Source organism: Hibiscus syriacus, unplaced genomic scaffold (assembly GCF_006381635.1).
Source record: "Hibiscus syriacus cultivar Baekdansim isolate YM2019G1 unplaced genomic scaffold, ASM638163v2 tig00112285_pilon, whole genome shotgun sequence".
In the NCBI taxonomy this organism is placed as follows: domain Eukaryota; kingdom Viridiplantae; phylum Streptophyta; class Magnoliopsida; order Malvales; family Malvaceae; genus Hibiscus; species Hibiscus syriacus.
In genome coordinates, this window is record NW_024063293.1 from 2,150,771 (window position 1) to 2,222,859 (window position 72,089).

The window sequence follows — 72,089 nt, forward strand, 5'->3', positions numbered from 1 at the left end:
TTCAAAGAATCATGCCTAAGGTTGGTTCTCTCTTTAGACAGTCTAACATAATTCTGGCCTAGGCAATCAAATTATGCATTCATCATTGGGCATCCCTAATTCATTCCTAACAATAATCTTAACCTGCTTATGTCATGACAATCAAAATTTTCAACCAATTATCATCAACTGCTTTTTAAAAAAATATGGCAGAATATGGTACAATACCTCCCCCAAACTTGAGGGACGCATTATCCTCAATGCATGAAATTAAAACTATATGAATCTATATACAGATGCGAAAAAGAAAAACTAAAAATAAAATAGAAAATCTCTGTGGTGGGGTGGTTTGGCTGGACGCCCTCGTTAGATGTCGTTTGGGAGGAGAGTGACTCTTGGATCCCGAGTCTACTACTGCTGGCGAGGGAGATGGCTGAAGTATACGCCCTTTCTTTCTCTTGTAGCACTTCTTGCTGGACGAGGCACGTGCTGGAGTTGACTGCTCGGCAGTTGGAGTTACTTGTGCTGGACTAAGGTCTACTGCTGGGACTGGTGTAGCTTGACAGACAGGGGACTGGATAGGGTCGTGCTCGGGTTGCTTCGATGCTGGTGTGAAATCTTTGTCGGTGAAGAAGTGGGGTGGTGTATCATCACTGCTCTTGGTGGTTGAAAAAGATGAGGAGCTGAGGAACTCTTCTGTGTCGCCTTGGCCTTCCTCTGGTACAGGTGGGACATGGGTGGCTAGAGGTGGCACATCAATGGGCACTTATGGGGGAACTTCTGGAGGGATATGTGATGTTGAGGCATGGAATATGCTGTCGCCCGCATTGTATTTGAGGATGACACTGGGGAAGGTCGGCAGTCTGGTGTTAGTGTTCGGGAGCAACTCCTTAAAGAAGACGTTGAGTTGCATGTCCTTAGCCTTGACATACTCGAAGTAAATTTCCATGTGGTCCTCCAGGCGTTCGATATTTTCAAGCGTTTCTCGAGTGTACGTGACCACAACAGCCATTCTAATCACGATAACTGATTTTGCTCCCCGCTCCAAACCTTTATGCGGATCGTCGTCATTGAAACTCATCAACTCGGGTACCTTCTTCTTGGTGATGCTCTTCTTGGATTTAATGAAATCCTTAAAGTGCTCCTCGGGAACTTTCTTCTTCTTGCACAATGCGTTTATCAAGTTTGAAAATAGTAGGTTACCCCGGTTCCTCTTGGCGCATTCATGGATATGCTCAAAGATGAGTTCTCCAACGTCGATCTTCCTCCCGTATATGATCGAGTGCAAGAGCATAAGTCTCTTCACGAGGACAGTGGTGTTGTGGGATGTTGGCATCAGCTTTCCTTTGAGAAAGTGATCCCACAACTTCACATGCGGTTTTAGTGCTAGGCGATCTACTTGTTTCCTCTTTGGGGCATTTCCTTCAAACTTGGCCCATCCAAAGCGTAAATCCTATAGTACTCCGTCGTACGTTTCTTGATCGGCCTCAGCTACAAATTTCTTGTATTGCTCCTCCACTTTTCCCAACTTAAAGTGTCGATTGAGTGTTAAGGGGGAAAATGAAATGAACTTTCCTCGAACATAAACTGTGTGGATAAACGGGTCCTCGAGATGGGCGTAGAATTCCCGTACCATCGCCGGTGCTACGACATTGGGATGACGAGAAAACTTTTCCCAGTTGTGTTTCTTTGTCACGTCCATCACTTCTGGTCCAAACGGTTCCTCATCCGTGGCTGGGAAAACAAATCCATCTTCCAGATATACTTGAAGTTTATGAAAAATTTTGAAACATGTTTCTGCTTCAGCTGTTTGGAAACGTTCGAAACTCTGTGTTGGGGCTGGGGCTTTCCTTGTTCTTACCATTTTTCTTGGTTGAAATCAGTGGTGGCGATGGGAAAAATATTCTTTATTAGTGAAGAGAGAGTGAGGCACGATGAAGAAGAAGAAGTTGGGCAGTTTGTTACTTTGGAAAGTAATGGTTGGTTTCGAGGCAATTTTGTCCTTTCTTGGAGGGAAAAGATTTTTGCATTAATGAGAAATATATGATTGGACATAAAGTGGGGAAAATACATCTTTCCCTCTTTATTCTGTCTCCAAAACCATGCATCATAGGGTTTGTTTTCTTCTCATGCATGCTCTAACTCCCCATGCAGCCACGTTTCATTGCTTGCCTACAATAAAATAAAAAATATTAAAATAAACGGATATTGAAAGAAGAAAATAACTTAATTTATTTATGTACAAAATTCAAATTTTTGTTGCCTAGGCAACGAGATTTGTTCAAGAAAGAAAAGAAAACTCTTGGGCATCATATGCCAACGATGCCAGTTTGTCACGCATGACAGGGGCTCCTTTGTACTCCTTGAATCTCTGCCCGTTCACCTTAAAAATGGAACCATCATTTTGGTTCTGGATTTCAATTGCTCCATTGTCATGGACTTGGTGTACAATAAATGGCCCTAACCATCGTGATTTCAACTTGCCTGGGAATAACTTAAGACGATAATTATAGAGCAGTACTTGTTGTCTATAATAGAATTGCCTCGGCAATATTTTTCTGTCATGCCATCATTTTGTTTTCTCCTTGTATAGGCGGGCATTCTCGTATGCGTATGCTTTGAATTTATTTATCTCGTTCAATTCCAAGAGTCTTCTTTCTCCAGCAAGCTGAGCATCCATGTTTAGCTTTTTGATGGACCAATAGGCTTTATGTTCTAATTCAACATGCATATAACATTCTTTTCCATAGACCGGTTTGAATGGTGACATTCCCAATGCTGTCTTGAATGCTGTGCGATAAGCCCATAGTGCTTCATCTAGCTTCGGCGACCAGTCCTTTCGATTTGGGTTGACCACTTTCTCAAGGATCTGTTTAATTTTCCGATTAGACATTTCGGCTTGTCCATTCATTTGAGGGTGATACGCCATAGTAATCCTATGTCGTACTCCATATCGGTTCAGTACCTTAGCATTCAATTTATTATCAAAATGAGTGCCTTCATCGCTGATAATAGCTCGTGGTGTTCCAAATTGGGTGAATATATTTTTGTGCAGAAACTTTAACACCGTTTTGGAATCATTTTTAGGCATTGTGATGGCCTCAACCCACTTTGATACATAGTCTACTACCAAGAAGATGTACAAATCTCTGAAAGATGTTGGAAAGGGTCCCATGAAGTCTATTCCCCATACGTCGAAGAGTTCAATTTCTAGGATATTTTGCCATGGCATCTCATGTCTTTTTGATATGTTTCCTGTTCATTGGCATCTATCAGATGACTTATAAAATTCATGCGCATCCTTGAATAAGGTTGGCCAATAAAATCCAGATTGGAGCACCTTTGTTGCTGTTCTCATTCCACCGAAATGCTCTCCATATGGTGACGAGTGGTATTGGTGTAGAATATCTTTATGTTCTTCTTTTGGAATGCATCTTCAAATTATTTGGTCTCCACATTGCTTGAATAAAAATGGTTCATCCCAATAGTAATGTCGCACATCATGTCGAAACTTCTTTCTACCCTGGCTAGATAAATCAGGAGGAATAATACCACTAACAAGAAAGTTAACAATATCAGCATACCACGGCGCAACCGTGACAAATAATATTTTCTAATCAGGGAAATCCTCTTTAATTTCTGTTATGTCAAGACAATCAGATTTTTTATCTAGCCTAGACAAATGGTCTGCCACTTGATTCTCTATACCTTTTCTATCCTTAATCTTTAAATCAAACTCTTGTAGTAATAATATCCATCGAATTAGTCTAGGTTTCGCATTTTTTTTATTAATCAGATATTTAATGGTTGAGTGATCTGTATGCACAATTACCTTAGTGCCTATTAGGTATTCCTAAACTTATCGAATTCAAATACTACTGCTAAAAGTTCCATTTTAGTGGTGGTATAGTTTACTTGTGCATCATTAAGAGTACGGCTCGTATAGTATATGACATGAAAGATTTTACTTTTTCGTTACCCTAGCACCGCTCCTATTGCATAGTCACTGGCATCGCACATGAATTCAAATGGTTCATTCCAGTCTGGTGAGATCACGAATGGTGCTACCGAAAGCTTTTTCTTCAAATATGTGAAGGCATTCAAAAAATCATTAGTAAATTCAAATGGATGATTTTGTTGAAGCAAAAGACATAAGAGTTTAGAGATTTGAGAAAAATCTTTTATGAACCGCCTGTAGAAGCCTATATGTCCAAGGAAACTGCATACACCTCGCACATTGGTAGGTGGGGGTAGGTTTGCAATTATGTCCACCTTGCCTTTATCGACTTCAATACCTCGACATGAAATTTTATGACCCAATACTATTTCTTCGGTCACCATAAAATGGCATTTCTCCCAATTCAACACTACGTTGGTTTCTTCACATCGTTTCAGTACCTTAGATAAATTACCTAGGCATCAGTCCAAATAATCTCCCGAGATGGAGAAATCATCCATAAATATTTCCATGCATTCTTCTACCATATCTGAAAATATTGCCATCATGCATCTTTGGAATGTAGCTGGAGCGTTACACAATCCAAACGACATTCTTCTAAATGCATAGGTGCCATACGGGCATGTGAAAATTGTTTTCTCTTGATCCTCCAATGCTATGGCTATTTGGTTATACCCTGAATATCCATCGAGGAAGCAGTAAAATGTTTTTTTCGGTAGTTTATCAAGCATTTGGTCGATAAAAGGGAGGGGAAAATGGTCATTCTTTGTGGCTTTGTTGAGCTTCATGTAATCCATTCATATACGCCAGCCCGTGACTGTTCTCGTGGTGAGGAGTTCGTCATGTTCACTTTTAATTATGGTTGCACCACCTTTCTTTGGCACACATTGTATCGGGCTTACCCATGAACTATCAGAAATAGGATATATTACTCCCACGTCCAACCATTTTATGATTTCCTTCATGACTACCTTCTTCATGATTGGATTGAGTATTCTTTGAGGTTCCACTGAAGTGCTATGGCTATATTCAAGGTTAATTTTGTGCATGCCTATAGTTGGACTGATTCCCTTCAAGTCTGCCATTGTCCATTCGAGAGCTTTTCTGTGATGTGACAAAATATTCAATAAACTATTCTCCTGTTCAGAGGTTAGGTTGGCAGAAATTATCACTAGTATAGTTTCATCAACTCTTAGATAATCATATTTCAAATGTGATGGAAAAGGTTTAAATTCCAGTTTCGGTGTATGTTGCAAGGATGACTCTATAGACCTTACTTCATCATATTCTAAGGGTTCGAATTTCATACCTGATCTATTATGAAGAAGTCTCGATTGATCCTTTGTCTCTCTTCCATATCATGCATTGGTATCAATTGCTGGGCGTTCCTTATTCAAATTTTTGTTGTCAGGGCCATGAATTTCTGATTCCTCTTCTGAGTTTAATTCGCTTGGGCCAAATGTATCTTGTTCATGCATCTCGGTTGTAGGGTCATTATACAAAGCGATGTATTCATCGAGTATTCTCCTCGACTTCTCTAATGCATTGGCACTCTTCTGAATCGTCCACATATTTCATGGAATTGAATACATTGACGGTGACACTTTGCTCTCCTACTCACATTATGAACTCTCCCTTTTCATAATCTATTAGGATTCTCCCAGTGGCTAAAAATGGTCGTCCCAGGATAATCGGGGCATTTTCATCGGCTTTGAAATCCAGGATATGGAAATCAACTGGAAAGAAAAATTTATCCACCTTTACGATGACGTCCTCTATTCTGCCCTCTGGCCGCATATATGACCGATCGACTAGTTGTAAGATGACTGAGGTTGGGCAGGCATGATACCCGTCTAGATTCATAAATATGGACTTTGGTATTTGATTACTGATTTCTTTACTGTGATAAATCATGATTGTCCTTCCTATTGAACAAAACGCACACTTCGTCGTACATGACTTGTCATGGAATATTATGAGATCTATGACTACAAGTAATTCACCAGTTCCTATGACTAGAATATTACTAAACCGTTATCAACCGACCAATAGGGCAACGGCATCTCCATCTCCATCTTCATCTTCATCTTCATCTTCAATGCTATCAATCTCGAATTGCAACGCTAGATTATTTTCTTGCAAATATTTTCTTGTATAGTGCCTGAAAAAGCATGAGGTACTAGTCCAGTTTCCAGATTATCCGGAGATCCATCAATGATGACAATAGAAGTGGAATCATTCTCTAGTTGTTCAGGAAACAGCCTCAACCTTTCACGTAATGTTGCGCTTTAGCACAAACTTATGACATGGAGTGTGTCTCTGATTGAACCTGCCTGGAAGCATAGGTCGAGTTTTATAGAAATCTCCACAAAGATCAAATCCCATTTTCTCTGTACAATCCTTGCATCTGTATCTATCCCCAACAATCGGACACATCTGCCAGCACAAATTTGAGCAGTATTGGACTTACTATAAGAGAATCTAACAGTACAAGCGATGACAATTATACCGTAGAAAAAAAATATCAATTAGTCTAGCAAAGCAATGCAAAGAAATAATAAACTCCATCTTTATGCACTAGGTCAGGTGAAAATGTTGCTTGAAAAGCTCTAAACAAAATCCAACAAACACTGAATCAAAAAGCAATAGAGAGCAACTTATCCATTATAGGACCCTCTTTAAGCAATAAAATGTCCTCAATACAAATTTTCAGAGTTCAATGCCCGGAAACTATTGACGGGATTAACTAAGGAGTGTTGAAAAAGAAGAATAGACACTGGCAAAACAAGCATGTACACACACACACACATACTTGCACTCTGCATTTCCATTAGTGATTAGACTACTTGCAAGCAATTTTCGTTAGAAAAGAATAAAAATTGTTATGAGAAAAAATAAAGGTTGACATGTTTTTTTTCCCTGATAAATAGGTAGGCCTCATTAAAACCCCCCTTCATATCCGTCAAGCAACAAGAGTGTCTCAACGGACATTGGAAGGAAGAAAAGAGTGCCTTAAAATTTTATTGCATAAGTACCAAGTACAAGAAGAGTACAATACCACCAAACCCATTGACAACCATCTCAACAATGAGCTACAATACACTACCTAAACACAGCAGTGACCATACCCAACTCAAAAACTATCTCCTAAAAACATTCGACCAAATGCAAACATAACACAATTACCAAAAATGCCAACAAACCACAATACAATAAACTTAATGCAACAAATAAATCCCATCCAATTAGCCTATCCCTGGCTTAGCAAATTCATCCGCTTCCCAGTTAACTGCTCTCAACACATGCTTTAAAATATTGTAGAATGAGCTATGTTATTTATGGGAATGAAATGAGAAAACAAAAGACAACTATGAGCATGCATGAAACCAAAACATTTGAACTTTAAAGAAGAAAGTAAGCAACATATTTACCCCACAAGCATCAGAACCAGCTCCTACATGAGTATAGCGATGGGGCTTTACTTCTGAGGGCAACAGGACCGGTGAGATATCTCTTTTACTAGGTTCCATGGAACCTGAGAATTCAAACATAATAACTAGTTTAAAATTATGGACTCAAAGTTGATGCAGCATTATTATAGCACGATCAGTCAATCAGACTCTTTTTAAGATTGATTTTGCCAACATGAATGACTAAGAAATTCAGTATATATAGGATATTGAATTAGTAATCATGTGCTTCAGTTTTAAGCTTAACAAAAAAAAAAAAAAAGACCAATCAGCAGGAAAAAGGATGGAACCGAAAATATAATTCAGCTAAATACTAAATCAAACGAAATGTTGATAGACCTAGAACAAGATGGGACCGTGGAAAATTGAGACATACAAGTGGATGGTCCCTCATGCTTGCAAGAAGCTTGTTTGAACTGAATAGTATCTTTTCTCAGTGCATACTCATTGGGAAATTTAGCCACCAAAAAGTGATCAAGTGTCGAGCAGACTTTCGGAAAACCCCTTGGATACATTGACAAACTTGACACCTAAGCATCTCATCAGCAGGGATACCGATGCATGTTTGACAAGAAACTGAGAAAGAATAAAGATAAGTCATAAATAACAGGAAATTGAGGCTCAGTGATGCTAATGTAAAGATAGAAACAATTGTAGAGGAATACCATGTCCGCAGTTAAGAACAATAGGATGGAAAAGCAGTTTCTTGCACGTAGTACACAGTACATCAGCAACTGAAATCTGATCATTTTCCTTCCGGGAAACATGAGGCTCTATCTGTCCATCTGGTTCATTAAGTTCCTCTTTGCTGGTAGAAGAGTCAGAAATATTAGAAGACTTTGACGAGCTTCCAAGGTGATTAATTTATCCATCAGCATCTGATTCACATGCATAACCACTGAATTCCGGCGAAAAGCAGGCAAAATTCATCAACATAAAAAAATTATGAAATTCATAGTTCTTTCTATAAAAGTAGCAAAGGAAAATCTTACGCAGAACTATTGGTTTGTAAAGAAGATCCCTGCAATTTAAAAAATAGTTTTGGTAATTTTTAAAAAATCAAATAAAAAAGAACAAGATAGCGAGAAACATTGAAATTATTTGAAGTAATGATTATTACTTACAGACAAACGCAACAAACGAAATCGTCAGGAATTTCTTCAGCATCATGGGACAAGTTTGGGATTGGGAGGAATCCATTGAATTCCCTTCCAGTCGGTAATGAGGTGGCAAAATACCAAATCAGCAACTCCTCCAACTTTCTTTTTCACCCTCACCAATTAACCATTTCTCTATTCTAGATGCTCATTCCACGTCATACATATTGTTTCGACGAACAAAGTAATTCCACGTCATATTGTTTTGACGGACAAGCTAATTCCACTTTAAATTTTATAAAATTTATTAATTAAAACGTAACAAAATTAAAAATAATATCAAATTGATTTGAGTTTCTATTAAAATTATCAATGACATTTACTAAAATAATTATTTTAGTTTATATTTATTAAAAGTATTTTCATCTTAATATTTTATTTTAAGAATAAATAATGTGAAAATTGTTTGTCAATAGTGATCAAACCTTTAAAATATGTCTTTTTGTCTAAAACGAAATATTAGAAAACCAAAATACTACAAAAATAAAGATTAAAGTGCCTACTTAAACAAAAGTTAAAAGTTCTTTTTGCTTAAAATGAACAGTTGGAGGTAAGATGCCCTTAAAAAAAATAAGGGTTAAATAAATTTTTAATCAAATATTAATAATATTTTTTATTAATATAAGGGATTACAAGTGATAGTATTTGTCTTAAATAAGAGTTAAATAAATTTTTAATCAAATTGATTTTTTTAAATTAATGATTGTTATTATGTCCTACTTTAAACTTTTGGAAAGTTTTACTGTAAGGTGATCTTAATATACGTCAATACGGTTAAGGAAATATGATATTAGTTTTTTTAATAAAATCGGTAAAAATTACCACAAATATTATTATTTTTATCTAAAATATTATTGAGCGTTTTACCGATCTTGGTAATATATACGGTAAAGTATTATCTAAAACATTATTTTTTTTATCGGATATATTACCAAACCCGGTAAAACGCCAAATAATAACATTTCTAATATAAATAATAACGTTTTCGATAATTTTTTATTAATTTTATTAAAAAAATAATAATAAAATCAATAATATATTTCTTTAATTGTATATTAAATGCTGCACGTGAGACTACCCTAAACTTATCCGTGCTTTCATAACATCCCGTTAAAATTGTTGTAACTGAAAATTCTAAATTTAGAATCGTGGTTGCTGATCCTTTTGATAAAAAATATTAATTATAATAAAATGCAACTTGTAAATTTTAATTGCCTAAGACAAGCTCTATCATCGCGCACGCGCGGACTGTTTACAGCGTGGACAACATGTCTGGTTTTATTTCCCACGTATGACTAATCATTACCATTTAGAAACAGTAAATCAATGCGTGTCAAAAAATGAGTGGACAGTACTTTCAAGAAGGTAATAGAAGAGCGCGAAACCAAACCCGGGGTACTGGCAAATATCTGGGGCCCAAACCCGATTAACCCGACCGCCCAACTATAAAAGCAACTCCCACGTCCAGATTTCGTTTTCACCCAAAGGGCTTAAAGAAAAGAAGAGGAACAATAGTTCCGCGATTTCGCCCTTTCCTCTCGGGTTCAGTTTCATTACCAAAACTAGTTTGAAATTCAAATGTATATTCATTTTTCTAGTTGTGTTTTTGGGTTGAAACAATATTGTTTAATTATATATGTTTTGTGTCTCTTCCGATTCGATTTTGTATCTCTTTAGATCGTGTGATCGCAAAAAGCGTTGTGATCTCCAATTATTGAGAATTATAAGGCCATGACTTATCTCGAGTGAAACTTATAGGCTTTTAATTTATGATGTGTGATTATATGATTAATTAGCTGTTTTAGGTTTGAAATTCTGATATTTTAAAAGATAAATACAAGAAATTTGCCCTTGTTTAGCACGAATGAATGTATTGGGATCTGGTTAAAGAGGCAGTTAAAATTATTTATAAACGGAAAGCCTTGTGAAGTAAAAAAGGTGATATATTTGTCTTTCATTTGATTATAATTTTTGCTTGTAAATTTTGTCTCCCTGATCTGTTTGGACAGGTCATCTGCGTCGGTTCCATCAGAGGGTGCAATAATTCTTTTCCCTTCCTTTCCTAGCAAGAGCGTTAATAGCGTGACCTGCAGGCATTGCTGAGGTATCTAATTCTCCTCATTTGGTTCAACTTTTGTTTGATTCTTTGCTTTGTTATATTTTTCTTTGCATTTTTTCTGTTAGTATGCTTTCCCAGGATTTTACTTTTGCATCTGTTTTTTAGTATGCTTTACAAGGATTTTATTTAGTTGGTAAATGTTCTGTGAACTAATTGAGACTTTGAATTGATGAGAGGAGGGCCATAATGTTACCTTGAATGTGTACGACTTGAGCCAAGGACTTGCTCGGCAGCTTTCAACGACCTTGTTAGGGAAGGCTATTGAGGGAATATGGTAAGCGTTTAGTTTTAAGGGGAAAGATTGTTTCTTGATGTGAGATTTTTTATTGAAGTCTAAAATTTTCTTAACTATGTTTATTATAATGTATCTTACATCTTAAGTATTCATTAAGAAAAATTTCTCAAGTATGTTTCATTTGTAGGATTTTGTTGGTAGTTTTGCGTTTTTACCAGTTTTGTTTCTTTGAACTAGACAGTATCTGATTTTGACTCGTGATATGCTGCATCTTCGTTTCAATACCGGCTATGTTGGGCCTTATTAGTGAATGTTATTGTTATTCATTTGACGTTTTTCGCACATCGTGTTAATCCTGGCCGGAAACTTATTTTTTATGGTTATCTATGTTCTGTCCCTCCTTTTTGTTGTAGTTATTCTACTTCTCCTTGTCGCATCAAGTCTTCCACCTCCCATTGTATACATGGAAATGGAATTGGGTTTACAGTTGCATTGCTTGTTACGCATTTGCTGAGTTAGGTTTATTCATTTTTTGTTTGCTTGATAGGCACACTGGAGTTGTGGTTTATGATAAGGAATACTATTTTGGTGGAGGAATCCAACATGCTCCTGTTGGGACAACACCATACGGGAAACCGATTAGAGTAATCAATTTAGGAGTCACTCATGTGCCTGAGGATGTGTTTGAGATGTATTTGCAGGAGATTAGTCCTCGTTACACGGCTGAGACCTACAGTTTGCTCACCCACAATTGCAACAACTTCAGCAATGAGGTTGCCCAATTTCTAGTCGGTTCCGGTATTCCGGACTATATCTTGCAGCTGCCTAATGAAGTTATGAGCAGTCCCATGGGTGCACTTTTAAGTAAGTTATTATCTGCTCTTAAATTTTACTTCATTCCTGTGTCAGATATGCTGTAGGGACATCGTCATTAACCTATTTCATGTTAATTATAGTGGATTAATGTGTTTTAGCATTTTTTTTATAGTGCGGGATTAGCTTAACTAGTCCCTTCAATCCAAAAATAGTGATTTGTTATTTCCAATAATTTTCTTTTCGTCTTGCGTGAAAATTATCAAAATAACATGCTTGATAAAATAAAATTTTATTTTATCCCTTGATGAATGTGATCCATTCTGTTAGGCAGATGCTTTCTTTCTTTCCATGGCCCAAGTGAATGGTTTTTGGTATCAGACTTGTTAAATACTCTACCCTTTTTTGTACAGTGCCCATGATACAGAATTTGGAGACAACCTTGAGAGCTGGTGCTGTTCCTCAAGTTCCCCAATTTACCCCTTCTGTATCTGGTCAGTCATCTCGGTCCACAACTGCCAACGTGAACGGGCCATCCAATACCACACAGAAAAAAGAGGTTGAGAATAAAGTGAAGGCTGGGGAGAAGCCGAAATCCGAGGAAGTCAAGCCAACACCACCTTCTAAACCGACTGGAGCTGGCGGAGCTGCAGCAGACCCTCTTGGAGATGCACGAGCCAAGGTCCAAGAGGAGATAACACGTGAATTTGCCGCCATTATGGCGACCGGAACATTGCGAGCTAGTGAGGCAGCAGCACTGGCGACTAGAAAAGTGATGCAGAAATACGGGCATTTGAATGTTGCCTTGCCACAGAGTTAGAAGCAGGAAAGATGTAAGAGAAACTTTGTTTTCTTGAGCAGCCATATACCTTGGATGTTTGGATTCGGACATCCAACGAAGAATTGAAATCATTTTATAATAATGATTCGACTTCATTAAGAAAATGATTTGAATCTTTCCAAATTTAAATTTAATTATGGGAATGTGGTTGCGATGAGTCAGTAGCCTTTTTTTTGGGGGGGGGGGGGGTGGGTTTCACGCTATGAATTCCACTGTATGCAACCAAGTACTATTCAACTCTATCCACTTTCACCAATATAGTGGACATTATTAAAATAAGTATTTAAATCTAGAATGCTAAATGAAGTGTTTTCATAAAAATTAAAAACTAATCATTTATATAGTTAAAAGTTATCAAAAATTGTTTCAAAAATATAATAATAATAATAATAATAAAGTGGTGTTAAATTGGAAATGAGTTTTTGAGGATGTTGTTTTGATTAAAATATAGAAGGTTATGCAAAACCCTGCTTAAACTTTTGGAAAGTTTCAAAAATTTTAGAAGCCTAAACTTAAATTTTAAGAAAAAGATATTCTAAATAAGAAATAAAAAAATTAAAAAGGATTTAAATAAAAAATACAAAAGATATAACTTTACTAGAATTTAAAAAAAATAGTCCACATTAACTCTTTTTTAAAAAAATAGAGACCAAATAGTAATTTTCCAATTTTTGGGGCCAGACCCCCACTATCCCTCAATACCGAGCCTTGCCTACAGGGCTTTTATTTGACTTGCTGGGAGTTGCACCCGTGTTTCCCTATTAGTAATTTGCCTAATTTCCTTGTTATATCAGAAAATTTTAAGTAGCATAACAAATACAACAACAAAAATGCTTTTAAACAACAACGTACCAAAATGTTAATTACTTCTCAATTAAAATAACCATGACTCCATAGAATCCACATCATCCAAATTTAAGGTAAAATCTTAATACAACTGTCAATTGTCCCTAAAAGTTGCTTCAATCAAAATATACAAGGACTAAATTTATTAAAAATTGAATAGAGAAAGGGACAAAATCAATAGAACAATAAAGATTCAAACTTCAACCTGAAAACAATATATGCTCGATAGAATTAACATGATGTTAGTCAAATTGTTTCTTCCCGAGGTAATGGTGTATGCTCCTGATTAGTTAAACTAATATTTCCATTCTCTAATTCAACGGTACCTTCTTTAGCTCTACAAAAAACATCAGTAGGGATGTTCATTCCTGCAAAACCGATCATCACGGCCGCAGCTCCCAGGTAATCCAAGAGATGAGGACCATTGCCGATTATCATATCAACAATTGCCGCCAATGGCACTTGGATAGCAAGACCAGCAGTTGCTACTGTTGCTGTGGTAAGAAGAACAGCTTTTGCCCATAAATAATCATTCAGCACATTGTCCAACAAGCCTATGCATGATGCAGTAAGAGATAATATCAGGTACGAAAATTGTGTCAAAGATAAGGATACAATAAACTGGAGTTCATTGCACAAAGACGAAGTTCATGTGCTTGGAGAACGCATTGAAAATGGTGGTAGATAAAGATAATATGCATTTAGTCATGCACCTTTTGTTTTATTAAAGCCCAACATATTAGGTAGATAAATTTAACAATTTCATCAGTTAAGAGGAGAAAGTAACTGCAAGCCAAAATAAAATACAAACCTTTTCCTATAATCAGGCCAAACTGCTTCCAGGATAGTGTGTTGAGAGACTCTAGCTTGGTGAAATGGAGTATAAGAGCAAAAGGAAGGAATAATAATACGTTGAAAAACCCTAGAAACCCAGGAATTGTGCCATGCTCGCGCGGCCACTCTTTTCATCATTATCGGGTAACTTTTTACGAATAAGTGTAACATATACAGCATAGAGAGCTGCTGCGACAAGAGCCAGAACGTCTCCAAGAACAGGGTTTGAAGCAATTATTCTTAAATTCTTGTTGTTGTGTGAGTCCCCCAAGCTGACAATAATGGTTCCTGTCATGCAAAGAAGGACACTTACAAGCTTTATCCAACTGAACTTCTCACCCAAGACTGCCAAAGAGACCAAAAATGTGAAAATGCTTGATGCACTGCTCAAGACGGTGTTGGACTGCAGATGACAAAGGAAAGTAAATTATCTGATATATCTGAGAAAGAACATGTGTAGAATCTGAACTTATGCAATCATTGCAAATATGCATTATGCGCACCGTTACAGTCGTGTACTTCAATGAGAGATCAAAAGCCAGTTGCGCCAGAAACCAAAATGGGCATACTGACAGGCTAACTTTAGCCACTCTGGTACGTGTCCATCGCCCTTTTGCATCTAAGCCAACATTGGCAACCTCACCTTGACTAGGCAAAGTAGTAGTAAGATCATCGGAAACTTTTTCAAACAGCGAACCATTCAAGATCTCGTGATTAATTTCCCCCTCTTCTGCAAGTGAGAATTGACTTGATCCATCTGCTCTTGAACCTAAACCACCCTCTCCAAGAAGGATAGCTTGCTCCGATTCTGTCATCTCCTCTAAAGGGCTGCTGCTTGAATTTCTTCGGAACAATAAACTTCCACAATTATCTTCTAGATACCGCCCGATCTCAACCAAGGGAATATAAACAATGAATAATGAATTGCAAATGTATGTTATAAGAAATGGAGAAACACCTGCATCAACGACAGACTGTACCACAAAACTAGCAGCTATCCATATAGCGGCAACAGCAAATATGTAAAGCAAACCTAAACCCCATCTCCATTCGAAGCCATTGTTGGGAAATAAACCAAGTACAACTAATTTCCCTATAGTTAGATTAGTGAGAATACGAAATAAAAGCGGAAAAATAATACCCGAAATTGATAACGGAGTTCAACCAATTGTGCTTACGTCTCCGGACTGCTGCATATCTTTTATTAAGAGAGAAAATTTACAGGTGTTTACAAAACACTCACTACTCACAATAAAGCTCTCTAGTATTGGGAGAAAGAAATGATTTTTGGGATGGTTTTGAAGCTAAATGAGCTAGGGTATTTATAGTTGAAACTTAAGGACTAATCTTGTAATTACCCTAAAATACAATGTCTAAATGTGATTTATCCATTATTATTTTCAACAAATGTTCTGCCAACCCATTGAAATTTTGCACCATTCGGTGCCTACCCTTCCTACATTTGAATTTGTTAATTTCATTTAGAAATTTAGGCGGTGCCCACCGTCATTGACTTTACAATCTCCCACTTGAAGACTGATTTTAATCTGTCTTCACACCTTGATCAATGCAGCAGCATTTCTGGTCTCGTTATTCTAGCATGCCAACTGAAGCTGAACACAACTTCAGTTTTTCCGTGGTCACCGTCTTTGTCAACATGTCTACCGGATTTTGAGCACCACTAATCTTTTCAAGTTTCAAAATCCCATCTTCCAGAAGAGACCGGATAAAATGATATCTCAATTGTATGTGCTTCGTTCTGGAATGAAAATACGGATTTTTTGCTAGATGGATAGCACTTTGACTGTCGCAATATAATACATTGTTTTCTTGTATCTTGCCTAACTCTTCTAAGAAACTTTGGAGCCAAACCATCTCCTTGCTGGCTTCCGTAACAGCGACATATTCTGCTTCGGTTGTGGAGAGAGCAACTATCTTCTGTAGTTGAGAAACCCAACTCACTGCAGTACCTCCTAGAGTATAGACATACCCTGTAGTGCTCCTTCTGATGTCAACATTTCCGGCTAAGTCAGCATCTACATAGCCTGTTAGTATCGTATTTCCACCTTTGAAACAAAGTGCTTTGTTTGTGGTACCCCACAGATATATGAGGATCCATTTGACTACTTCCAGTGTACTTTGCCCGGATTATTCATGTACCTGCTAACAGCTCCCACTGCATGAGCAATATCTGGTCTGGTACAAACCATGGCATATATCAGACTTCCAATTGCTGAGGCATACAACACCTTCACCATGTGTGCACGTTCTTCCTCCTTCTTTGGTGATTGGTCTTTGGATAGTCTGAAATGAACACCTAAAGGTGTACTTACTGGTTTAGCATCTTGCATGTTGAACCTGGAGAGTACTTTGTTGATGTACTCAACCTATGATAACATCAAAGTCCCCGACTTTGTGTCTCTTTTGATCCTCATCCCAAGAATCTGCTTTGCAACGCCCAGATCTTTCATAGCAAACTGCTTCGACAATTTTTGCTTCAAGTTTATAATATCTTGCATATCTGAGCCTGCAACGAGCATGTCATCAACGTACAATAATAAAATAATGAAGCTGTTGTCGAACCTCTTGATGTAGCAACAATGATATGCTTGCCATCTGGTAAAACCATTGCTACCCATGAAGCTATCGAACTTCTTGTACCACTGTCTAGGAGCTTGTTTTAAACCATACAAGCTCTTCTTCAACTTGCATACCAGGTTTTTGTTTCCTGCCTCTATTAAGCCTTCTGGCTGCCTCATATAGATTTCTTCCTCCAAATCACCATGAAGGAAAGTTGTCTTTACATCTAACTGCTCAAGATGTAAATTTTCTGCAGCTACAATTTTCAACACAGTCTGATTATAGATAGTTTTACAACTTGAGAGAAAATTTCATTGTAGTCAATACCTTCCTTTTGCTGAAAACCTTTGACAACCAATCTTGCTTTGTAGCGTTTGCTCCCATCGTGCTCTTCTTTGATCCTGTAAATCCACTTGTTATGGAGCGCTTTCTTGCCTGGTGGTAATTCAGCTAATTCCCACGTCTGATTTGACATAAGCGAGTCCATCTCATCTTTCATGGAAGACTCCCACTTGACTGAATCCTCCACTTGCATTGCTTCATCATAGCACTTTGGTTCACCATTGTCAGTCAGCAACAAGTAGTGCAAAGAAGGAGAATACCGTTGGGTTGGTTTAGGAATTCTGGAGGAGCGTCTCAGTTCTGGTGTGCCTGGTTCTTCCTCTTAAACTGCTTCAGGACTGATCTGAACATCATTTCCAGAAATCTCCTCGAACTCAGCAAATTCCTTTGTTTCAGCTTCGGTATTACTTGATTTTGCGGTTGACCTGTCTTTGTACATCACATTTTCATTGAAAATGACGTCTCTGCTTCTAATGATCTTCCGATTTTCGTAGTCCCAAAACCGGTAACCAAACTCATCACCACCGTAACCAACAAATACGCATTTGTTGGACTTGGCATCAAGTTTACTTCTTTCAGCAGAGTTTATGTGTACATAAGAAATACAACCAAACACTCTTAAGTGTGAAAGGTTTATTTCTTTCTTGCTCCAAGCTTCCTCTGGTATTTCGCCATCCAAAGGAACTGAGGGCCCACAGTTGATCAGGTAAGCTGCAGTGTTGAAAGCTTCAGCCCATAGAAATTTGGGCAATCTGGCATGTATCCTCATGCTTCTGGCACGTTCATTCAAAGTTCTGTTCATGCGCTCTGCTGCGGTGTTATGGGAACTGTTGTTTCTATCTTGATCCTATTGTTTGCGTAGAAATCTCTGAATCTACTATCTCTGTACTCTCCTCCATTGTCAGACCTCAACCGCTTGACTTTTAAACCAGTCTCATTTTCCACCATGGCCTTCCATTTTCTGAAGGTATCGAAGACTTCTGATTTCTTCTTCAGGAAATAAACCCACACCTTCCTTGTTGAATCATCGATGAAGGTGACATAATATAGTGAGCCTGCAAGAGATGGAACTGGGGATGGTCCCCATACATCAGTATGAACCAATTCTAACCTTTCTGCCTTGGGTGTCTTGCCAATCTTTGCAAAACTGACTTTCTTTTGTTTGCCAAAGATGCAATCCTCGCATAGTCCGACATCTACATTCTTTAGATCCGGAAGTTTCTCTTTTGACAGAAGTATCTTCATTCCTTTCTCGCTCATATGACCAAGCCTTTGGTGCCATAGGTTTGATTTTCCATCAACATATGCTACTGCAATGATATTCTCTAAATTTGAGGTTACATAGAGAGTACCAGTCTTCTTACCACGAGCAATGACGAGTGCTTCTTTGGTAATCTTCCATTCACAGCCTAAAAAGGTTGTACTGTATCCTTCTCCATCAAGCTGTCCTACAGAAATCAAATTTCTTTTGAGACCAGGAATATGTCTCACTCCTGTCAGCTTCCAGGTGGTCTGATTTGGCAGCTTTAGTCGGATGTCTCCTTTTCCGACGATCTTCAAGGTTTCATCATCAGCAAGATGAACTTTCCCAAAATCACCACTGACATAGTTCTCCATGATTTCTTGGCATGGTGTGGAGTGGAAAGATGCCCCTGAATCCAAAATCCATGATTCAATCAGACTGTTGACGCTTAAAATCATAGCATCACCTGTCTCCTCCGTCATGTTGGCAGATTCCTGTGCGCCGGTATTTTTCTTCGGTGTTCGGCAATCTCTTTTGAAGTGGCCCTTCTTGACGCAATTATAACAGGTAAAATCTTTATTTCCTGTTCTTGATTTTCCCCTTCTGGATTTCGATCTGCCATGATTTGAATTTCTTTCTGAAGTTCTCCCTCTGGACTCCGTGTGCAAGGCTGAGGAGGTTGATGCTTCACCCGATTCTCTCCGTCGAATTTCTTCGCTCAGTACCAGATCCCGAACATCGTCGAATTTTAATTTGCTGTTTCCCGATGAACTGCTAACTACTGTAACAGTAGCATTCCAACTGTCTGGTAAAGATGATAAGAGAATTAAAGCTCGAACTTCATCATCAAATTCAATTTCCACTGAACTCAACTGGGTTGTGATTGTGTTGAGTTCATTTAGGTGTTGTGCCACCGATGCCCCTTCCGTCATCCGCAAATTAAATAATCACCTCATCAAATGAACTTTGTTTGAGGCCGATGGCTTCTTATACATACTGGAGAGAGCCGTCATAAGACCCGCCGTGGTCTTTTCCTTTGCTATGTTGAAAGCAACATTTCGGGATAACGTCAGTCGGATAACTCCGAGGGCTTGTCTGTCGAGAAGAGCCCAGTCTTCATTCTTCATGCCCTCTGGTTGTTTTCCTGAGAGAGGTTGATATAGATTTTTCTGGTACAGAAAATCTTCAATCTGCATCTTCCAAAAGCCAAAGTCCGTACCATCGTACTTTTCAATTTTCACCTTCCCTTCGTCTGCAGCCATCGCTCCCACTCGAATCTGGTTTCGTTTGGATCGTTTCTGACAATTCTTGCGAACCACCGTGTATTAGAACACCTTCGTCGACAAATTTGTATCGCCGACAAAATTTTACTATTCACGAAATTCACTATTCATGTGAATAGTAACCTCGCAAAAATTGACAAAATTCACAACCAAAAAGCTCTGATTACCAGTTGTTGGGAAATAAACCAAGTACAAGTAATTTCCCTATAGTCAGATTAGTGAGAATACGAAATAAAAGCGGAAAAATAATACCCGAAATTGATAACGGAGTTCAGCCAATTGAGCTTACGTCTCCGGACTGCTGCAGATCTTTTACTAAAAAGAACATTTACAGGTGTTTACAAAACGCTCACTACTCACAAGAAAGATCTCTAGTATTGGGAGAAAGAAATGATTTTTGGGATGGTTTTGAAGCTAAATGAGCTAGGGTATTTATAGTTGGAACTTAGGGACTAATCTTGTAATTACCCTAAAATACAATGTCTAAATGTGATTTATCCATTATTATTTTCAACAAATGATCTGCCAACCCATTGAAATTTTGCACCATTCGGTGCCTACCCTTTCTACATTTGAATTTGTTAATTTCATTTAGAAATTTAGGCGGTGCCCACCGTCCTTGACTTTACAACCATTTATTAATCAAATTAGCTCTCGATGTCACAATCATCCCATAAGGACCAAAACATTGCATACCGATCAACGAACTTCAAATTCTAGAGTTCCCATAAAGGAAGAAACTCAATACAAATGTAGTATCCAGATATCAATATCATAAATCAATAATTCACAACGAAATTTGAAGCTTGCCTGAAAGAAAGGGAAAGGAAAAGAAAAGTAAGCAAACAGTGGAAAGATGGCAACAAAATTATTATTTTTTTGGATAATTTCAATTTTATTACCCAAATAGCAATATGCTACAATAACAGTATACAAAATCAGAAACTGGAATACAGTGAGCAATCTACTTACAAAGAAAATCAAAGATCACATATATCCCAATTCCTTGCAAGAGTAATATTAACATTGTCATTTCTATTAAAGTTCCTATTCCTTAAGTGCAGTCCTACTATATCCCTTATGGTTTGGAACAGTTCTTGAGCATTCTTAGACCTGCTTTGAAACAGTCTCTTGTTTCTTTCATCCCACATAAAGTAGATAGTAGCGTTGAGAGCTATCTTCAAAATTGAAGTGAGCAGAGATTTTCCTTTCCAAGAAGAAGTTGCCCACGCACAAAAAGAATTCTATGTACTTGAAAAAAACTGAATACCAGAAATAAAGAAATCTGATTTCCAAATGAAATCTACCATAGAACATTGAAGGAATAGATGGTCCCTTGTTTCAGTATGGTTGTCACAAAAAACACAATTGCAATCATTAACGGTGGAGTCTTTCCTTTGTAGGAATTCTATCAAGTATAGGCATCTAAGAGATTAAACTATGCTTAGGAATATGTGGTGGGAACCAAATAATCTTCTGCCAGAGAACAAGAGGTCTTTTTTCTCGAATAGAATCCCAAATAGCTCTCACTGTCACAGCTACAGTAGTCAAAATAGGATTCAGCTCAGAGATGAACGGATGTTAACAGTCCATAGGTCCTTATGTAATCAATAATGCCGGAAATTATAAATAAAGATTACAAGTACACCAAATGTAATCAATTAAAAAACGGAACATCATTGATAACCCCAACAAATAAAGTTACATGCCTCTAAGAATCGAATGTTTATATCTTCAGATTTTGTTGTATTCTTCTGGCTCTGATTCTGAAATGTTTTCCAGATTCAGCTCAATAGAAGAATAATGATTGATTGTGTTGTGAAGGTCCAAAATGGGTAGCTTCTGGCCCAACTTATCAGCCCGATCTAAGACTTTAATTCTCTGTCTCTATGTCTCTCTCTCTCTCTCTCGACTTTGCTTCATTCCTTGATCGAATCTAAAAAGTCAAATAATGAGCTGTATGAATTTCTTCAAAGGAGTTTAGATTAACAATTTTTTTAACGTTTAAATTTAGATACTTTTTACCATCAAATCCGCAATGACCTAAGGTTGAAATTGAGAATTTAAAAGACAATAAAGGTTTATTTGAAAAAAATTAGAGTTAAACTTGATATTAATTAACTTGATATTCTTTTAATATTATGCCATTTGCCAAGTATTAATTGGCCTGAATATTTTTAAAGATTAAGTATGAAACTAAAAGCTGCAAATAATAACCAACAATAAGTTGTCAGTGGGATAAGATACTAAATCATTTAAGTAAAGATAGAGATTTGAAACTTGACAATTATGAATGGAGTAAAATGAGTTGAGAGTGTGGTTATACAAATAAAAAATAGTAAACATTATAATATGTTTTAAATAAATCGATAATTTTATTTTGAAAACATTAATTTTTGATTAATTTAAAAGATGTATATTATATTCTGATTAATGATAATGATATTTTGATTAATAAATTGTTATTATTTTACTATTGTAACAAAAAATTATATATCAAATATGTGGTAATAACTGAATATATATATATATATATATATATATATATATATATATATATATATATATATATATATATATATATCAAACAAGTTAAAATGGTACAATGAAATACATTGACAACAGTATCAATAAAAGAAATGGAACAATCATTACCTTATACCGTAAAGAATTTATGTGATATAAGACTTTACATAGAATTTTAAATAAAAATTTATATATAGATATATGTATATATAAAATTCTATTAGACTGCCATTGACTTAAAATTCAGTGTCCGTCCTATGTTGACATATGTCCCGCGAAATTTATAGCACAGCGCTACGGGTTTGCGCCTTGAATTTGAACCCCATTCCATGGCTTCCGCCACAGCTCGTTGCCGTTCTTCCCTGCTAACTTCTTCATCATCATAGCTTTCACCGTCGGATTCCACATAAGCCGAACTGTAATTGGTCACGTTCAGGGCCGGCTCAAGACATGTGCCATATGGGCCTGGGCACAGGGCATCATATTTAAGGGGGCATCATTCTAATATTTTGCCTTCCCAGCTATTACCTCTTTTGCTTCTACCAGACACGACAACGCTTATTTTGCTTGTAAAATTGAATCCGAGATTGAGTTGTTTTCAGTTTCTGGTTCTTCGAGATTCTTCGCATTATTCTATGATTTACTTCGTGTTTGGATGCATTTCTGCTTTTCCGGTTCTCGCATGTCAGCTTTCTAATAATTTATGTAGTGAGACAAATTTCTTGGATCTACCTGGTTGATCTATCCAGTCCTCTTCGAAATTCCCTCATTTGTCTATTATATAATTCCTATTATTTATGGATTTTAAAGATATTATAGGTTTTTGTTGAATTGATTAGATACCTTATTGTATGACCGAATTTTTTTTTTATTTGAGTTTTGTTTAAATCAGAGGTTTATTTTTAAATGTTCAATATGAATTTCCTGTTTGGTCTTACCGTCTTAGCATTGAATTGAAGCGATTAGGTGTTTCTTTTTAGTTGTCCTTGTTGATTTTGATATTAATGAATTTCTCACACTCCATTATCAAAATACTTTCAAGGAATCTAGAATGTGCCTCAATGTTTTTTACTTTGGGGTCTGTTTGTCCAAAGAATCATGTTCACTTTGAAGATTTTGGAAATGGTATTAGTTTGTTCTTGCCTAATGGTTTTTAGTTAGGCATTTGGTTGGATCAGGTGGGGCTTAAACCGGTTCCTGTTTTTGGAAAACGAAATGCAATAGTCCGTATGCCATTTGATTTTATTTTTTGAAACGAGACTTGACTAGTGAGAGCAGAATTTTAACATGCAGCGAATTATAGGTATGGAACCCAATTATTTTTCAACCAACCGGACTCAAAGATTAAAAGCAAATATAAAAGCGACGGGTTCATAAATAATTCAAAAAAGCATGAGGCCTGTGGGGATGAATGTTTGCAAATGTTTGCAAGTGCTAGCTAATGTTTGCATGTGCTTTCTGGATCTTGGATCATGAGATTTCATTTTCTATTTTGCTAGCAGCCTAGCAGTAAATAGCTTTCCTGTTTAATTTATCATCTTTTATTTTCGTTCAATACAGTTTTTAGAGTGATTTCTTCTGATTATTTTGATTTCATCATTAATTTTCAGTTGATTGTGTGAAAGAACAAGTGAGAAAGAACAAGTCAACAACATAAATTTCGGTTTGTATTAGCATTGATATTGTTTGACGATAATTTTTATTACATTTTTGTTTTAAAAAAATTTATATTTTGTCTAATATACATTACAAGTATAGGGGCATAAAAATTATTATCTCGCCCAGGGCATTAAAACTCATTGGACCGGCCCTGGTCACGTTTATTTTAGTGTTTGCATCCGGATCATTTCCAAGGCAACTCAAAGCCGACACCACATCTCTAATCAAGGGGCGTATCTCGGCTTCCTCTTGCAGGCACATGGCCGCTATTGCCACGGCTTGTTGCAAGCCTATTAAGGGGAAATCGCCACCGAGAAGTGGATCGGAGAGTTCCAGGAACCTACCCTTGAACATTGGTTGAGCCTGGTAATGGTTGAACATTAGAAAAGAATGAATAAGACACTGATTATTAAAAGAAAACCTGAGGGGAAGGTGTTGGAAAAAAAGTGAATTTACCCATATAACAAGATTCTGTTCTTTGTTTGGTCTCGTGGTGTCTATGGCTCTTCTTCCGGTGATTAACTCCAACAAGAAAACTCCGAAACTGTAAACATCGGATCTCACCGTTATTTATCCGGTTGTTTGATACTCTGGGGCACAATATCCATATGTTCCCATGACCCTGGAAGATACATGTGTGTTGTCCCCTAGAGGCCCGAGTTTGGCTAACCTGAAATCAGAGAGTTCGGCGTTGAGTTCTTTATCTAGCAAGATGTTTGAGGACTTCAAATCGCGGTAAATGCCAGGAGGATTCGCCTTATTGTGCAAATATTTGAGGCCTTTAGCAGCATCTACTGCAATTCTCATTCTGGCATACCAGTCCAATGCATACCCTTCCTATGAATTCATATATGAAAGCAAAAAGAGGAAAGTATACCAAGTAGATGGTCCTCAAGAGATCCAAATGGCATGTACTCATAAACCAAAAGCCTCTGATCGCCATCGGAGCAATATCCGATAAGATTTACGAGCTTTGGATGGTGCAACAGGCTTAGCATCAGAACCTCAACAAGAAATTCTTTGATTCCTTGCAATCCATTTCTGTCAAGCTGCTTTACGGCTACAATCTACAATGCAAGTGAACCCAAAGTGTGTGACTGAAAGAATAAAAAAGAAACTTGAATGCAAGACATGGAAGAAGTATGCAATAACTGGCCAGTTTTATCAAGCTTTCCCTTGTAAACTCGCCCAAAACAGCCTTCCCCTATCAAACATTCTTGTCTAAGGTTCTGGGTTGCCGTCGGCAATTGACGGAAGGTGAACGTTTCCACTGCAATGTTGTTGTTACCGGTCTCTCGAGTACCAACGGCAGTAGTCTTTGCAGGCTCAGTTGAAGTCTTTGGTTTAGGAATGTGCTCTGTTTGAAAAGAAAGATGATACATTCAGAACCTCATGCACTTGCAAAGGAAAAATGGCTGAAACGTGACATTACAGGGGGTTGTTGCTGGGGAAGAAAGGCTTCAACTTGAGGAGGAATTTTAGCACATGGCTGACCACCATTTCTGCAAGAACTTGTTTGCCTTTGAGCCGTCTTCTTTTCTTAGGAAGTAAAACATGAAAGACAACCCATTTTTCTTTGGATTCTGAATCAAATAAACTCTTTTCCTTAAAACTTTATTACTCAGAACTTGGTGAGATAACCCCAAAGTGTTGCTATTTATTCACAAATGCTTCTAAAATATCTTCTATAACAGCTTGGATTAATGTTACAACACATCACCCTATGTTAGCTCCTAACAAAGTAAAAAAAAAAAAACTAAACTTTCCTAATTAGAAATTAGAAGATGAAAAAATGTAACTAGTAGTAACAAATTAACTATACAAGGTTCCATTAGGAAATCCCAGACAAGATACAAGAAAAAGAAAAAACCTTCATGGAACAATAAAGTGATTGAAAGAAATAGTGACCTTAGAATTGGAACAAAAAGCAAGCGAAACGTTCTTATTGTTTGTTAGAAATGAAACGGACAAAAATGAAAAGAAATGGCTATAAATAGCAAACCCTAGAAGGTTATGGTTAGCAAGCACAGCACCAAGAGAGAATTATTTAATCCATTCAAAAACAAAGCTAGCAATACGCCATGAAAGTGCCGAAGTTTATCATGATCGAATCTGTCACCAGATCTGTTAAATTACGTTCATGAAGGATGAGACAATGACAGAATTCTGAAATTAATAGAATCTGAGGTTACGAGCCTGCATGCAAAGTTCAAAGTGGAGAGAACATTCGACAACACCGGGGCAATTGAACAATTCAGAATCAAATTAACAACCAGGGAAGTGAAGACCTGCGTGACAGGACGAACATCCCAATGGACAGAATTCGGTTGCATAAACATCCCAATGGACTTTCTGTTTTGCAGCGTGTTAAGGAGAAATTTTATAGTCAAAACACCTTAACAAGAGAAAATGGTACATCAATACATCATTTTTGAACTATAAAAATATGGCAGCACCAACAATCATGCCTGCAGTTCAAAGACGCACCAAATTTAATGGAGGAGTCGGTTACAATTATGTCTTTCAAGTTTTCAGCTTTTGGGTGATTATGAGAATTGAACTTTATTCTAACGTGAAACGGTTTTATGAAAATGAGGTCTCTCAGATCTCTATTAGATTTTAACAAGAACTCGGTGCAAGAATGCCAACCTTACCTGTTAAAGAAACCATTTTTTGGGCATAGAAAAAAGAATCAAACAATGGCATGAGATGTAGGTATACATCTAAGCACCTTTGAAAGAATGGAGATCATAGCAGCCAAACATTATTTGTACATCGGAATGCAAAGAACAAGATACTAACTGTAGCCAACAATATACCTGGCAACAAACTGAATTGCTGAATATGATCAGTTTGTCCAACAGATAGCCCTGCAGCTCTGAAAATCAGTTAAGAAAAGGGGAAAATCAGAATAATTAGAATGAAAAGCTTCCACTTAAATTGCCACAAAGAAGAACAATAATGTCATTATGCAGGGCTTGCAAGACATTAATGACTTGGCATGAATCCATATATGTAGGGGGAAAGCACTGAAAGAATTGATAAAGGGAAGGGAATTGAGAGAAAAACAAAGGAATTCAGGGAGAAGCAGAACACATCTAAGGAAGACCAAAATACTCACAGAGCATAAAATCTTTCCAGAGGGAAGGACAGCCAGTAAGGTAGACCGAGCATCCCAAGACTAGAAAACTGTAAATATGAACTGATTCCAGATTCTCAATTTAGTTTCAGAACTCCCTGGCCCACTTGAAATACACATTAAGAAAAGAGTAATCCTTGAAAGTTTCACTATGCATCTGATTAAAGAAGAAAAACATAAAACATACACAAAAATCAAGTACCAGTGTCACAAATGATTATGTGATTTTCAGAAGTTGTAACACATGATATAAGACCAGCATATGGGAGCTCCTCTCGTGATAAGTTGGCATCACTTCGCTGTTGCAACAGATAATCAACCATCATTTTCAAGAGGGATACTTTCTCCGAGATAAAGTGTCTGCAGAACTCCAAAGTATACGGAAGTCCTTCATAGAAATGAAATAAGAAATGTTAGACGGACTCTGCGGATTAAAATACAAATAATGAACATACAAAAGATAACTTTGAACCTTTGACAGCTTCTTTAATCGCTCCTGATGAAAAATCCATAACCCATAAATTCTTAAAGCTGCAAACACCATTAAGTAGAATCATAAACATCACTTATGTGGCCTACTAATTAAAGACATTTGCAACAATAAAAACATGGATTGCTGGTAACAACTATTGGAAGCACAATAAGAAGATAGATGTTTTTCATTACCTTGAAGTTAAAAACAGCAAATAAGCAACTAACAAAATTTAAAAAATGAATAAACAAATTAAAAAAAAAGTCTCTGAAGAATAGGTTCAACAACCATGGAGCTTTAAGGAGTGTGGCAAGAATTCTAGGGAAAAAGTTCCAAAAGTGTTGATAAGAGAAGTACAATAAGAAGACTTACCTTCGACTGGTAATTAAAAAATTATTATCCCCCGAGTTTATCAGATGCCAAGGACACATTAGTGCCCAGGAATCACACTCATAGAATTTCACATCAGCATCACCGGAAAAACATAGCTTGATCCTGATCCAGGTCCACAAACTAGTGCTTCTCTTGTTGCTAGATGTTGGATAAATTGTTTCCACAACCCTTATTTCCAAATCAGCTCTCCTGATGGCATGATTCTTAACAAATGGGACCAAACCAAAAATATTAATTAAAACTAATAAAAATTCCATTGGCGTATCACAAAGACATTATATACATCAGACCAGCAACAAGAAGGCAATAAAATATATTCTGAGTGACTTGTTGGAAAGAATTACAAAGAATTCATTTCAAAATTTCAATCTACAAAGCCTAATGTTGAGAGCCTAAGATGCACATTATATACATCAAGAGAACTACCAGAAACATAAATTTAAATTTTGTTTCTTGCCAGCATCTTAACCAATCTTGTCACACAGAGATTTTTAAACCATGAGACCTTAGTGCCTTAAATATAAGCTACAATATGTAATCATGTAAAGACCCTAAGACCATACCCCAGAATCTATAATATAAAGACAATCTTCCGTATCATGATAAAAGGAAGCAGCACGGAGAAGCAACTTTGCAAACACGAATTCACCATCCTCAAAACCTGGGCATGTACCTATCTGACATATAAAAAATTTAAGCTTGAATCTAAACTGTTTGCACCTTATTTTAGCTTATATATAAAGGGAAATACTAAATAAACAATAACAAGGATATAAGAGATCTTTGAACCCGAAATTTCACATCCCTAGGCAGAAATTATATTAGCACATAGAGCACAAAACTTATTTAGCATCCATTGAAGACTATTCAACAGTTTAGCACGAAAAGGAGAAATTATTTCCTGCACTCTAACATAGATCATTCAACGAAAAAAACTTAAAATACCAAGTGTAACACCCCCAACCCGTATCCGACCCGGATACGAGTCCGAAGTGTCACATTGACTTTTCAAAAATTTATTCGTATAAAATAGTGAGTAATTTAAAAACTTTGATAACATTTAACTTATTCAAAACGTTTACAAAATATATCAGAGTTCATACAATTTATATCTTTAGACTACATGCCAACTACACTCTATAACCAGTACATATATTTTCTGATCTGACATTTGGTAAGGAGAACTGACCTGTCTTGCTCCGCATTACTCTTTACTCTTCTTGAAACCTACGTGTGAAACAATCACACGCTAAGTCGAAGACTTAGTGAGGCATAACAACTTATAATGCACTTATAACATATATCAATACATGCATGTTCTGTTCTATCATGTTATACCAATTCCATGCTTTCTTCGTATCATATAAAATCATATCATTTCTATAACATTTATCATACCACTAACATATATTTGTTCATATCTCTGGATTAGCCCATGTACATATGTGAGAACTATCAATATGTGAGTCTATAGAGGTTGTGCACTAATGCTGTCACCACAGCTCGTATAATTGCACCGAAGTGCCGCGTAGAATTGCACCGTAGTGCCATATAATAATGTCCATAAGGACCACATATTATTCCTTAAGAATCATATACATATACTAGGGATCAAGTATGTGTCTTTCAAGACTTCACACATGTTCCAAAGAATATACATATGTCCCGAAGGACCGCGTAGACCCTCGACTCTTGGCATGCCAACTATACCCCTAGCTCTCATGACACATAACATAGGCGTTATCATTTATTTCATTTCAAATATTCACATAAACTTGTAATTCACTTTCACATATCACGTATCACATAGCTTCTTTTCATATTATCACATAGTCACATAGTTCACTTACACGTAGATCATTTCCATATAATTCACATGTCACATATATCATGTTTTCATATAATTTCTATCCTTTCTCACCCAATCACATTTATTCATGTAAACATACTTATCATATCTTGTTCACATAAGATCATATACTTCATATAACATATAGAAACACCTAGAACACTTTCACGTAGCTTATATCAATTTTCAGAGTCCTTTCATATTACCTGATGACATATATCATATAGATATATAATAACTGATATCATATTATCTACCTTATGCTCCATTTCTTTGTATCCCCTTTTTCATATCAGCATACATTTAAATATTCTTATATGTCCTATCAATATCCTATAAACTTACTCATATTCTCATATATCATATTTTAATATAATTTGTATAGTAATACTCTATAATTGTATCATATAATGATTTTACCCAAGTACTCCTTTATAAAGTTTATATTACATGTTCAATTAGTCTCATGCTATCTTATAAATAATTTCCATTTATTTTATATCATTTTCCTTTTCCACTCACATAAACCATCTATTTATTTAGTTCAATTTCTCATGACTTCCCCAATACTCTTTAATAAAACTTTGTAGCTCTTCACTATAATACATAAACCATAGTTTCCTTTAATTTATCAATCTTCCCTATATTACTCATGTATCCTTATTTATGCCCTCGAATTCATACTATTCTCTTAGAGTCTCCTAACATTTCTCGTATAATCACTTATACCATATCATATAACTTATACTTGATTATCTTATTCTCTCATGTTCATTTCATTTCTTATGACTCTATCATATAACTTATCTCATGTTCTTCCATTATTACATATTAAAGTCTTACATACATCATATAGCATATACAAAGCATATCATTATCTTTAGTCATGCATACATACAATCAATGTAATACAGATAATCACATATAATTATAACCACACATAATCATGTCCATGACTTCATGCATATTACTCTAGGAAATAGACTCATCGCAAGTCTTATTTTCATTAAACACTACATATCACTAGTATGCACTCACCTGGCCTCACTAGTCCATTCCAATCTCTTATCTTCCCTTTTTATCGATCTTACTTGTCAATGATTCCGGAACTCGTTTAGGCTCGATATCTACATAGTAATTCATTGATACTTATCAGTATACTAATTAGTATATTCTAAACTATCATTTCTTAGGCTAAAAGCAAAGCCATTTTCATCTTTTAATGGAGGCATGCATCGATGCACTCCTGATGCATCGATGCACTGAGGGCATTCGATGTTCATTTTATTAGAAATGCATCGATGCACTCCTTATGCATCGATGCACTGACGACATTCGATGTTTGTATTAAAATTAATGCATCGATGCACCTTCAACAAATTTCTGGGATTTATCATTGATGCATCGGTGCATAATGAATGTGCATCGATGCACATTACCCAGAAATGTCATTTAAGCACGAAAATCTCTTCTTACCCTACTTGACACTTTATATTTCCCCTCTTTTAATATCCCTAACTTGCATACTCTTACTTAAACTAATTATTATCCATTAAATACTTCTAAAACTTCTAAATCTAATTCTCCATGTAGAATTTAAGAATCTAACCCAAATTCCAACATGTTCTAATTTGAATTCTAACACCTCATACTTCTTAGTTAGCTTACTGACAAGTCAAATTTCACTTCTAATTCTTATTAAGAACCCTATTCCAAAATTTTACTTTTCTACTTCCTTTATTTAATTCTTCATACACTCCTCATCTTGTGGTTTTAAGATAATCTAAGCTTTCCTTAAGCTTAGTTATCAACTAAAGATCAATAAGAAACCTTAAATTCATCAAGAATTTGATCACAAGAAAACTCACCTTTGCTTGGCTTCACATGTGAAGAAGAAGAAGAAAGAAATAAGAGAACTCTGGAAACCTCTAAACTTTCTTTTCCTTCCTTCCACGTGTATCTATATATACCATATATATTATTATTATATTTTTCTTTTCCTTGCAAATGACCATATTATCCTTTCATTCCTCATTCTTTTCAATTTGATCTTACACCTCATTTCTCATATAAGTCTTTAAACCACTCAATTATTTTAATTTAAAATTACCAAATTTTGAAACCTTACGATTTAGTCACTAACCCGGTATTGAGGATGTTACACCAAGAATGACCTGACGGAGAATCGACCACCACCAATGCCCTTGCAAACAAGGTGGCCATTGCCCCTGTGTGAGGCCAGGGTAGATCTGTATAGCAGATGGTCACCTCCATAATCTAAAAAAATCGATAATAAATTGATTTAAAAAACAGAAGGAAAAATGATCATTTTGATTGAAATGCTGAACAGTAACCAGTAAAATAGAAGAGGAAAAAGGATAAACCTAGAAATTAAGAAGGGGGAATGGAAACTAAAAACCTAACTTTAGAAACATTGATGATTTATCTTCCAAGAGACGTGCCGGAGTATCAAACTCTGCAACTCGACCTGCAAAAAAGTTCTCGATTTATTCGGAGAACTTCGAGACTTTCAGTGAAAATAATACTGAAGAATCCTTAATTTAAAAATGAAGATTTGAAGACATAGCTTTACATACCATCACTCAACACCAAAACAAGATAACTTTCGATTATGGTTGGAATATGATGTGCAATAGTGCAAACGGTGCAGTTCATGAACTCTGTTCTGATGATCTTCTGTATGAGATTGTCTGTGGCAGTATCAACCAATGATGTCGCTTCATCGAGCATGAGTATTCTTGCTTGTTTGAGCAAAGCCCTGCCGAGGGAAACAAGTTGTCGCTGCTTCACACTCCAGTTATCTCTATTTTCTAAAACTGCGTATTTTACACCAAAGAAAAATGACCTATCAACAACATGCAATTTCAAAGGGCATTTTTGCCTTTCATTCTCTAGGCATTTCTTTTTTCTAGTTCAGATGATGCATTAAAGATGTATGAGTCTCTGAGAGGGACGTTGCAAACCAGGTGTATCAAGCTTTTGGTCTTTCTCACGAACAATATCTCCAAGCTGAGACTTATCAAGAGCCTGTGACGATGAAAAATTCAGCGCTAGTCATTCGAACACAATAATATTTGAAGATTCAACATGACATGAGCATGGTAAAACGAAAAAAGAAAAAAAATTGACGTAGAAAATTGTATAAATGTTCTATGAAGTAGACGTACGTCCCCAGAGATCTTCGGAATCTCCCCTAGGATGAAAGACAGAAAGCTTGATTTCCCGGAGCCAACCGTGCCACAAAATGCCACGTGCATCCCAATTTCTATTTTCATTTGTATTCCAGATAAGGTTGACCTTGAAGAAGGGTCCCAACAAAACTCACCATCCTTAATCTCTATGGCCACTTTTGACATGCCTCGGGGCAGAACAATGGTGGCATCTTCCTGCAGGAATCCAGAAATTCGATCAATAGAAACCTTTGTTTGTGCCATCATAGATACCAGTGTTGGGAAATAAACAAGTAATTTCCCTATAACCATATTAGTGAAAATGCAAAATAAAAGTGGAAAAATAATACCCGAAATTGATAACGGAGTTCATCCAATTATGCTTACGTCTCCGGAATACTGCAGATCTTTTACTAAAGGGAGAAAATTTATAGGTGTTTACAAAAACACTTGAGAGAGAGATAGAATGATTTGGGGATGATTTTAAAGCTAAATGGGTTAGGGTATTTATAGTTGAAGCTTAAGGAATAATCTTGTAAATACCCTAAAGTGTAATGAAAAATGCAATTCTCCCATGCAAAAAATTCAACTAAAATGGATGCTTAACTTTGAATTCTAAATTGCAGCAACCGACTGCCATCTAGCTTTCAACAATGCTGGCTGCCAATCTTGAATATTCAACAATCTCTCACTTGAAGACTGATTTTAATATGTCTTCACACCTCGATCAATGCAGCAGCTTTTCTAGTCTTGTTACTCTAGCATGCAAATTGAAGTTGAACACAACTTCAGTTTGTACGTAGTCACCGTCTTGTAAACCCACTTGTTATTGGGCAGTTTCTCCGTGGTTGCCTTGTCCCTCAACATCTTGGCTCCTTTCAACTCTTTTCCACTAGTCTTTGAAGGATTCCTCACGTGAACATCCTCGGCAAGCCCCTGCTTTCTTCTCTTAAGATGGTCTCTGAAGCCATGTTCTCTACACGAACATGCTCGGCAAACTCCTTGGACATGGCTAACTCCTCCTGCACTTGGCTTCTACTTGCCTTGGCAGAAATGAATCATATTAAGCCAACTCTCAACTCCCCCTCGATCTTGGGTTCGTCCTCTTCTCTGGACAACTCGATCCTGGGCTCATCCATCACATTGGATGTCTCAGCTCTCCTCGGGTAGTCTCGCAACACTTCTGGCATCTTAAGTTTGTACCCCTTCGTTTGCTCGACTCTTACCCTCGACTTAGCATCTTTGACACTTGAACTTGTGTCAAGACTGCACACATCTTCTCCAGACTCGCCATCTGGTTCATCATTGAGTGGACTTTCTTTTCCACTCGAGGAACAACATTCCTCATTCTTTGATTTGCCTTCATCATGGATTCGCTTGCCACTACCCTCGACTTTCGGCTTTATTTTGAAAGTCTTGTTTTTCTTGACTCTAAATTCTTTGATTGACTCGGCAGTTGTCAAGGCTTTAGACAACTCCTTGACTTCCCTTCGCTCCAACACTTTCTTCGCCCATGGCTTCAATCCGAACATGAAGGTAAAGAACCCATCTTCTTCTGTCAAACTTTGGACTTTGAGCATGAGTCTTCTGAATCGGCTCACATACTCCTTAAGTGTCCCTTTATGCCTGAGACGCCTCAACTTGGACCACGCCTCCATCCTGGCATATTATGAGCGGACTTGCTCATTTTGCACCATCGACTTGACGTCTTTATCTCTTGCTATTGCACTGGGTTCTTTCCTGTGCTCGACTGCTTTGACACCTGCAGTCTCACCACACCTCGCTCCTCGATTTACTACTTGTGAACTTGTAATCGCACCATCTTTTCCCCTTGATTCGGCTACTCTGGAACACGTAACCTCACCAAGTCTTTCCCCTGACTTGATTGCTTGAACACTCGTAATCGCATCGGGCTTTCTTTTGAGTTTGGTTGCCTCAATATTAACAGCCTTGCCTCGTCTTGTTCCTTGCTTGGCCGCATTGACCCCCTCAATCGAACCAAGTCTTTTCCCTGGCTTGGCAGCTTTAACACTGGCAACCGCGCCAATTCCACCACTTTTCCTTCTTCCATCCTCTTCATGATAGTTGCAAGGTGATGCTTCTCGAGACATCCTCTAATCAAATGAGGACCATCACAGAAGTAGCACTTTAACTTTTCTTTGCTCACATTCTTCTTCGCACCAGACTTAGCCTTGTCATTATTTCCCGATGGCTTTCCTTTGCTATTAACAGTCGATAGCTTTCCTTGGCTATTAACAGTCGATGGCTCACATTGGACATTCGAAGAGCTTCCTCTACCATCTCCCCGCTGTACCTTTTCCTGGTCTTCCCCATTATTGCCACTATCTCTAGGCATGGGCCTAGACGACACATCGCTATTTGGCTTGACATCTGCAAGCTCAGTCAACTTTCCGGCTACAACTATGGCCTCCGAAAATCTCTGGGCATCACCTTGCTCTCTCCCAAGCATTGCCCCTGGTCTAAGTCCTTCCAAGAAGGTCTTGAGCGCACCATCCAACTTCTCAATTTTCACATTCCCTTTGTCTGCAACCATCGCACCCACTCGAATTTGGCTTCGTTTGGATCGTTTCTGATAATTTCTACGAACCATTGTGTATTAGAACACCTCCGTCGACAAACTCGTATCGCCGACCAAATTTCACTATTCACAAAATTCACTATTCACGTGAATAGTAGCCTCGTAGAAAAAATTGACAAAATTCACAACCAGAAGCTTATGATACCAGTTGTTGGGAAATAAACGAGTAATTTCTCTATAACCAGATTAGTGAGAATGCGAAATAAAAGCGGAAAAATAATACCCGAAATTGATAACGGATTTCAGCCAATTATGTCTACGTCTCCGAACTGCTGTAGATCTTTTACTAAAGAGAGAAAATTTACAGGTGTTTACAAAAACACTTGAGAGAGAGCTAAAATGATTTGTGGATGATTTTGAAGCTAAATGGGTTAGGGTATTTATAGTTGAAGCTTAAAGACTAATCTTGTAAATACCCTAAAGTGTAATGACAAAAATACAATTCTCCCATGCACAAAATTCAACCAAAATGGTTGCCTAGCTTTGAATTCTAAATTGCAGCAGCCGACTACCATCTAGCTTTCAAAAATGCCGACTGTCAATCTTGAATATTCAACAATCGGGTCAGGAAAACTCCTGAGAGGTTCGTAAAGGATTCTGAAAGTGGCCAGTGTGGAAAGAACACTGCCTGTTGTGAGTTGGCCTCCCAACAATATTGATGTTGTGAAAATAACAACTGCAACAAATATGGGGGAGCTCCAAAAAATAAATGTAACAAAATCCTGATAATAGAGGGCTTTCCGTAGCCACGTGAATTCCACTCCCCGCATCTCCTCCAATCTAATTCGGTACTTATCCTCCCAAGATAAGCTTGTACTTTCAAAATCCTCATGTTCCTTACACTCAGAAGTCTTCCTCATTCTTTCATCTTTGGCAACCATTAACTTGTCTTTATAGTCTTCTTGGACTTTTGCTAAGGAACAATAGCAACAATGGATATAATGATTGCAATCAATGTGACAATGGAAGCAATTCCAACATTTTTATATCGGATCACAAGAGCGAGAATTATTTACAGTGGAAGCAGCCAAATATCATAGAGATAACAAGAATAGTCTCTCATTCTTTGAACATCAACTGCCATGCAATCAAAAATTTCTCCACTGGTATGACTTTGTTAAGCTAAGTTCGAGAGCTTCAACCCCATACGAGACACCATTTCTGTTATAGCTGATCTCACATACAAATCCAAAATGTCTACCCCGAGATACCACAGCCGGGTTGTCAATATCTCCACGAGCTTCAATATAAAAAAGATCCCAATAAGAACATAACCTTCATGAGGGAAAGTTTCCCGTCCTCCCAAATAATCCACAAAGTAGCTAATCATGTATGGGCCACATAGTAAACGAGTGTGTTCAACAGAGGAAATACAACTTTACAAGCTGCTTACTTCCAGAATGACTTCGCCAAAGAATGTTGCTCTGACTAGTTTTTAGCTTTTAATTTTTCCTAATTCAAATTCAAAACCTTAAAACTCTTGGCTCGATCTTTTGGTGAAAGAGGAGGAATGTCCTTAAGCTCAAGTTGTCATTTCACACCAAGTGAAAGAATCAGATTTAGCCAAGAAAGTGCGGCCAAGCTAAAGAGCCCAGCATTACTATTTTAAGACAACCTACTTCTTCTTCAAGAAGCAATGACTCCTGATGGTCAGAGTTTCTACAGACTTATACACCAGTCTCACTCCTAATTCCAACAAAACAAAGAAATGCAAGCGCAGGGGTTACAACAAAATTGTCCACTACATGAGAAGAATAGCTTGAACCATCTATTAAGAACATTTACCATCGATATACAAGGTGCACTAGCAAATTAGAAAAGAAACGAACCACCATACCCTTAGCAACAGTAGAATCTCTCAGACACCTTAAATTTAAAATGGAGAGCTGAAAAACTCAATACAAACCAAGCTAAACATTGAGCAGCAGGCAAGGTAAGTGCAAAACAATCAACAACTTTCCCATCAACAACCTTTCTTACCAAACTGAATCCATCAAATCCTAGCACCACCACTTGCACGAGAAGCACATAGAAACAACAAAACACAGACAACTTAAAACCCAACACCTACTATAACCTGCTGACCTTCTCCATCAATAGTAATGCTTCTCCTAAGTGGGCTATAATTTGGAACATAATCGTCCTTATGGAACCGAATTCTACCAGCACAAACATATATTTGCCTTGTAGATATTATGAAAAGAAACAATAGGACAAGTGTTAAATTGATACAAATGGGGATAGTTCCAAAATGGGCAAACCTTGGATTTCTCTCACACGGGAGAAATGTGGTGGTTCTTTAACTGAAATGCTATCGAGAAATAGAGTGAAAAAGTCTGTTGAATAATTTAAGCCCATTGTCAAAAATCTAACTAGTAGTAAAAAATTAACTATACAAGGTTTCTGGTGGAAATCCCAGAATAATATAAAAGAAAAAGAAAATACCTTCAAGGAACAGTAAGGTGATTGAAAGAAATAGTGACCTTAGAATTGGAACAAAAAGCAAGCGAAACATTCATAGTTATTGGTTAGAAATGAAACGGACAAAGAGAATTCTATGGAGGGAAATTTCGTGGAAAATATAGACAAACGTGGTATCCTTGTTCTTCTTATGTGGACAATGAATCAAACACGTTATATGATAAAATCATTCTGCCTGGCAATGGCGTGTATTTCTGTAACACCCCCAACCCGTATCCGACCCGAATTCGAGTCCGAGGTGTCACATTGACTTTTTCAAAACATTTACTTGTATAAAATAGTGAGTAATTTAAAATTTTTATCCATATAACTTATTCAGAACATTTAAAGAACTATTCAGAGCTTATACAATATATCATTTTGAATACATGCCAACTAGAACTTCATATATTAAAATACATATTATTCACCTTTCTTCTGATCTGACCTTTGGTAAGGAGAACTGACCTGTCTTGCTCCACATTGCTCTTTACTCTTCTCGAAACCTACGTGTAAATCACTTACACGCTAAGTCTATGACTTAGTGAGGCAATAAATATATGAGCGAGAAAGGGATGAAGACACTTTTGTCAAAAGGGAAGCTGCCGGATCTAAAGAATGTAGATGTCGAACTATGTGAGGATTGCATCTTTGCCAAACAAAATAAAGTCAGTTTTGCAAAGATTGGCAAGACACCCAAGGCAGAAAAGTTAGAGTTGGTTCATACTGATGTATGGGGACCATCTCTAGTTCCATCCCTTGCAGGCTCACTATATTATGCCACCTTCATCGATGATTCAACAAGGAATGTGTGGGTTTATTTTCTGAAGAAGAAATCAGAAGTCTTTGATACCTTCAGAAAATGGATGACCATGGTGGAAAATGAGACTGGTTTGAAAGTCAAGCGGTTGAGGTATGATAATGGAGGAGAATATAGAAATAGAAGATTCAGAGATTTCTGCACAAACAATGGGATCAAGATAGAGACAATAGTTCCCATGACACCGCAGTAAAATGGCATAGCAGAGCGCATGAACAGAACTCTGAATGAACGTGCCAGAAACATGAGGATACAAGCCGGATTACCCAAATTTCTATGGGTTGAAGCTATCAACACTGCACTTTACCTAATCAACCGTGGGCCCTCAGTTCCTTTGGATGACAGAATACCAGAGGAAGTTTGGAGCAAGAAAAAATAAACATTTCACACTTAATAGTGTTTGGTTGTATTTCTTATGAACACATAGATTCTGCTGAAAGAATTAAACTTGATGCCAAGTCCAACAAATGTGTCTTTGTTGGTTATGGTGGTGATGAGTTCGGTTACCAATTTTGGGACTATGAAAATAGGAAGATCATCAAAAGCAGAGATGTTATTTTCAATGAGAATGTGATGTACAAAGACAGGGCAACCATAGAATCAAGTAGCTCCAATACCGAAGCTGAAATAAAGGAATTTGCTGAGTTCAAGGAGATTTCTAGAAATGATGTTCAGATCAATCCTGAAGCAGTTCAAGAAGAACCAGCCACACCAGAACTGAGACGCTCCTCCAGAATTCCTAAACCAACCCAACGATATTCTCCTTCTTTGCACTACTTGTTGCTGACTGACAATGGTAATCCAGAGTACTATGATGAAGCAATGGAAGTGGAGGATTCAGTCAAGTGGGAGTCTTCCATGAAAGATGAGATGGACTCGCTTATGTCAAAACAGACGTGGGAATTAGCTGAATTACCACCAGGCAAGAAAGCGCTCCACAACAAGTGGATTTACAAGATCAAAGAAGATCACGATTGGAGCAAACGCTACAAAGCGAGATTGGTTGTCAAAGGTTTTCAACAAAAAGAAGGTATTAACTACAATGAAATTTTCTCTCCAGTCGTGAAACTGTCCACAATCAGACTGGTGTTGAAAATTGTAGCTGCAGAAAATTTACATCTTGAGCAGTTAGATGTAAAAACAACTTTCCTTCATGGTGATTTGGAGGAAGAAATCTATATGAGGTAGTCAGAAGGCTTCATAGAGGCAGGCAAGAAAAACCTGGTATGTAGGTTGAAGAAGAGCTTGTATGGTTTAAAACAAGCTCCTAGACAGTGGTACAAGAAGTTCGATAGCTTCAAGAGTAGTAGTGGTTTTACTAGATGCCAAGCAGATCATTGTTGCTACATTAAGAGGTTCGATAATAGGTTTATTATTTTATTGTTGTACGTTGATGACATGCTCATTGCAGGCTCAGACATACAAGAGATTTTACACTTGAAGCAAGAATTGTCGAAGCAGTTTGCTATGAAGGATATGGGCGCTGCAAAGCAGATTCTTGGGATGAGGATTAAGAGAGACACAAATTCGGGGACTTTGATGTTATCACAGGCTGAGTACATCAACAAAGTACTCTCCAAGTTTAACATGCAAGATGTTAAACCAGTAAGTACACCTTTAGGTGTTCATTTTAGACTCTCCAAAGAACAATCACCAAAGACGGAGGAAGAACGTGTACACATGGTGAAGGTACCGTATGCCTCAGCAATTGGAAGTCTGATGTATGCCATGGTTTGTACCAGACCAGATATTGCTCAAGCAGTGGAAGCTGTTAGCAGGTACATGAATAATCCGGGTAAGGTACACTGAGAAGCAGTCAAATGGATCCTCAGATATCTGCAGGGTACTATAAACAAAGCACTTTATTTCAAAGGTGGAGATACGATACTGACAGGCTATGTAGATGCTGACTTAACCGGAAATGTTGACATCAGAAAAAGCACTACATGGTATTTCTATAATCTAGGAGGTACTGCAGTGAGTTGGGTTTCTCAACTACAAAAGATAGTTGCTCTCTCCACAACTAAGGCAGAATATGTCGCTGTTACGGAAGCCAGCAAGGAGATGGTTTGGCTCCAAAGTTTCTTGGAAGAGTTAGGCAAGAAACAAGAAAACAATGTTTTGTATTGTGATAGTCAAAGTGTTATCCATCTAGCAAAGAATCCATTTTTTCATTCCAGGATGAAGCACATACAATTGCGATATCATTTTATCCGGTCTCTTCTAGAAGATGGGATTTTGAAACTTGAAAAGATTAGTAGAGCTCAAAATCCGGCAGACTTGTTGACAAAGACGGTGACTACGGACAAACTGAAGTTGTGTTCAACTTCAGTTGGCATGCTAGAATAAAAAGACCAGAAATGCTGCTGCATTGATCGATGTGTGAAGACAGATTAAAATCAGTCTTCAAGTGGGAGATTGTTGAAAACATGGGCGGCTAAACATGTGGGGCGGCTAAATGGGGTCTGTTAATTTTTTTTATTGAAATAGAAATAGCATTAATTACAAGATTAGTCCCTAACCTTCAACTATAAATACCCTAGCTCATTTAGTTTCAAAATCATCCCAAAAAAATCAATTCTTTCTCACATTACTAGAGAGCGTTCTTGTGAGTAGTGAGTGTTTTGTAAACACCTGTAAATTTTCTCTCTTAGTAAAAGATCTGCAGCAGTCCGAAGACGTAAGCAAAATTGGCTGAACTCCGTTATCAATTTCGGGTATTATTTTTCCGCTTTTATTTCGCATTCTCACTAATCTGGTTATAGGGAAATTACTTGTACTCGGGTTTATTTCCCAACAACCATATGCAGCTTTCATGCAAAGGTTCTACAAGTTTAGTGTCTTTGGGGATGTCCATGCTTAACCGAATGCCAACCCTACCTGTTAGAGAAAACAATTTTTGGGCATAGAAAAATAATCAGACAATGACATAAGATGTTGGTGCATCTTTGAAAGAATGGGATATCATAGCAGCCAAACATTATTTGTAAAACGGAATGCAAAGAACAAGATACTAATTGCAGCCAGTAATCAACATGGCAACAAACTAAATTCTTGAATATGATCAGTTTTTCCGGAAAAAAAGTCCTGCAGCACTATAAATTAGTCAAGAAAAGAGAAAAAAATCAGTGGAATTAGAATGAAAAGCTCTCAATTTAATTGCCACAAAGAAGAATAATATTGTCATTATGCAGGGCTTGCAAGACACATGGCATGAATCCATCTATGTAGGGGGAAAACACTTAAAGAATTGAAAACGGGAAGGGGATTGAGAGAAAAATAAAGGAATTCAGGGAGAACACATCTAGGAAGACCAAAATACTCACAGAGCATAAAATCTTTCCAGAGGGAAGAACAACCAATAAGGTAGACTGAGCATCCTGAGATTGGAAAACTGGAAATTTGAACTGATTCCAGATTCTCTATTTAGTTTCAGAACTCCCTGACCCACTTGAAATACACATTAAAAAATGAGTAATCCTTGAAAATCTCACTATGCATCCCTTTAAAGAGGCAAAACATAAAACAGACAAAAAAATCAAGTACCAATGTCACACATGATTATGCGGTTTTCAAAAGTTGTAAAAGATGATATAAGACCAGCATATAGGAGCTCCTTTCGTGATATGTTGGCATCACTTTGCTGTTGCAACAGAAAATTTGGCATCGTTTTCAGGAGGGATACTTTCTCCGAGATAAAGTGTCTACAGAACTCCAAAGTATTCGGAAGTCCTTCATAGAAATGAGATAAGAAATATTAGACGGACTCAGCAGATTAAAATACAAACAATGAACATATAGAAAAATAAATTTGAACCTTTGACAGCTTCTTTAATCGCTCCTGATGCAAAATCCATAACCCATAAATTCTCAAAGCTGCAAGCACCATTAAGTAGAATCATAAGAATCTCTTATGTGGCCTACTGATTAAAGACATTGGCAACAACAATTAAAACATGGATTGCTGGAGCACTGTTAGCATTGCTATCGTGGCACAAGAAGATATATAATTTTCATTACCTTGAAGTTAAAAACAACAAATAAGCAACTAAAAAAATTTTAAAAATGAATAAACATATAAAAAGAAAAGGCTATGAAGAATATGTTTAACAACTATGAAGCTTTAAGGGGTGAGGTAAGATTTCTAGAGAAAAAGTGTCTAAAGTGTTGATAAGAGAAGTACAATAAGAAGATTTACCTTCGACTGGCAATTAAAAAACTATTATCCCCCAACTTTATCAGATGCCAAGGACAAATTAGTGCTCGGGAATCATGCTCTTCAAATTTCACATCAGCATCACTGGCAAAACCTAGCTTGGTCCTGATCCAGGTCCACAAACTAGTGCTTCTCTTGTTGCTAGATGTCGGATAAACTGTTTCCAAAACCCTCCTTTCTAAATCAGCTCTCCTGATGGCATGATTCTTAACAGATGGAACCAAACCAAAAATATTAATTAAAACCTAATTAAAATTCCATTAGCATATCACACTAACATTATATAAATCAGATCAGCAAAAAGAAGGCAAGTGAAAATATTATGTGTCTTATAGGATATAATTACAAAGAATTCAACTCAACTTTTCAATCTATAAAGGAAGCCTAGAGCTTAGATCCTATGATGCACATTGTATAAATCAAGAGAATTATCAGAAGCATTAAATTTACATTTTGTTTCTTGCCAAAATCATAACCAATCTTGTAGCAAAGAGATTTTTAAACCATGAGACCTTAGTGCCTTAAACTTAGTTTTAAAAGGAGCTAGGCGCAAAGGATCCCTGGAGCCTAGGCACAAGGTGCACACAACTTTTGTAGGCGAGGCATACCTTTTATGCTAAAAATTTATAGATTAATTCTAGATTATATTCATACCCATTACTCACTGATTCACTCCTAAATCACTTAGGGTCTGTTTGTTTTCAAGAAAACCAATTACGGAATTGGTTTTCCCTCAATTACCGTGTTTGGTTCCCGTAAAAGCCTTTGGTCAATGTAAAACCAATTACAATTAACGTAAAATAAACTCCTTTGGCCCGTAAAACAACTTGCCACGGAAAAATTGGGAATTCATTTTACGAACCAACTGCCTCCCATGTTTCTTTGCCTTTGATCTCCTTCATTCTCCGATCAACTATCACCATCTTCTTCTCACCAACAACAAAATCAGCAGATTTTTCCAGCAAAATCAAGAGAGGAGCTCTAGGATTCCAAGGTAATATTTCGAATCCCTAACGCTCTTCCTCCCCTTTTACTTTCCTCTTTGATTTCCAAGGGTAAATCTCTTTTAAAAGGTACCAATCATACTGCCATTTTCCCTCTATATGTGGTGATTGATTCGGTAACCACCGAGGTCGACATTTCATCTGGTATCTTTTTTATTCTTAAAAACCATTTTTATTACCATTTTTAGTTTCCTGCTTATGAATTTTCTGTCTTTTTCGTTGTTTATTGGTATCCATATGCTTTCTAGATTACCATTTAAGAGGTCGAACTCCGCTTTTAGAGTATAAACCATTTCCAAATTACCATTCGCCGGATTCTACTCGCTCGCAAAGCGGAGTCCGGTTGTTATCGTCGACTTGTAAGTTCCGTGTTTCTGTTAATTCTATTATGTTTATGGGTACGTTCATTTATTATGTGGATCTATGTTTTGATTGTTTGACAGCTTGATTTTGAGCTACTAGTATTCCATTTTTATCTGTTTTTTTAGCTACAGTTTGCAGTTTCAAAGCAATATTTTCAACATATGCAACAAAAAATGACACTGAAAGTGAGATACATTCTAGGATGATCGAAAAACAAAATAGGAGAAGGGACAAAAAGAGATAAGCATCATAAAAATGAACCAAATAAGTATCTGATGTTAATGTTGTTATCTATACGAAATAAGAACTTGATCCAGCAGTAAAAGGAAAAGCAGTAGGTTCAAGTATAACACATCTTCAAGGAGAAATAGTATTCATCTTATAGGAAACAGAAACAGAATAAAACATTGTTATACTTATGCAACATAACTTTTTCTTCTTTTCTTTGCATTAAACTTCTACAAGCTAGCGCCTTTCATTCAAACAAATAGCTTATATCATCAGTAAAAAATCACAAAGAAAAAATAATAGACAATCTTTAGCCTCAACAAACCTTAAAACGTGGATCAAAAACTATTTTTGGGAGTTCTTTTTCCCATTTTGAGAATGGTGCGACCTCCAGTTCTTTGAGCATTTTCTGTGAATTTCACTAGCATGATAAACAATTTACTCCAGCTACAAGATCGGATGGCAGTAATAAAACATATGATAACCAAATTTGAGAATATACAACAAAATATGGCACTATAGATACCATAATTAAAAATAAATCAAAAGAAATTGGATTTTTTTGTACTTATGCTCTATGTTGACTCTAACACTGCCTATTTCGTATTATCAATTTGTTTTCATCGATTAATATTTCTGTTATATGATGTATGAATCTTATTAGTTGTAATATTTCTGACAGATTCTTCTTATTGGAGTTCACATGCACATTTGGTTAAAATTTTCTCTAATACGAGGATCGACCAATGAACCTGACATATCATTGATAACAAAAGGGAAACGAGGTACGTTTTTCAATATATAATATATGACATAAATTCTTAATAGTATATCAACATAAATTACATCCACTTTAGCTTATAAAAGCTTAAACGTAATATGAACTTTAGCTTTAGATAAAAGCTTAAACGTAATATGAACTTTAGCTTTAGGTAAAAGCTAAAACGTAATATGAACGTAAAAGCTAAAACATAATATGAACTTTAGCTTTAGGTTAACTAAATTATAATAAAACTATCATTTGGAACATTTAGGATGAGACAATGGAGGTGTGAAACTGTTAAAAGAAAGAAAGAACGAATATAAGATCTTGTGATGTCATGTATTTGGCATTATAACTAGCCAACTGACTAACCAAATCTAGATGCAGCAATAACTAGTTTTATTATGAATTAGACAATATCTTTGTATTATTATGGTTGGATAATATCGTTATCTTAATGTTTGTAATCACAGTATGATTTTGTATTATTATGGTTGGATAATATCGTTATCTTAATGTTTGTAATCACAGTATGATTTGCATCTTTAGATTCTTTTTTCTGCTATTTTTGGGGACATGGGTCTCTAAATTTTGAGATTTGTTGTTTCTTCACTTTGCTATTTTGCTTCTTAGTTAGAGCTTCCTTGGGGGTTTCCTTTCATTTGCTGGGTGCTATAGCTTGTGATGTGAATTTGAAGTAGGCGTGGTTAGATTTTTGTTTATACATATAATGAGAAACAATGGGTTTTGCTTCATTTGAAGTGAAAGTGGAAGTGTTAGTTTCACTGATATGTTTTACGCACCCTAAGTATTTACCCCAAGTTGAGCTTCTTTCATATGCTAAAGCATTATTTATACCATATGAGACAGTAAAACAGGTTTATGTTTGATCCCAGTTCATGTTATTGAATGTCATTCATGTTGGTAAGAGTAAGATAATGAGGGAAGAAAAATAATCGGTATTAGTTGAGGATTCCGGTCTTGCCTCTTTTATATTTTTTTATTAATTAAAAGTAATAAATTACCTTGAACCTTTTGTTTTAGTTGGATATCCCATACATTAGGGCCGTCAACTTGACATATATCAGATTTGATCTTGAAGTTAACCATCTACAACACCACCTTGATTATCACCATCATAGACACTACTGGGATCTTCAGTAGCAGCTGTTTGAAATTGGATGCTAGCTGCATTAGCATCATTGTCACCATATTCGGATACCGAGCTGTGTTGGTGGGTCCATGAGATGAAGCATAAGAAGCAGAGGCTGCAACAGCTCTATCAGCGCTCCGTTTAAGCCTACACATGTGATTAAGAATCGAAACACACTTCGTTAAGGGCAAGCTCAATGCCACAGTTTGCTTTCATAGCTGAAAGCTTCTCCCAAGTGCATCTTCTCCCTTGGTTGACTGCCTTTTGAAGCGCATTACCATTTCTGCCAACCAGAATAGAACCATCGACCTGCTGGTTTAAGCGCAACGTGCACAACCACAAAGGAGTATGGAGGTTGGCTTGCCTCTTTTATATCATATGGTATTGTTAAGTGTGATGGCTTGTTGCCAACAAGCCACTGCTTCAGTGGCAAGACTTTGAAAATATTATTATTATTGTTTTAATAATGATGTAATTTTAATTATATACTTTGATAATATATTTTAATACAGTATCAACATTATATTATTAAACCTACATATTTTCTACAAATTTAATTTCATGTACTTATACAAATAAAACATTTCATTTCAAAATTTTATAAAATACAATTTTTTAAAATAAATTAAAAAATTAAAATGTAAATAACAAGAAAATTTTAAAAATATATACTTTTTACAAAAAAAAAAATAATTCGTAAATTGTTTTCAGGAAAACTAACCAAACAATGTAAAATATTTTACAATGCAGCATCCAAACAATGTAATTTGTTTTCTGAAATTGGTTTTCCAAAAATATAATTGGTTTTCTAGAATTGATTTTCTAGAAAACAAATTACAACCAAACAAACAGACCCTTAATCAGTTTTAAATGATATAAATTAATTTTATAATCAATTTAAAATCTTCACATAAGTTTAAATTATTATAAAAAAATTAAGTTTTATATTTAATATAATTTATTGATTAAAATTTATTTAATTTAATATATTATTATTTTAAAAATAATTATATATACTATTAAATAGATAAATTAAAAAAAGCATAAAAATAATATAAAAGCAGTGTATTTTTTACCAAAAGATAATGATCAGATATAAAAGAAGTGTACTGATGCATTTTTAGTGAAATAGGCTGTAATGGGCTTTTTATAAATAAATAAATATTAGTAGTTTCTTTAGAGTTTGGCTATATATTTAGGCTGATTAATAGGTTATATAAACCTTATATTTATTAGGGTTAAGGGAATATATGGTTTTATCTTCTTCTACACGGTTCTTCTATTTCTTCTGCACCATTCTTCCTATTTTCTATTTTCTGTTGTTTCCCTTTTGTTCTCCCATCCCCCCAAAAGGCGCAAAAAGGCCAGCGCCTGCGCCAAAAGCTCCAAAAATGGAAGAAACGTGCGCCCGCCGTATTGCACCTATGCCTCTGGAGGTGATTTTTCCGGCGTCTGCCCTGCACCAGTCGCTTAGGCGCCTCGGGGCACGCTTTTTAAAATTGCCTCAAATATAAGCTGCAATATGAAATCGTGTAAAGACCATATCTCATAATCTACAATATAAAGACAATCTTCTATATCATGATAAAAGGAAGCAGCAGGGTGAAGCAGCTTTGCAGACTCGAATTCATCATCCTCAAAACCTGGACAAGAATCAATCTGACATAAAAAAAATTTAAACTTGAATCTAAACAGTTTTGCACCTTATTTTAGCTTATATATAAAGGGAAATACTAAATAAACAATAACAAAGATATAAGAGATCTTTGAACTTGAAATTTTACATCCCTAGGCAGAAATTATATTAGCACATAGAGCACAAAATTTATTTAGCATCCATTGAAGACTGTTCAACAGTTATATTTGGTCTAGCAATATGCCAAAAATGTAGTCCTGACCTATTTCAGATCATTTAAGTAGTCAAAAAGGAGAAAAGAGTCGGTTTGAATTATTTTCTTTCAAAAAAAAACTTGTCATTTTTGCTTTATGCTAGTAGTTTGGGGAGTACCCAATTTTCCTTCTTTCTATTTCTACTTGTTACAGTATATACTAATTTTTCATTCAAAATATTGCATAGTTGATGATAGCCACCAGCCAAAGATAGCTCTTAAAACAGCCTCTGCAACTTATGAGTTTAAGTGCTTACACAGTATAAAATCTTCCCATTGCCATCAAATATAATTATCCGATGATGATTGCTATCAGAAAGGAACAGGCGCTTCCTACTTTCATCTGCTGAAATACATGTTGTTTAAGAAATTATGAGTGCTTTAAGAATATTGCATTTTTCATTTGACAGTCTTACAAATTTGCTGAAGCTGACGTGCTATCAGAAGAACTAGTGTTATAAAAGACCTATACCAGGAAAGTAAAGAAGAAAATTCCACAAAGTAATGCAAAAATAGGGTTCCTTAATGATCTCAGCTTCTTTCGACCATGAACTTTGTAAATTATGAAATGCGGTATTATTAACTTGGCATTGAGGACTTAAAAGGCTGCAAAGGGAAGCAGAAACAGAAGACAAGAAAGTTAGATGTAAATGTACAAGCATGCATGGAGAATTGTTTATCCACATGTGTTCATGTGAATGCCAGGAAAGTTCATAAACACAAGTAAAAACATAATCCACAAACCATATTAATAACAAGGTAATTCCTTTGAGAAGAGAACCAACTCAAAGAGATGGGGGAGGTTGTAAAACCCATAAAGAAGAAATGTTTTGATATGATAATACCCATGTTGAAAGGAAGTGCATGTCAAAATGTAGGAGCTTAGCCTATTTTGTGTCAAAACATTTCTTCTTTTTGACTTATGTTTTTATGAATATGGCTTTTGGATAATGTTTTTACCTGTATTTATGCACTTTCCTAGCTATTACAAGCACCAAAAACGCACATTTTAAAGCAAAATATGAAATATTTGAGCAGCAAATAGTGTACAACAATAACAAAAACATTAAGATTATATTACCAAGCTGATGCAAAAGATAACGACCAAGGAATCCAGAAGCTCCAAAATCAGTAGCTATAATGCCACTGCAAGAAAAGGCGAAATTATTTCCTGCACTCTAACATAGATCGTTCAACGAAAAAAAGTTAAACTACCAAGAATGACCTGACGGAGGATCGGCCACCACCAATGTCCTTGCAAACGAGGTGGTCATTGCCCCTGTGGGAGGCCAGGGTAGATCTGTATAGCGGATGGTCACCTCCATAATCTAAAAAAATGGATAATAAATTGAATTAAAAAACAGAAGGAAAAAAACGATCATTTTGATGGAAATGCTAAACAACAACCATTAAAATAGAAGAGGAAAAAGGATAAACCTAGAAATTAAAAAGGGGGAATGGAAATGTTACATTGATCGCCATCGGATAGAGGGTAAATGGACTTGATAGAAGATATGGAAGTTGTTGGCCTCAGAGATCGTTGCCGCCCTAATCGTCTAGTAATCACTTGCATCTTCTGTCCTCAGAGATTGCTGCTTATTAATTTTAAGGAAATGAAAGACTTGATGGAAAATCCAAAAGTAAAAGCTTTTATAAACACTAGAATTTTTTGTCAAGAACCGAGTACAATCTGCATATGATGCACCCAGCGATGACAGAATCATCGTCTTCAAAGTGTAAAGTTATTCGTCAAACGAAAGCAGTGCACCCCAACCCACCCCTCCAAACAACTTTAACCCAAATTAGAATTAGATTGAACTACAAACTAGGTTATAAAATATACCCAGAACCCAAAACGGATTCAAATTTGCAATTACATTGTTAATTCAACATCAAAGAACTAAAATGGGAAATTTTGAAAGGGAACAGAGCTTGGAATAGCAGTGCTAAAAGCGAAGAAAATATTATGGTTTTGCTACGTACTAAGCAAAAGTTGACAAAGGAGGAAGAAGAGTACAAATGGAGGTATGGGGGTTTGAGAAGGGTACCTGTTAGCAATCCAAAAGAAGAGAGCAAAAGTGCAGAGGTTGCTTCTTAGGGAGAGAGAATGGAAGTGTTTAGTGTTGTTAAGACTAGAGAGTTGGAGGGAGATTTAGATTTCGGGTATTGAGCGCTTTAGGGTTTAAGATTTAGAATTTTTTTCCCTTAAATATATTTAAAACTATTAAAATAATTTAAATTCTGTATAAAAATAATTATCAAACCATATAAATTTGATTAATTCGGATTAGTAATTTTAGTTTAACAAATTTGTCACAAACAAGCAGTATTATTATGATATTGTGCACCAAAATGGAACAAAAATTTGACAAACTTGAGAAAAAAAATTAATAATAACAATTTATTTATCACAAAAGTTACTTGATTCGTACAATATTTTTTATATATTTAATATTTGATATTATTAATTTCGATTAAATGATTCATTTTAGGATAAGTACACAACAATATTTGTTTAAAGATAATTCTCAATCTTTTGGCATTAAACACTTACACGCCTAATGTTTAAACTCATATCCTCAAGGAATACCAACAATTTTTTTACCACGAAAGCAAATTGATCTGTGCATCATTTTTAAATCAAATTAATTGATGATAAAAATTTATAAATTTTTTAATTATCCTATCTGAATTAATATATATAATAATTTAACTAGTTAAATAATTTTAATTTAGCCATTTAATTAAATTTCATGAATTCAACATGTAAATCAATATTAAATATTTTTTATGTTATTTCAAGAATGTGTTAGGAATTTATAAATAAAAAGTAATAATCAATTCGTTGTGTTAGCCGAGTGCTGCGAGAAAGAGGCACTGGTTCACTCTTGGACGGTCCGTCAGCTCCTTTTGCCCGACTGGAAGAAGAATTTTGGGTTTGCAACCTGTTTCAAAAATCCGGTATGCCACTTGATCTAGAGGAATACTCGGTTACTAACTTTAGAAACATTGATGATTTATCTTCCAAGAGACGTGTCGGAGTATCAAACTCTGCAACTCGATCTGCAAGTAAGTTCCCGATTTATTCGGAGAACGTCGAGTTTTTTCAGTGACAATAATACTAAAGAATCCTGAATTTTAAAATGAAGATTTGAAGACATAGCTTTACATATCATCACTCAAAACCAAAACAAGATCACTGTCAATTACGGTTGGAATACGATGTGCAACTGCAAACGGTGTTGTTCATAAACTCTGTTATGATGTTCTTCTGTATGAGATTGTCTGTGGCACTATTGTCGCGGCCGTCTTTCGGATGGACCCCGAAATTGGGCTTCAACTTGAAATAATGAGTTAGAGTCGCCACCGATCATTTTAAAAATATTTAGGTAGATCGGACACCATTTTACCTATTATGCGTTTTACTACAAATGTGTCGAGTTCGAGAGTCGGTTACAACCAAAGAATGATTAGCACCCTTGAACTGTCTTTTCGGTATCAATTAATTTGTTGGTTGTCTTTATTTGCGAAAATTAAAATTAAAATTTAAAAAACCCGATTCAAATTACTTACCTCTAATTGGTTGGATTTTCTATTAAAAAAGTATAACTGTTAGATAACAAATAATAAACAAATATTAAATAAATCAAAGGGAAAATAAAAAAAATAAAAATAAAAAATAAAAAAAAACATATCAAAAGAAAAAAATATTAAATAAATATGAAAACAAAAATAAATAAATAAAAAATAGATCAAAAGAAAATTTTTTTTAAATAAATATGAAAACAAAATAAATAAAAAATTGTTAAATATTAAATATAATATACAAACATATACACACAACATACTAAATACATATTTTAATGTAATTACAACCTTATGCGAAATTTGCAAGTAAAAATAAGTGGGGCCCTTACTGAATAAGCCAAGTAATAAAGAAAAGATTTTATCCTTATTTTATGTTAGCATAAAAACGGCAGCATCCATAAACAGGTTAAAAAAATAAAACCCTAAAAATATATTATTGTTAACCTTCATTCTCCACAGTCGTTTCCCTCTTCTCTCAAAACACCATTTTCATTTCCTTTTCTTTTCTTTCAACTCAGAACACACCATGGACAAAGACCCCATTTCCCAACCACCTTAAGTTGGCAATGAGAAAGGGACGAAGGCCTCTCAAACAACTTTCTTACTTTCTTAAGTCAAACCTCGAACTAAAGTGAAATCCACCAAAACCTAGACAAAACAAAGAAAATAAGATGGCTTTTTTACAGTTACCTTCACTTTTAAGGTTTTCTCTACTCCAATAACCGAAGTTCGTCCACATCTGAAGGAGAAAGGTATGAATTCTTTCAAAGCTTTGTTTTTTTATTTTCGTATCTTTCCCGATTTTTGTATGTGGCTTTTCTCTTGTTCCTCCCCACTGGTTTTTCCGAATCCTCTCTGGTTATTTTTCACTATGTTTTTTTTCTTTTCGAAACTGTCATGAATCCCTCAGTTTTTTCCTCCCAAAATGCTTCCCCTTGAATATTTCTCTATATGTTTGCCTTGAATGAATCTGGTATGAACACCCCCTTATATTTCTCCGTGTTTTTCGTATTTGTTCCTCGTATCCCCGTATTTTACTTATATTTTTAGTCTATATTTCCTCGTATTTTCGTGTATTCTCTATGGATTTGTCAGTCTTTCATTGATTACAAGCATCTTATTTATAGTCTAAAAGAGACTATTTTTAGTCCCGATTTATTCGGGTTTTTGACTCCTAATGGGACTGAAATTGGTTTTTTTTATTGGTTGTTGATGTTGATGAGTCCACGATGTCGTGCTGAGCGAAACGGTCGGAGGGAGATGCGTGAGTGGCGAGGAGTCCTCGGGGGGGCTATTGCGGCGCAGAAGAGACTGAGGCTAGGGTTGGAAAACCCTAGCTTGCATCGGGTCTGAACCTGTTCGGGCGCTTCAGCGGGTCATGAACCTGGGTTTGGGTCGCGGGTCATTGGTATTAGGTCGTGGCTTGGGTTGTTGCTGAGTTCACTTGTTTTTTAATTTGGACTTGGGTTTGTTGTAATCGGGTTTGTTGGGCTTTGGTGTTTGGACCTAAAAATAAATAAAAAAACACGTAATAAATATAAATGTATGCATATGTAATATATCATAATAAAAATAATAAAATAGTCAGACGAAAATTAGTGTCCACAACTGCCCCTCTTTGCCCATTATAGTGTAACAGGAATAGGGCAAAGATTACAAGACACAATTTTCATTCGGTATGAAAGAGTCCCTGAGTCTAATATCCTCATTTGTGGAGTTGAAATTGAGTCTGATATTGCAATTAGGAATAACTCCTTGTCAAATTGAGTTGCGGATGATTGCTCCGTCGCGAAGTCGAGTCCATCTTGAAGTCGTAGTTCGGAATTTGAATCGGAATGTGGCTTCTCATTGCCAAATTGTAATCAAATTCGGTCTTCTTCTCGATTTAAAGACCTTGGTTTAAAAATTCGACTGGAAAATGGTTTCTTTACTCCACCATGTGGTTGATAGGCCCATGAGCTGAACGAAATCGAAGTCAAAGAGTTTTTATCGACATATAACTCTTCTTGCCTTGAGTTATGTTGTACTGAACTTGAGAGATTGCTTCCATATCTTTTTCTTGACTTAAAGACATTGGCTTCAACCAGAAAGTAGTCTCTTGATGCTTCCATGTGGTTGATGTGTCATCGAGCTGAGTGGAATCGAACTCAATAATTTTTTTGACAGATAGCTTTTCTCGACTTAAGCTATGATGTAAATTTGATGTGCCTTTGAGCTGAGTGCAATCAAACTTGAAGGTCTTGTTTGACAGATAACCCTTCTTGCCTTGAGTTATACTGTACTGATATGCCTTTGAGCTGAATGTAATCAAACTCGAAGGTCTTTGGCAGATAGCCCTTCTTGCCTTGAGCTATACTGCAAATGATGTGCTTTTGAGCTGAGTGTAATCAAACTCGAAGGTCTTTTGTTGGCAGATAACCCTTCTTGCCTTGAGTCATGTTGCAAATGATGTGCCTTTGAGCTGAGTGTAATTGAACTCGAAGGTCTTTTGTTAGCAGATAGCTCTTCTTGCCTTGGGCCATGCTGCAAATGATGTGCCTTTGAGCTGAGTGTAATCGAACTCGAAGGTCTTTTGTTGGCATATATCCCTTCTTACCTTGAGCTATGCTACAATTGATGTGCCTTTGAGCTGAGTGTAATCGAACTCGAATGTCTTTTGTTGGCAGATAGTCCTTCTTGCCTTGAGCTATGCTGCAAATGATGTGCCTTTGAGCTGAGTGTAATCGAACTCGAAGGTCTTTGGCAGATAGCCCTTCTTGCCTTGAGCTATGCTGCAAATGATGTGCCTTTGAGCTGAGTGTAATCGAACTCGAAGGTCTTTGGCATATAGCCCTTCTTTCCTTGAGCTATGCTGCAAATGATGTGCCTTTTAGCTGAGTGTAATCAAACTTGAAGGTCTTTGGCAGATAGCCATTCTTGCCTTGAGCTATGCTGCAATGATGTGCCTTTGAGCTGAGTGTAATCGAACTCAAAGGTCTTTGGCAGATAACCCTTCTTGCCTTGAGCTATGCTTCAAATGATATGCCTTTAAGCTGAGTGCAATCGAACTCGAAGGTCTTTGGCAGATAGCCTTTCTTGCCTTGAGCTATGCTGCAAATGATGTGCCTTTGAGCTGAGTGTAATCGAACTCGAAGGTCTTTGGAAGATAGCCCTTCTTGACTTGAGATATGCTGCAAATTATGTGCCTTTGAGCTGAGTGTAATCGAACTCGAAGGTCTTTTGTTAGAGGTGCTTTTGAGTATCTTCCATTTTGGAGTCGAAACTTAACTCTAAAAGCTGCAAAACATTATGTATGTGAAAAAAATAACAAATGTGATGCTCTTAAGTATGTCTAAGATGCATGCAATATGAATTAGTTATGGTTGGAGTCTCATTTTTGTTTGCTGGTCTTGTACTCGGAACCGACCATGCCCCATTTTCTTCTCGAGTTACAGCTTTTCATATTTGAGACTGCCTTTTTTGAAAATGTTCTTTTCCTTTTCTCTTATTTTAAGAGGGAATAATCTTGTAAAACAATGTTCCTTATTTCAGGATCGTAATCGAATCAAATTATAAACATAAATTCAAAGGATATTAAAAGAATCAATAGCTCTTTTATTCTTTCAGAGTTATAGGTCTTTGACAAATGTTTAAATGGATGAGTTGGCTTTAGGTTGACCTCCTATTTTCCAAGGTTTTAGCCATAAAAAATGCCATTTCTCGGTTATTGCAATATGCCCATTTTTTGGCTTGGTATTTTAATTGGATGCAGACAAAATGACGCAACTAGAATGACCAGTTTCTAGACCTTCTATTTTGGTCCTCTGAAGTCTTCAATTTGTTCAAGATTTATAGGCTCCTCTAATAAAAGCAGTGTAAAAATATCGGTCTAAAAATGAAATTCTTGAGTGCTCGTGTGAAATTGACTATAACAGGTGTTCCTTAACTCCCTTAGTCCATCTTTACTGAAACTCCTTATTTAAATAAATTTGATTTAATTTGCCATTGTCTGGCTAGCTGAATCTATAAAGCCGGGGTGTTTAACCAATTGCTCTTTAGGAACAGCTCAATATATAGACACCTTTATCAGGTTAGCTGAATCTTATCCATAAGGCCGGGGCATTTAACCTATTGCCTTAGAGGGACAGCTCGAGCTTCATTGTATAGTATAGTCACCTTTATCAGGCTACCTGGATCTTATCCATATAGTCGGGGCGTTTAACTAATTGCTCTAGAGGGACAGTTCAAGTTTTATTGTGTATATATAATAATTTGGGTATACGGATCCAATTTCTTAAAATTGTCAAGAAGAACCTGTTATAGTCTAGGTGTTGTTGAAAGTCAAAAATTTCATCTTTAGAGTTTAATTCTGAAGCAACTGACCTAAACTAGATTCACCTACTCGAATATTCCATCTGTAAAGATCATCATCATCATTGAACGTCTTAAACAAAAAGTATAATAATGTCGTATGTAAAAGATCCCCCATGTTGTCTGCATCTATGCACATCTAAATACCAAGCCTTTTTTCATTCTTTTATGAGATGAGAAGGCTATATCGGTTCTTGTAAGAGAAAGGTATGGTGTTTGAGCTTATTTTTTGGGGGTAAGGTCAAAGTTCTTGTTTTACCACTTTTTAATCATGTTACTTTGTCAAAGATTTATAACTCCAATCATTTACAGAGTTTTCAATTCAGTTGATATTCAAAGAATTTCAAGTCTGCAAATTTGATTCATTGCTCGTCATCTTTAAAGTAACATAAATTTATTTAAATGTCCTTACAAAAACTTGAGAAAAGATGAAAAAAAAAATTCAAACAAAATGCCTCAAATGATGAAATTATATTCCTCACTTGGATGCCTCCAAGTTGTTGAAGTCGATCCAGTTCTGGTTACGCATCTTCTGCACGGTTCTCTTGAATGCTTAACAGTTCTCAATAGTGTGCCCTAGGACACCGCCATGATATTCGCAATGGGCACTCTCATCATACCACTTGGGGTATGGGGGCATCATGGGTTCCATCGGATATGGTGACACTATGTGGGTGTTAAAAAGTTGTTGATGAAGCTCTTTGTATGTCATCATAATAGGGTCGAAATGCTCCATTTACTTCCTAGGTTCTATAGAATCTTGTTTATAAGTACTTGACGGTACAACTGCAGTTGATTTTGGGCTGGAGACTGTAACACCTTTATTGACATGGTTGATGTTGTTAATCTCTCCATCCCTCTCCCTCATAGGAGGTTTTTTACTGGCCTCCCCATCCTTAATTTTGCCCTGCTTTACGGCCGACTCGATCATTTCTCTGGCCATAACCAAGTCTGAAAAGCTTCTTGATGTGATTGCAACCAGGTGTCTGAAATACGGAGCCTTCAAGGTCTGTACAAAAAGCTTCTGGGTTTCTTTCTCATCCAAGAGCGGATGAATTTGTACAACCAAATCCCTCTATTTTTGTACGTATTGCCTGAAACTCTCGTTATGCTTCTTTTTCATGCTTTGTAGCATAACTCGATCTGGACTCGTGTCATTGACGTGCTTGTATTGTTCCAGAAATAACTTGGCTAGGTCTTTCCAAGTCTTAATATATGATTAGCTTAGCTGGTTGTACCACCGAATGACTGAGCCCGACAGACTCTCCTGGAAGCAGTGGATCAGAAGTTGGTCGTTTCCTCCATATCCTGTCATCTTTCGACAGAACATGGTTATGTGTGCGGATGGGCAACTGTTCTCTTCAAACTTCTAGAACTCCGGGGACTTGAATTTCGGAGGAAGAACTAAGTCTGGGACTCGACTGAGTTCTACAGCATCGACTCTATGGTAGTTGTAACATACTCAATACCGGGTTAGTGATCAAATTGTAAAGTTTTAGAATTTGGTGACTAGAGTAGAACCATGGATTAGTTTAATGATTTATTTGGAAATAAATCATAAAAGTTGTTGGAAATTATTAAATGAAGTAAAGGGTAAAATGGTCAATTGACAAGGAAAGATATTTTTTCCCCTTTATTAGGAGATTAACACGTGGGGGAGAGGAAGATGAAAACTCTCTTCTTCTTCACTTGCTTTCTTCTTCTCCAACGTGCCCAAGCTAGGCAAAGGTGAGTTTCTTTATTTGTTGATTATTAGTTGAAATTTAAGGTTGAGTTTTGATTATTAGGTGATAATTAAGCATAAGAAGAGTTTAAATTATCTTGAAACAATAAGATGAAGAGAATAAAGGGGATTAAAGAAATGAGAGGAATAAGTGAAATCTTGAAAGATAGTTATTTAATGAGGTTTTAGAGTGAATTTGACTTGTCATCAATCTAATTAACATGTATGAAGTATTAGAATTGGATTTGTAACATGTTAAAATTTGGGTATGATTCTTGAATTTCTTAAGGAGAATAGGATATGGAGGTTAAAGAAGTGATTATTGAGTAAAAATGAGGGCAAATATATATATTTAAGTAAGGAATATGAAAGGGGATGAAATATGAAGCATTTGAGTTGAATTAAATGGATTTTCGGGCTTAAAATGCAAATTATGGGCAAGGTGTATCGATGCACATTGAAAGTGCATCGATGCACTCTTTAAAGAAGAAACATCGAATGCAAATGGTGCATCGATGCATAAGGAGTGCATCGATGCATCCCTTTAAAATGAAAACATCAAAGGTAATTTGTGTATCGATGCATGGGTAGTGCATCGATGCACATGTTAAATAATGCATCAATCCACTGTAGCATGCATCGATGCACTTCAAGGGGAAATTGAAATAGACATTTCTTCTAGTCTAAGAAATGATAGATTAGATTATAACAATGGGATATTGATATGTATCAATGTATAATTATGTAGATATCGAACACGAACAAGTTCCGGGTTGTGTATTAAGTTAAGATTCGATCGAAAGAGAGGAAATCATAAAGTGGATTGAAACTTAGTGAGGCCAAAGTGAGTGCACATTATTTAGTATATGATGTTAAATGGAAAATAAGACTTATGATAAGTCTATTTCCAATAGTAAAATGCATGAATTCATAGAGGTATGTGTTTGTTATGATTTATATGTGTGCATGAGTATATGTGTTATTGATATGATTCTATGATCATAGGATGTAAACTATGTGATAAGTGATAAGTGACTATATGGAATTATATGAGAACAAAAGATGACAATGATTTACATGTCATATGAAAACCAGAGAAGTGTTATAAGCAAAGTGACATATATGTGATAAATGAATGATATGAAAAGTGAGATAAACAAAGTATAGTTGATATAGGGTAATATAAGAATAGCTCATAGGTTATATGATAAAGATGGAACCATATATGAACATTAATTGAGTACTTGATAATAAGTCATAAAGTTATATGCATAGGTAATATAAGTTATAAGATAGAATATATATGACATTGATATATAGGCTAGATGAAAGTATACACATGAATACATATATAAGTTTATATGTTATTTTATATGCTATGGGATATACCCATGAACATATGTGATGTGATATATGTTATGAGAAATGACCTATGTGACTAAGTGTGAATTGATATAAGTATGTGATATGAAGTTATGAGTATATGTGTCATATGTTATTATATGTGACATGATATATATGAGTTTATGTGATATAAAAGTGTATATGTGAAATAACATGATAGGTGATAAAATCGTGAGCCTATATGATTATGTGTTATATGTTACATGATATGACATGCGAGTTATATGAACAAATGAGAAATAGTATAAGTCATATGAAACGATCTACGTGAATACATGCACTTGTGATACATGTGATATGATATGAGATATATGGTTACACATAAATGTGGTATGTGACAGAAGAGAAATAACAAGTGATATGAAATGTTATAAATGATAATGCCCATGTTATGTGATATGAGAGCTAGGGGTATAGTTGGCATGCTAAGAGTCGAGGGTTTACCTATGTCTTTCGAGACATATGGACAATTTACCTAGGTTTTTCAGGACCTATGGACAGTTGCCGAGGTTCTTTATGACCTCTGGATAGTTGTCGGGGTCTTTGTGACCTCTGGATATGTCATTCGGGACATTTATACGAGATGTGGTGACAACGTAGTGGTGCACAACCTCAATAGACTCACGTATCTACAGTTCTCACATGTGTACCATGGGCTAATAAAGAGATAATATTAATAAACTGGATATGATGATATGTTTGTTTCCTTATGAAATGTTATGTGTGATATATGATGGTACAAATGGTAATTATAAGATTATATGATAAAAGGAATCAATGATAGTGATAAGAATGAAGATGATGATATAGTTGCTTGTGTGTTTGATTTACAATAGTATATATGTTTTACATAACATGATATATATATATGGTATACGTGAGTACATGTTAAGGTATATGTGAATGAGTATAATTGATTGACATGATGATATAATAACAAGTTTATCAGATATATAATATGGACATAAAAGATCATAGGAACAGGAGATAAGAGATATGAATGATAATGATATATATGTATGTATGTATTTGTTACATATAAAAGTATATGAGTTGTAAGAAATGATAATAGTAATTGTTTATGCATGATTACTAGTAAATGTTTACATTATATGTTTATTGCCTCACTAAGTCATAGACTTAGCGTGTAAGTGATTTACAAGTAGGTTTCGATAAGAGTAAAGAGCAATGTGGAGCAAGACATGTCAGTTCTCCTTACTAAAGGTCAGATCAGAAGAAATGTGAATAATATGTATTTTAATATATGAAGTTCTAGTGACACCTCAGACTCGGATCCGGGTCGGATACGGGTTGGGGGTGTTACAGTAGTCATGGTCTCCTTTGACTACTTTCATTTGGTCCTCCAATTGCTTGATTTTTTTCATTCATCTTCCTTGCTGTGTCTTCTTCGTCTAAATCCGATATATGGTAATAACCCAAATTGTTCTCAGGGTTAAATAACACAATATGTATCTTTGCAGTAGATGGGGTCTTCATTTTTGCAGCGGATGAGTCCCCTTAAAGTTCTGGTAAGATTCCGGGTGAGACAACCACTTGTGGGGTAGGTGGTATAGTTACCCCTTCCGATGAACCTGCCCCAGGTGCACTCGCTTGATGTAGGCCAGATAACTTGGCCACAATTTAATCGACCAAGGATTCTTGGCTTTTCATTATTGTATCCAGAGTACTCAGACTACTCTGGTTTATCTTATCTTCCAACACTTTTTGTAACTTTGCCATATTCTCATCAATTTGTGTGATTCTTACTTCCATCTTCTTCTTTTTCAAGCGGGTGTTACGCGGATGGGGTGTGTCCAAGGCTTGAGGTGGTGTATCCAGTATATGTTCCTTCTGATGAGACATGCTTCGGTTAGTTAATGCGAATGCAAATAAATGAAAATAACAAAATACAAAATATGTTTAAATGCAAAATGCATGAAATGCTCGAGGCATTGATCCAAAAATGTGTCTATTATTATAAATAATCCTTATTGGGGACAAAAGTGATACGTCTTTGGAGGCAAAAAACATTTTAAAGGTATAAACCCCAAACATCTTCTGACAGGTTAATTCATCTTCCGTCTTTTTCTATCACTGGTTGAATGCCCTGTCGAACTATTCCGGCTTCTCTGGCTAAACTGTGCAAGTGACGAGCTACTTGTTCCAAAAAATCTCAAATGACTGCATCTCTGGCTTTCACTCTCTGTTGAGCTTGTTCCTAACGAAATCGGCATTGGAGCCTTTCATCGATAGGAACTATCCGAAGTTTATCTGTTTGTTTCTTAAATTCATCAACAATGGTCTCCAGCTTAGCTAGGGTTTCGCCGTCTTGTTCTTATTATCTTTGAAGGGATTCTCCAGGTCAGTAACCTTTTTCTTGTCTGCTCCTGCAACTTTTGCTAACTCAAAAAGTTGACTTTTGTTGTGCTCGGTATAAATCCCGTAACTTTCTGAACCGGATTTTTGTGTTTTCACCTATTGTATTATAACCCCTTTGTCCATTAATGCAAATTATTTACGTTTAACGAACACGTTTTTGGTGGATCAACACCTCTTTCGAATGATGCAAATGATGAAAATGAAATAGAATAAAAAAGAAAAGAGTTAGTAAGGTAAATCAAAACAATAATGAGAATGAAAAGTCCTACCCCACATGCTAATTATTCCTACACGGACATGATCTCTATCCCTTAAGTTGATTTTGAGCAAGTCCTAACCGCATAAATTTCTAGTTCACATGCTTTGAACATAAAGTAAGGCAGGAAATGAACTCAACATAGCCTAGGGTTTGAAATGAGGTTTCAGGGTAGGCTCTAATTCACTGTAGTCTCCGGTTTAGGTTCGAAAGAAGGTACCCGAGTTCTCCTTGCTGGTGCCCCCTTGGGCTTGCCATGCCCTTAGTCCTAAGCTCATTACAAGCTTATGTGGACTAAGTTAAACTCGAGAGGAAGCATTCCCTTATGCCCGCACGGTGAATAAATTCACACGAAGACATAAGGTATATGAATCCCGAAGGTTACTTGCTAGGCCCGCACGGAGCATAAATTCTCACGAAGGCGTCGCTTTCACTCCTACTTAAAAAAGGGTTTGGAGCTCGAGTATAGAGTCTGAGATGAAAATTTTAAAAATCTAAAATCATTGAAAAAACGCCAATACAACTATTTATTTGAAAGAAAAAAATAATCAAAGATAAATAATTAGAATCGAATAAATAAATTAGAACTTAAATTTGTAATTTTCGCTCAAAAAGACAAACGGAAATTAATTTCGGCCTGACTCACTTACCTGTCCCCAGCGGAGTCGCCAAGCTGTAGCGGCCGTCTTTCGGGTGGACCTCAGAATTGGGCTTCGACTTAAAATAATGGGTTAGAGTTGCCACCGATCATTTTAAAAACATTTAGGTAGATCGGACACCATCTTACCTGATATGTGTTTTACTATAAATGTGTCGAGTTCGAGAGTCGGCTACAGCCAAGGAAGGATTAGCACCCTTGAACTGTCCTTTCGATACCAATTAATTTGTCGGTTGTCTTTATTTGCGAAAATTAAAATTTAAAAAACCCGATTCAAATTACTTACCTCTAATTGGCTTGATTTTCTCTAAAAAAAGGTAAAAATGTTAAATAACAAATAATAAATAAATCAAAGGGACAAGGAAAAAAATAATAAAAATAAAAATAGATCAAAAGAAAAAATATATTAAATAAATATGAAAACAAAAATAAATAAATAAATAATAGATCAAAAGAAAAAATATTAAATAAATATGAAAACAAAATAAATAAATAAAAATTGTTAAATATTAAATATAATATACAAATATATATACGCAACATACTAAATACTTATTTTAATGTAATTACAACCCTATGTGCAATTTGCAAGTAAAAAAAAAGTGGGACCCTTACTAAATAAGCCAAGTAATAAAAAAGACTCTACCCTTGTCTTATGTTAGCATAAAAACGTCAGCAACCATAAACAGGTTAAAAAATAAAACCCTGAAAACATATTATTGTTAACCTTCATTCTCCACAGCCGTTTCCCTCTTCTTCCAAAACACCATTTTCATTTCCTTTTCTTTTCTTTCAACTCAGAGCACACCATGGACAAAGACCCCATTTCCCGACCACCTTGAGTTAGCAATGAGAAAGGGACGAAGGCCTCTCAAACAACTTTCTTACTTTCTTAAGTCATACCTCGAACTAAAGTGAAATCCACCAAAACCTAGACAAAACAAAGAAAATGAGATGGCTTTTTGACAGTTACCTTCACTTTGAAGGTCTCCTCTGTTCCAATAGCCGAAGTTCGTCCACACCTGAAGAAGAAAGGTAGGAATTCTTTCAAAGCTTCCTCCCCACTGGTTTTTCCAAATCCTCTCTGGTTATTTTTCACTATGTTTTTTTTTCTTTTCGAAACTGTCTTGAATCCCTCGGTTTTTTCCTCCCGAAATGATTCCCCTTGAATATCTCTCTATATTTTTGCCTTGAATGAATCTGGTATGAACACCCCCTTATATTTCTCTGTGTTTTTCGTATTTGTTCCTCGTATCCCCCGTATTTTCCTTGTATTTTTAGTCTATATTTCGTGTATAGTCTCTATCGATTTGTCTGTCTTTAATTGATTACAAGCATCTTATTTATAGTCTAAAATATACTATTTTTAGTCCCGATTTATTCGGGTTTTTGACTCTTAATGGGACTGAAATTGGTTGTTTTTGTTGGTTGTTGATGTTGATGAGTCCACGATGTCGTGCTGAGTGAAACAACAAGAAGGAGATACGTGAGTGGCGAGGAGTCCTAGCGGGGCTATTGCGGCGCAGAAGAGACTGGGGCTAGGGTTGGAAAACCCTAGCTTGCATTGGGTTTGAACTGGTTCGGGTGCACTAGCGGGTCATGAACCTGGGTTTGGGTCACGGGTCATTGGTGCTGGGTCGTGGCTTGGGCTGCTGCTGAGTTCACTTGTTTTGTAATTGGACTTGGGATTTTGTAACTGGGTTTGCTGGGCTTTGGTGTTTGGACCTATAAATAAATAAAGAAACACATGTAATAAATATAAATGTATGCATATGTAATATATCATAATAAAAATAATAAAATAGTCTGACGAAAATTAGTGTCCACGAGTATCAACTGATGCTTTTGCTTCATCGAGCATGAGTATTCTTGCCTGTTTGAGCAAAGCCCTACCGAGGGAAACAAGTTACCGCTGCCCCACACTCCAGTTATCTCCATTTTCTAAAACTGCATATTTTACATTAAAGGAAAAGGACCTATCAACAACATGCAATTTCAAAGGGCTTTTTTGCCTTTCATTCTCTAGGCATTTCTTTTTTCTAATTCAGATGATGCATTAAAGATGTCTGAGTCTCTGAGAGGGACGGTGCAAACCTGGTGCATCAAGGTTTTGGTCTTTCTCACGAACAATATCTTCAAGCTGAGACTTATCAAGAGCCTGTGACGATGAAAAATTCAGCGCTAGTCGTTCGAACACAATCATATTTGAAGATTCAACATGACATGAGCATGGTAAAACGAACAAAGAACCAAATTTGTGGTAGAAAATTATTTAAATGTTCTATGATGTAGACGTACCTCCCAGAGATCTTAGGAATCTCCCTTAGGATGCAAGACAAAAAGCTTGATTTCCCGGAGCCAACCGTGCCACAAACTGCCACGTGCATCCCACTTTATACTTTCATTTGTATTCCATATAAGGTTGTTGATGAATCGGGTAAAGACAAACTAAAGAACACAAAAATTTTAACGAGGTTCAGCATTGTGCTTACGTCCTCGGTGCCTAGGCGGCGCTAGAAGTTTTATTCAATCTCTCATAGGCGTTCGCTCCGCTCACTCCGCTTCATCCCCTGTCCTCTTTACCGGTATATTTATTAGACATACCTTACAAAGGTTGACCTTGAAGAAGGGTCCCAACAAAACTCACCATCCTTAATCTCTATGGCCACTTTTGACATGCCTCGGGGCAGAACAATGGTGGCATCTTCTTGCAGGAATCCATAAATTCGATCAATTGAAATCTTTTTCTGTGCCATCATAGACACCAGGTCAGGAAAATTCCTGAGTAGTTCTTAAAGGATTCTTAAAGTAGCCAGTGCAGAAAGGATACTGCCTGTTGTGAGTTGGCCTCCCAACAATATTGATGTAGCGAAAGTAACAGCTGCAACAAATATGGGGAGCTCCAAAAAATGAATGTAACAAAAGCCTGATAATAGAGGGCTTTTCGTAGCCACGTGAATTCCACTCCCCACATATCCTCTAATATAATTCAGTACTTATCCTCCCAAGCTTGTACTTTAAAATGCTCATGTTCCTTACACACTCAAAAGTCTTCCTTATTCTTTCATCTTTGGTAGCCATTAACTTGTCTTGATAGTCTTCTTGGACCTTTGTTAAAGGAATAGTAGCAACAATTGATATAATGGTTGCAATCAATGTGGCAATGGAAACAATTCCAACATTTGTAAATAGGATCACAAGAGCAAAAATTATTTCCAGTGGAAGCAGCCAAATATCATGGAGATACCAAGAATAGTCTCCCATTCTTTGAACATTTACTGCCATGTAAAATTAACAATTTCTCCACTGATATGACTTTGTTAAGCTAACCTCGAGAGCTTCAGCCCCTTGCGATACACCATTGCTGTTAGAGCTTATCTCACATGCAAATCCAAAATGTCTACCCCGAGATACCACAGCTGGGTTGTCAATATCTCCACGAGCTTCAATACAAAAAAGATCCCGATAAGAACATAACTTTCGTGAGGGAAAATTTTCCGTCCTCCCAAACAATCCAAAAAGTAGCTAATCATGTATGAGCCACATAGGAAATGAGTGTGTTCAACAGAGCAAATATAACATTACAAGCTGTTTCCTTCCAGAACGAATTCCAAAGTACCCCAGCCAAAGAAGGTTTCTCCGACTGGTTTTCAGCCTTCAATTTTTCCCAATTCAAATTCAAAACCTTGTAACTCTTGGCTCAATGTTTTGGTGCAAGAGTATGAATGTCCTTAAGCTCAAGTGGTCGTTTCACATCGAGTGAAAGAATCAGATTTAGCCAAGAAAGTGCAGCCAAGCTAAAGAGCCCAGCATCACTATAAGGAGTAACTTTTAAGACAGCCTGCCTCTTCTTCAAGAAGCAATGGCTCTTGAAGGTCAGAATTTATACAAACTTCTACACCAGTCTCACACCTAATTTCAACAAAACAAACAAATACAAGCGCAGGGGTTACAGCAAAATTATCCACTACATGAGAAGAATAGCTTGAACCATCTACTAAGAACATTTACCATCAACATACAAGGTGCACTAGCAAATCAGAAAAGAAACGAACCACCATACCCTTAGCAACAATAGAATCTCTCAGACACCTTAAATTTACAATGGAGAGCTGAGAAACTCAATACAAACCAAGCTAAACATTGAGCATCAGGCAAGGCAAGTGCAGAGTAATCAACAACTTTCCCATCAACAACCATTCTTACTAAACCGAATCCATCAAATCCTAGCACCACCACTTGCACGATAAGCACATAGAAACAACAAAACACGGACAACTAAAAACTAGCACCTACTACAACCTGCTAACATTCTCCATCAACAGTAATGCTTCTCCTAAGTGGGCTAGAATTTGGAACAGAATTGTCCATATGGAACTGAATTCTACCAGCACAAACAGATATTTGCCTTGCAGATATTATGGAAAGAAACATCAGGACAAGTGTTAAATTGATGCAAATGGGAATAGTTCCTGTGATAACCATTTCTTTAAACAATTAAGTTTAAAAACAATTATGACTTTGATTTGAAAAATTGATGATTTTGAATTAATTTGAATTAAATTTCGCCATCGACATTTGGGTTAGGTAAATCGAATACCTAATAAATGTCTTTTTAAAACAATTTTAAGAAAAAACGTTTTTTAAGACAAAAATTGGTTAGCGTTATTCAAAAATTCATTTTTAAGGGTTCAAAAGTCGATTACGCGTGGGGGAATGATAAACACCCCCACAACTCCCAAAAATTGGTACTTAGTTACTTACACATTATCGTAAATGGTGGAAATTGTGATTTCATATCAATATTTAAATTACGATCCTTTTATTAAACATCAAATGATTTGCTTCAAATTAATTATTAGGGAACATTCCTTAATTTGAGAATAAATCACAGGATTTGCACATCTTCTAATGAGAAGGCTATCCCATTTATTTCTCCTTTATACGAGGAATGTCCCCTCCCCATCGTTATCAAAAAAGCACAAATCGAATATAAATTAAATTTCAATAATTGCATAAATTACTATTTAAAGAAACATTGCATCATTTGAATAAAAACGAATTATTTTTCATTTTTGAATAAAATAAACTAGATTTATTTCAAGTTCACATTTCATTCGAATGTCGTATCGGATCGTACTACTTTGACCAAGTAATGCTTTCTACGCCCATTCTACAAACAAGTATTCTAGAAGATCTTTGGATAAACCACTAAGAATATTAATATCAAAGATAAGAGATACACATAACGTTATCAAAAGAACATTTCATAAATCAAATTAAAACAAATAAGATAAAAACATAAAGGTGAACATTATGTAAACATACAATGTTAAGAAGTATTGAATAAATATAAATATGTAAAATTTATTCTAATGTATGACAATTCTAAAACATCTATTATAAAAAAGGTACAAAATTAAATTACACAATTAATTAGTCTGTTCTAGAAAGAGTAACAAAGATTAAGCGAGAAATAAAATAAATAAACAAAGGACTAAATCATGAAGAGGACAAAATAATAAAATTAAATTAATTTACAAACCATGAAATTTTATATTCAAACCAAAAATAGTGATTTGAATGAATATTACAGAAAAATAAAAGATCCAGCTAAAAACGTGCATTTATAGAGAGAGCATCAAAGGGTTAAAATGAACTAAATTATAAGCTACCAGCCAAAATCATAAACTAAACCAAAACACACGCCTAAAAAACGGATTAAAATGCATTAAATCAGAAATTAATAAACATAATGGGCATTTTTCCCAAACCAAACAATAAACAGATAATGACTTGAATTTAGCTATTTTTAATTTAACAAGAACTTTAGACTCTTGTGATCCGTGTAAACATGGTAACGCTCACCGTGTAGATAATGTCACCAAATCTTCAAAGCAAACACGACCGCTACCAACTCCAAGTCATGCGTCGGGTAACTTTTCTCGTGATTCTTCAGCTGTCTTGAGGAATAAGCCACAACTTTCCCTTCTTACATCAGCACACATCCCAATCCATTATAGGATGCATCACTGAAAATGACATAGTCCTTACCTGACTCAGGTTGTACAAGCACTGAGGATTCTGTTACTATTCTCTTTAGCATTTCAAAACTTTCTTGACATTTTTCCGTCCAAACAAAAGGCACATCCTTTCGTAACAACTTAGTTAGCGGAAAAGCTAACATTGAAAAGTTCTTCACGAACCGACTATAATAACCAACAAGCCCCAAGAAACTCTAAACTTCAGAAATATTCTTTGGGGGTTGTCAATCCGTTATGGCTTGAATATTTTTAAGATCTAATCTTATACCTTCTGCAGAGACTATATGACCAAGGAAAGCAATCTCAGCTAACCAAAATTCGTATTTGGACAATTTCGCATACAACTTATTTTCCCGAAATATCTGAAGAACCACTCGAAGATGAGTATCATGTTCCTCTCTTGACTTGGAATATACCAAAATATCATATATATAAATACCACCACGAATTGATCTAAGTAAGGTTGGAATACACTGTTCATCAAGTCCATAAATGTTGCAGGAGTATTAGTCAAACCAAATGGCATCACTACGAATTCGTAGTGTCCATACCGAGTCCAAAAAGCTATCTTCGAAATATTATCTTTTTTATCTTTAATTGATGGTACCCCGACCTCATATATATCTTTGAGAACACCTCTGCACCTTTCAGTTGATCAAACATATCATCAATCTTCGGAAGAGGATACTTGTTCTTTATCATTACTTTATTTAACTGACGATAGTTGATATATAATTGCATAGACCTGTCCTTCTTTTTCACAAATAGTACATGTGCTCCCCAAGTAGAAAAATTGGGTCTGATAAATCCCTTATCGAGTAGCTCTTGCAATTGGCTTTAATTTTCTTAACTCCGTTGGAGCCATTCGATAATGAGCCAGAGAAACCGGTTCGATCCCCGGGTAAACCTCAATCCTAAATTCCACCTCACGATTTGGAGGTAAACCAAGTAATTCCTCTTGAAAACCCTCTAGAAACTCCTTAACTGTTGGGATATCGTTTAATCTCACTTTCGGCATTCGTGTCATTTACATTAGCTAGAAAATCTATACATCCCTTTGACATCATTTTCTTTTTCGTCATAGCCGATATCACATTGGATGGTGATTTCACTTTTTCGTCAATCACTACTATTTCGGAGCCTTCTGCATCCTTAAAAAATAATCGTTTCATGCGATAATCCACCCATCCATGATGTGGATACAACCAATCCATGCCCAAAATGATTTTGAACTCATCGAAAGGCAACTCCATCAAGTTTGCCAGGAACACAACCCCTTGAATCTTGATCGAACATTTTCTACATACCCGAGTTACCCTTCCACTATGACCCATAGGGTTTACCGCTATCATTTCACTAAAAATTGGCTTTAAAGGAATTCCTCTAGTTCTAGCCAACTTTATACTAATGCAAGAGTGTGTAGAACCAGGGTCAACTAGAACAAATACAAGCTCATCAAAAATATAAAATGTACCTGTTATGATATCCGAGTCATTCTAATCCTCGTGAGTCTTAATGTTATAAATTCGAGCCACTCCCCAAGTACCTTGTCATTAACTAGAATCAGATTGACCACCAGATCTTCCTCTTTCTCTACTTCTACTAGGTGTTGTTACTGATATCTCAGTTTACACTGACCTATCTCCAGATCTCTGTGGATAGTTCTGAGCATAGTGACATGTTTCTCAACAAAGAAAATAAGCACCAGAGAGTACTCTACATACTCCTCGGTAAAATCTATAACATGTCTGACATGGATTACTTCTTTCTCCATAAGCTCTACCCGAGATAACAACAACAAATTGTGATTGTTTAGTTTTCTGAAAAGCAGTAGTAGAACTATCTATGTCAATATATCGGGAACTCGAGCCCTTGCCTCTCTTAGCATGATGGGAAGTGGAAGATATTCCAACTCTTTTTCCCGCATGCATATTCTGCTCTGTTGCTAGAGTCTCCTCTAGAGCTATCTCAATAGCCTTAGCTCGGTTTATGATTTCGTGCATGCTAGACAAGTTTAACACCAACATCATCTCTTTCAACTTAAGCCTTAGACCCTCGATGAACCAATCACGTCTAACTTTATCATTAGGAACTACCTCAGTAGCATAACGACTAAGTTTATTGTATTAAGCCTCATACTCATGAACTGCTCTATTGCCTTGTTTCAAATTAAAAAACTTCAGCAGCATTGACCTCATAAATTGCTCCCTGATATACTTGTTCTTGAACTCATCTTGAAAGATTTACCAATTCACTTGATCAAGTAATGTATACATCATTGTATTTGACCACCACACACGAACTGATCCTCGGAGTAACGATACAGTTCCACCCAACTTTTCATGATATGAACATTGTAGACTTTCCAACATCACTATAACATCATTTAACCATAAATCACCGTCCAACGGACCTTCACCTTCTTCTCCCCAGAACTCAGAAGCTCTCAAACTTCTCAACACTTTTGGGATTAACATTCGCGGTGCTGGAGGAGCAGGGGGAGGCTGAGGAGGTTGGAATCGTGTCAAGAGCTTGCATAAAAGCTCCAAACTATGGCATAGGCATACCCTGAGCTGTCGGTGCACTAGCATTCTCGGATGGAATCGGATGCTCACTATTCTCTTCATAGCTTTCACTACTCGATCCATTGTTATTCTCTTGATCAGCTGCTCTTGTCAAATTCGTAGAATCTGACATTTAATATAACATACATAAGAATAATACTTAAATTAGTAAGGAGAGACATCGATCATATTCTATTTATACCCTATAAGTAACCTTGACATCTTAATGGTATATAAACCCCTTTTTACAATAAAATACACTCAATTTCAGCTGAAAATTGGTTAAACCTGTAGCTCTGATACCAATAAATATAACACTCATTTCTCGTATAACTTTTCATACACAAGATACAAATGTCACATCATTTTAAAAATATTTCTCATTAGAAAACCCATAAAATTTTGTTTATTTTTTAAAACATTTTAATTTAATAATAATACAACATTCATTAAACTTTAATATATAACAAAAGTTAATATTCAATGATTTTATCCTTTCTACATCATTACCAACCAAAAACTTTGTAGAGCTTTACCATAATTCTATTACACGTCGACTAATAATATCAAAATAGACATAGTTGTCGTACAGTTACTGATGAGGCGATTCCAAATTTGTGATGCCATATGTACTCCTTACTCGGCTTGATATAACCTACGCATGAAATAAACATACGTTAAGTATTTCCTTAGTGAGGC

The 72,089-nt window shown here is 36.2% G+C and overlaps 3 protein-coding genes and 5 pseudogenes across 3 annotated transcripts; 1 reads left to right on the top strand and 7 right to left on the bottom strand.

Annotated features, from left to right (window-relative positions):
* Positions 1–6,036: 6,036 nt before the first annotated feature.
* LOC120177191 lies at positions 6,037–8,627 on the bottom strand (annotated as a pseudogene).
* A 1,277-nt stretch (positions 8,628–9,904) lies between these two features.
* Positions 9,905–12,564, top strand: LOC120177291 (desumoylating isopeptidase 1-like). Its single transcript, XM_039183492.1, has 4 exons — positions 9,905–9,929; positions 10,858–10,957; positions 11,466–11,782; positions 12,145–12,564. Exons 1-4 carry the CDS (start codon positions 9,905–9,907, stop codon positions 12,549–12,551), a joined length of 849 nt encoding a protein of 282 aa, XP_039039423.1. The 3' UTR covers positions 12,552–12,564.
* Positions 12,565–13,610: 1,046 nt separating this feature from the next.
* Positions 13,611–15,676, bottom strand: LOC120177292 (annotated as a pseudogene).
* A 6,770-nt stretch (positions 15,677–22,446) lies between these two features.
* LOC120177293 lies at positions 22,447–25,455 on the bottom strand (annotated as a pseudogene).
* Positions 25,456–26,827: 1,372 nt separating this feature from the next.
* LOC120177256 lies at positions 26,828–27,936 on the bottom strand. Its single transcript, XM_039183475.1, has 5 exons — positions 27,869–27,936; positions 27,497–27,555; positions 27,227–27,412; positions 27,007–27,130; positions 26,828–26,914 (listed from the first exon to the last, which is right to left on the bottom strand). The coding sequence occupies exons 1-4, from the start codon at positions 27,925–27,927 to the stop codon at positions 27,102–27,104; spliced, it is 333 nt and encodes a 110-aa protein (XP_039039406.1). The 5' UTR covers positions 27,928–27,936; the 3' UTR covers positions 26,828–26,914; positions 27,007–27,101.
* A 3,960-nt stretch (positions 27,937–31,896) lies between these two features.
* LOC120177294 lies at positions 31,897–37,886 on the bottom strand (annotated as a pseudogene).
* Positions 37,887–42,130: 4,244 nt separating this feature from the next.
* Positions 42,131–57,098, bottom strand: LOC120177295. Its single transcript, XM_039183493.1, has 6 exons — positions 56,983–57,098; positions 56,055–56,072; positions 43,007–43,156; positions 42,626–42,684; positions 42,355–42,540; positions 42,131–42,258 (listed from the first exon to the last, which is right to left on the bottom strand). Exons 1-6 carry the CDS (start codon positions 57,096–57,098, stop codon positions 42,131–42,133), a joined length of 657 nt encoding a protein of 218 aa, XP_039039424.1.
* Positions 57,099–65,082: 7,984 nt separating this feature from the next.
* LOC120177296 lies at positions 65,083–67,267 on the bottom strand (annotated as a pseudogene).
* Between the last annotated feature and the right edge of the window lie 4,822 nt (positions 67,268–72,089).

What these genes read in the sequence shown, in the direction of transcription:
- LOC120177291 (XM_039183492.1), top strand. Translation starts at nt 9,905, where the DNA reads ATGAGTGGACAGTACTTTCAAGAAG. An exon ending in TGGACAGTACTTTCAAGAAG is followed by an intron (nt 9,930 to 10,857) that starts GTAATAGAAGAG and finishes TGAATTGATGAG; the next exon opens with AGGAGGGCCATAATGTTACC. An exon ending in AAGGCTATTGAGGGAATATG is followed by an intron (nt 10,958 to 11,465) that starts GTAAGCGTTTAG and finishes TTTGCTTGATAG; the next exon opens with GCACACTGGAGTTGTGGTTT.
- LOC120177256 (XM_039183475.1), bottom strand. Translation starts at nt 27,927, where the DNA reads ATGTGTCCTTGGCATCTGATAAACTCGGGGGATAATAATTTTTTAATT. An exon ending in TTTTTAATTACCAGTCGAAG is followed by an intron (nt 27,556 to 27,868) that starts GTAAGTCTTCTT and finishes TGGTGTTTGCAG; the next exon opens with CTTTAAGAATTTATGGGTTA. An exon ending in GATTAAAGAAGCTGTCAAAG is followed by an intron (nt 27,413 to 27,496) that starts GTTCAAAGTTAT and finishes ATTTCTATGAAG; the next exon opens with GACTTCCGTATACTTTGGAG.
- LOC120177295 (XM_039183493.1), bottom strand. Translation starts at nt 57,098, where the DNA reads ATGGAGCATTTCGACCCTATTATGATGACATACAAAGAGCTTCATCAA. An exon ending in TTTTTAATTGCCAGTCGAAG is followed by an intron (nt 42,685 to 43,006) that starts GTAAATCTTCTT and finishes TGGTGCTTGCAG; the next exon opens with CTTTGAGAATTTATGGGTTA. An exon ending in GATTAAAGAAGCTGTCAAAG is followed by an intron (nt 42,541 to 42,625) that starts GTTCAAATTTAT and finishes ATTTCTATGAAG; the next exon opens with GACTTCCGAATACTTTGGAG.